At 33.5% G+C, this 72,089-nt stretch overlaps 1 protein-coding gene and 1 pseudogene across 1 annotated transcript; one reads left to right on the top strand and one right to left on the bottom strand.

Moving 5' to 3' along the window:
- Positions 1-1,488: 1,488 nt before the first annotated feature.
- On the bottom strand, positions 1,489-46,034 carry LOC128225815 (multiple epidermal growth factor-like domains protein 10). The gene is made up of 10 exons (XM_052935711.1): positions 45,911-46,034; positions 45,237-45,377; positions 44,675-44,812; positions 6,224-6,373; positions 5,682-5,819; positions 5,336-5,473; positions 4,623-4,772; positions 3,520-3,660; positions 3,272-3,409; positions 1,489-1,568 (listed from the first exon to the last, which is right to left on the bottom strand). Exons 1-10 carry the CDS (start codon positions 46,032-46,034, stop codon positions 1,489-1,491), a joined length of 1,338 nt encoding a protein of 445 aa, XP_052791671.1.
- Positions 46,035-69,941: 23,907 nt separating this feature from the next.
- The window catches only part of LOC128225816 (uncharacterized), a 2,885-nt pseudogene continuing 737 nt past the window's right edge, over positions 69,942-72,089 (top strand).

Genomic DNA, 72,089 nt, shown 5'->3' on the forward strand with positions numbered 1-72,089 from the left:
ACAAAGGCAATGTTTGTTTTCATTTTCAAATTATTGTTTTTGACATATTTTGCTGTTGAAAATAGAGGCACCCAGTTTTGCGAAGTAACTACAATTGATTTTTAAAGTACTTCTAATCGATGCAATCTTACTTGTATATTTATAGTGGAAATATCATTGATGTTAGTTCAATGATAAAACTAAATATATCACCGAAAAGCTTAACAAAACTAGGTACAGCTGAATAATTTCATCTCTATCATATTGATCTACAGATAGTTAATGGAAAGTTCTTTTAATGTTTTGGCAGGTGAAACTGATTTCACATATTTTCCCAATCAGATCGTTAACTTCTGATTGCCTTCTTAATATTCAAAATTACTGTGGTGTCAAATATTAATATTCAAATAAGATTGGAATAGTTGTGAAGTGAATAATTGATGCACGATACGTTTTATCTTTTCAACAAAGAAAGAAAAGCAGAATAAATTCAGTTACCAGTATTCCTTCCATACACGCGTATGTAACTAACTGCAGTTATTACTGCAAGATCAAGTTGTAGCCATGATCTTGAACCTTCCGCTACGCTACATCGTTGACAGAGAGCAATGTCATCACTGGAGGAATTCAGAAGAATTTTCCCGTCAATGGACCTAAATGCGTCGCATGTTGAATATGTATTTGATATTGATGCTGTTACATCTGTGTGTCCGGGTTTGATAATGTTATTGTCTGAAATATGATTGACTTAAATGCATACAAACATTATACGTTTATGCCAAGTTTGTTGTTCTTCATTGGTAAACGCATCAATTTATTGCATAAGAATCAATGCAATGTTTTGACATAATGATAAATGAATTAAAAGCGATTAAATAAAGAATTCAATAAAGGATTTTGAGGGAATATATTAATATTTGTATTATAATAGATAAACTATTTGTTTCATTGACAAGCTTTTATTAAAAAAAACATTAAAAGAACACTTTAATTGAAACAACGATACACCCGATCATATGGAGGGATTATCTGCCATTTAATGCATCCTGCTTTATGACATTCTCATTTTAAATTGCAAGTGCATTCATCTAAATGGCAGGTGCCTTCGTGCAATTGCTTCGTGCCTATTTGTTATTGACAAACGCATTTGTCTGTGTTTAGAACTTCAAGGTGCCTTCACCTAATTGCTTAGTGTTTACGTCTAAACGACAAATGACATGCATCAAGCTCTTACATTTAAATTACTGAATAACTAAATTGTGTACAAAATCACAACTTAACTATAAATACTAAATAACTAATAGTATTTATATACTGTTATAAGACCATTGAAAGATGAATTAATATTCATCAATAGCAGTATGCATTTGTCAATAAGCATATTGACGATAGTCGAATGCATCTAGACAAACGCAACTAAACAAATGGAATAAGAAGGAAACCAGTAAATATTGTCATCCTTCGACAGCAACATTAAATGGGAATGGAAACCAAAAGCTGGTACCTTTCTTATCCACGGGAGAGCACTCTCGCGACTTTTGCTTCGGGGGCAGTCGACAGTTTTCGTGCAGGAGCTGTCAATATCATATCTAGAAGGGGTAATGTATGACATTATCTGACCCTAAAAAACTGATACTGCTTATGCCCCATTTCGAACAAGAATTGTTAAAATTATCTTGGGGAGTAACCCCAAACATCCCTGCCAACACCTTACACCAAAACAAAATCCCTGTCAAGCAAACATTTATAACCCTAGCAACTAAAGACCAACATATAACAATGTCATGGTAAGATTAGATTTTCTAAATTTGACAAGGAGGGCGGTGAACGTTTTGGTGAATATCTTTTGGCGTAGGGAGCTGCAATCCAACTGCAATTAAGAAAGTCACACTTTAAATTTTCACCGGGCTTATGTGTCCGGCAATATCCTCGTGGGTGGATCCAGGATCTGACTTTAGAGAGGGGTATAACTTATGGGTGCAACTTTTTTGACATGCAGCCCTCCCTAAGGTGTTGACGGTGGTGTTTGGCGGTACTCACTAAGATAATTTTAACAATTTGTGGTCCGAAATGGTGCATTTGTGACGCATTTTATTACTTTTTGTCTTCGATATTGAAATAAAAAGTTAACTTGGGCGATTTGAAGGAGCCCCACCCCCCCCGGATTCACTAGTGATGCCGATAACAGATTTGTAGTATACATGCTTTGTCTGTTCTTAAGCCAGTGAAGGCAAACATGGAAATATGAGTAAACAATGAAACATAAATGGCCTCAGAAATTTCAAAACATGAATGTTATCCATTGAAAACTGTTTAAAATTTCACCGCCTACCAGACAACACATTTCAAATTCAGGCCGAAACGCAGGTTAGAATTTGGATATGTGTCTAATTCAGTACCGTATAAAACCATCCAGGAAATAAAATCAGCAGAAAAAAAGCATCTAGCAGTATTAATATTTTAGGGTCAGATAATGTCATACATTACCCCTTCTAGATATAATTTAACATCCCGTGGATAAGAAAGGTACCAGCTTTTTGGTTTCATTTCCCATTTAATGTTGCTGTCGCACGATACCAATATTTACTGGTTCCGTTCTAATTCCATTCGTATAGTTGCGTTCGTCTAGATGCATTCGTCTATCGACTATATGCTTATTGACAAATACATACTGCTATTGATGAATATTAATTTAGCTTTCAATGGTCTTATTACATTATATACATACTATTAGTTATTTAGAATTTCTAGTTAAGTTGTAGTTGTGTACACAATTAGCTAGCAAGTTATTTAAAAGCAAGAACTTGATACATGTTATTTGTCGTTTAGACGTAAACACTAAGCAATAAAGTGAAGGCAACTGAAAGTTGTAAAAATAGACAAATGCGTTTGTCAATAACAAATAGGCACGAAGCCATTGCACGAAGGCACCCGCCATTTAGACAAATGCACTTCCAATTTAAAAAGAGAAATGTCATAAAGTAGCATGCTTTAACTTGCGGATAATCCCTTCCATACGATCGAAGGCTAATTTTTTCAATCATTCGCCATAAGGTCAAATTAAACCTTAAAAGTTAACGTCGTTTGGACGTACACATACGTTCACAAGTATCGTTGTTTTAAATCAAGACGAACGTGTATGAAGGTATAAGTTAAATAGGTGCATACGTTATGAAATTTAAAGTATTTCTATTTATAGTACAAACCAAAACAACAACTCATTTAATTATATTTAATTATGCCCACGTTCAAATGAAAATGACACAAAATTAAGGATCATATCATTATATACCTTTACTGCAGTTGTTGCCTGCCCAGCCAATTGCACACCCACTGCTACAGTCTCCATTCGTTACATTACACTGTTCGCTTATGTTGTTACAATGACACAGTCCTTCACAATTATATCCAAATGTGTTGTCTGTGCAAACTAAAATTGACAATAGGTACACTAACAAAAGTTTTGCAGTCAAATGCAATGAATGTATTAAATGTTTAAAATATGTTAGAAAGAATGTAAAACCATGTACATATGCGTACTTTGATCACATCTTGATCCGCTGTATCCCATCTTACATCCGCCTGATGGACAGTTTCCAGATATCTTATCACAAACCGCATCGACCAGGCAATGACCACAGCGGGAAGAGCAATTTTGACCGTACGAGTAGTCGTCACAGGCTGAGTAAAATAAAACAAAACCACACTAAAAAGAACGTAGTTTTGCTGCATGCATTTGATTACATAAATATGTTAACACTGAATGCCTTAAGTGTCTATAAGACAAGACGAATCAAAACAAAGATCTCTGAACCACCATAAACAATCAACTAATATCACGATGACTTACTCTTACATAATTCCAAATTACCATTGAATGATTTATAAAGTATAAAAAATTATAGAAACTCATATGAGTCATTAAAGAGATAACACTGCATCTTGTCTCAATGTACCCATATAATGTGAAACGATTTCTATAAAATGGTATTTTTTATTTAAAAGCACGTTTCAATATTGCAGGAATAACAAACAGCTGCTCCGGAGACATTTTTATGAGTGCTCTGTAAAGAACAAATATGAGGGTTTTCGGGAAATATATTATTATATATTGGTATTATATTTATTATTAGACAGGTTTTGGTGAATCCATTAAACGAATTGGTCAATACCTATATTCATATTCCAAGAAAAACACGCACATGTCTTTATTATAAATAAGAGCAGTAGCAGGTGATGTGGCCGTGCTTTAATTGTCAAAAATATAATGTTACACTCTTATGATATTTACAGTAACTAAAATGTTTATTTAAAAAAAATGAAAAGGTTTATTATACCTCCCTCCTGTTTAGGTTATGCAACCATGAGGCTCAGGCGGCCTTTTATCTGCATTTATTTCTTTAAATTATACCATTTGATATGTTTAAATGATGTACCATTTCTCTACGCTGTTTAATTTGTGTTGTTCAAAACTGAGTTCAAACTTATTTATGGTGATTTTTGCGTTTTCATTGTAACTGATATCTTGCAATATGTTATGTACAATTTTTCGGTAATTAAGAAGACATATAGGACTACTATTCGTGTATCATTGGTCCACATTTGTCGATGTACGATGATTTAACGTTGCTGAAAATACTTACCTGTTTGACAATGGTCATCCCGCGTGTAGTCATAGCCCGGGGCACAACCAGTAGAGCATTCTCCCGTGGTAAAATGGCAGGTTTCTCCGTTCAAACAATTCCCACTGCAGCTGTCCTTGCATTTGTGCCCATAACTGCCAGCCGTACAGGCTGATAATGAATACACATATGTTTAAATAAAAATTCATGTGAACATTAGTATGCTTCATTATTACATGTAAATGCTGTATATAAAAAAAGATGTTTTTTTGTTAATTGTCTGTTTAAGACTTGCGCCAGTTTAAAAACATTATGGATGTATCTCTGCGTTTTCAATTAACTTATCAGTTGTTAAGTTTGTGAATAGTTAAAATGTTGCCTTGATCCTGAATAATTTTTGCCAACATTCCTCTGAATCAGTTTAATTGTAATACAGTCGTATGGTGCAGACAATGAACGATTGGTAGGTAGAACAGTTGATCTGCATTATCATTGTTGAATTATCTCAAATAATACTTTAACAACAAATATCTTTTTTTAATTTTCATGACTATCTGTGTTTAAGAATTCTAAGAATCTAAAATTCGCAAATGTCTTAAATCGCATGCTTTCTGCCATTATATCAATATAGTAATTGCATTTTCCGAAAAACAGTCATTAATCTAGATGAAATATTGAAATGCCATTTAAACGTTAACATTTACGAACGATAATACTCGAAACATTCACATTACATGTACTACAGTTTAAGCCGATCCATCCATTTGCACATCCGCTACTGCAGTTTCCACTTATGACGTCACACTGTTCTGATTCATAGTTACAGTGACAATGCCCCTCACAATTATATCCAAACGTTTTGTTTGCGCAAACTAAAATAAAGAAACGGTAGGTTTTAAGATCAACAATATATCAAATTAAATCTAATCGAAGTTATCAACTTAAATGGAAGTCATTGCAAAACATGTTTTTCCCAGAAACCTTATTGTCTATGCAATAAAAACGTCTCAATGTCTGTTGTGACAAAATAACGAGCTCTAAACTTACATATAGCTATTACATAATGAAGACTAAACATACTTTCATTACATGTGCCTCCCTTGTACCCCCGTTCACATCCATCGCTGCATTTTCCGGATAAGTTATCACATATCGGGCCGTCAAGACAATGGCCGCACTTTGCGGAGCAGTTTTGACCATACGAGCCGTTAGTGCAAGCTGTGAGTAGTATTTACATTAAACCCTTAATCATAATATATGGCGAATTATTTTTATAGTAGTTCCTATCATCTTAACAATGAAAACATGGACCGGTTGTGTTACAGATATCAGTACATATTTAATAAAATTCGCATGGATAGGCCTGCGTTTTTCTTGAGTGATATAAATTATATACAAAGAGAGACACGAAACAAAATGTAATTGAAACTTGCTTTTAAATTTTCGAGCTATTCTTTCTTAACATTCTTATTTTATCACGTTTGCGTTCAACTACTACTCGGTTGGTTTTACTGCATTGAAAACTAGCTGATTTAAAGAAGAGTAATTGATCCAAGTTATAATAAGAAATTGTGAAGAACACTGTTTATGAACAACATGATAAAAATGAGTTATTGTCGTACTTGCTCCGCATTTTGCGTCCCTATTGTAATCATAGCCAGGTGCACAACCATTTAAGCATACACCAGTGATGCCATTGCAGGTTTCTGTGTTAAAACAGTTTCCACTGCATCTGTTCACGCATCCAGGTCCATATTGCCCGGACAAACACGCTATAAATGTCAATACGCATACATTATAAAACATCAAAAACAGCTCAGACCATACAACACATAAACTTAAGGTTATAAGAATGAACAATATTATTATATTAATTGTGACCAGAAACTTGGAGCGGACTTTAAAAGTTCTGCGTTCTGTTTTAATACAATTCAATAGTCAATTTGTAAAATCGTGTAACATGAATCTGATGTTTAATGAATATATTGAATAAGATCCGTTTAAACTAGATACATTATCGGCTTTTAAGGAATAAAAAAGACACGCACTTTGGTTACAGTAAGTGCCATTAAACCCCGATGCACATCCTCCAGGACAGCTTCCATTCTTTAAATCACAACGGCTACCGTTTAAACAATTACCGCAATGCTGTGCACAGTTTTTACCGTAGTAACTGTTGTTGCAGCCTGCAGGTTCAAATATATATTGTCATTTTGTCGTCTTGATGTTCAATATGTTGGCAAATGATTTCTGTCCTACCTTCGAACATTAAACTTACATAGGAGTTAATTTACTACTTTAATTTATTAATATTAACTCCGATGTAAGTTAAATGATCGGATTTAAGAAATAGAATATACATAAAATGTTTAATGGCATTTGAAGCCTTTAAATGAGAGATTATATTAATTTTAATTTTAAGCGATAACTCCTCTAACTATATTCCCTATAATAGTACAAAGCAGTAGGACAAATGTGGTTCCGTTAAAATACCAAACTTATTGTCAGTTAGTTCCAGTAGGTATGTCCGAGTAGGTTTAATTATTCTACTACATATAATTTACTTTATGCGACTGACTCATTTGATCGAACTATGACTTACTCTATTTTATAGAAAAGCTTACAGTTTATTACTTGTCATTGAACGCAGCAACACTTACTTTGAGAGCAAAGTGGTGGGATCATATATTCACATCCCTGATGACATGTCCCATTGATACTGTCGCACTGTGCAAATCCCCCATTGCAAAGACCGCATTGGCCAGTACACTGGTCTCCATACGTTCCGTTTTGACATTCTCATATGAAGCATTGGGAAAATATTTATTTATAAAAGAACTGATAGTATGTCCATGTTACCTAATCCCAGAATAAGCAAATATAATTCAAAAAGCAAATTGCCTTGTTGTTGAATTTTAATTTAGTTTTCAAAGAATCATTTGTTTTTGATCGTCGGACATTCACAATGAAACAAAGACAGCCTATAACTGATTTAAATAGGTATTAAACATATCGCCTAAAGCTAACTTCCTTTTGTAATGCTTGTCCTATGGCGATACGAAAGTATTTACCTGTTTCTAATATGATCACCTCACATAGTGCCATATACCATGTTCCTGAGATTGACGTGATGTTGATAGAAGTTGCTAGTCTAGGAGGGGTTATCGGTTTATTTAATTCTATTGTTGTATTGTCACCTGGCTTAACAACAAAAGCATGCTTTTGTGCATTAGTTATTGATACTTGCAATCCACGACTTTGTAAGGGTTGATCTGAAATGAATACGTGTTTCTCATTAGATGATAGTATGCTACAGTTTGTGAATAATTGTACATTATAAAAATCGTACACTATAGGCAAACAGTCAAAGAAAATTTGGGATATATTATTAAGGTTGAAATTACGAATACAACGAACGTGCCAACTAGAATGACATGCTGTTTTAGTTTAATAATCTTCGCAGTCGTTGTAAAATATATGATGTTTAAACTAGAACGAACAAAGTTAAGGCTTTTTACGACAGAAGTACATGATTTGAAATAATGTATATATATATATATATATATATATATATATATATATATATATATATATATATATATATATATATATATATATTGCCGCTGTATTGTGCAACCTTGGTTTATCTGTGATATCAAAGCGCAATATTGTCTCTACTGACCTTGCGCAAACTCGAAGATCACCGTCAAATAAAGCAAATTAACCGTTGTTTACGATTCTGTTTTAGTTTGTCAAACTTCTATTGAGAAAATATTACGCACTCATTTACTTATTTTCTTTAGCTGGGGTTTCTGAAAAAACAACTATATCTCATGGCGTGACAATATTCGATATTTGATATTTAAGTGATAAGGTGCTCTATTTCTATTTTCGTCACCATCGTTATGGTTGTTGTTGTTGTTGTTAATAATGTATAACCATAATTATGCAAATGAAAATACCATGTTAAACAGTTAGGATTACCATGTGCATATATAGACCTTACAAAAGAATTTTGATTCTGTATAAAGAATGCTATGTGGAACAAGCTGTTCAAAGTAGGGTTTGATAGGACAATCCTTAAAATATTAAGAGTGCACTCTAACAATAGTCGAGTGACGCACCGTTGCAATTCATTCTCTGTTTTCGTTGATATATAAGGGATATTATAATAGGACACTTTCTGGGTGATCTGTATCACGTCGAGTTCGGTGTGTAAATACGTATCCGTCGAGACCGCATGTTTACTAATCGAATAAGACGTTGCAGGTTAACGTCTTTCGGTACGACGCGGCCCGGCCGAGGACGCCTTAACCATTAACGGATAATGGTAATCTTAACCCTCTGCTATGCTTTTGGCAGAAAGTCTTGATATACATTTGATAAATATGCTAACAATTACATATTGTTCAAAACGAATTCAAACTGATATACTTATAATTATGTATGGTCCAAATTTCTCTCAATGGGTGCATCGTTGGTGCTGGTTTGTATGTCATGGATCATGCATATTTGCGCGCATGTGATATTTCTGTATTCATTCTACATGTGTTGATTGTTTATGTTATGCACCCCTTGGCTAAAAAACGATATTAAACAAGCTAATTGTTCACGCTAAGGACAAAATAATTTACCAGTAATATATAATCTATTTTTAGAATACTCAGAACTGTTTCTGTAGCAGAGTATTTTCTATGGTTTTAGCCAGTACTCAAACTGTTATTCAATTTTGCAGAATGTTTAACAGTGATAGGTTACTCAGTAGAAGAGTTACAAAGAGGTATAAACCATCTTTATAAGTATTGTTAGGGAGGTATTACGCGTTTGCCTTTGGCAGTGGGTGAGTTAAAACGGGTGTTAAATGTTATTAAACTAACGATTGTTATTGCATTGTTTCACATTATTTCACAATTAAAGAGCAATTACAATCTGCTATGGTAGTTGTGTATACTACTTATAATATCTAAATGCCCAATTCTCTACGGGATTGGCCAGGCAATGTCAGAAGACAGTAACTTCAGGAGTGTTACAACATAACCCACATATAGCTTACAACCCATTGTATTATTATACACACTCCTTAAATTCAATATAAAGTTATCTTCATCGGACAACATTCTTCATGGTGCCCCGCAATTTTACCCCTCTAGGTCACTACTTTTATATAAATTGGTTTACAAAACCAGCGGGTCGATTTTTTTCGTACAAAAAGTACAAAAAAATAAAATTGAATTTTACTTTTTTTTCAAAATCTATCTATGGCAGGGCCGTCGGAATTGACGATATCAGTCATATCATTCTCTGTATGAAATAATTAACAAAAATATACAGGAGTTGTTAAAATAACAATAGCAATAAGCATTGACAAATGTAACAGCCGACACAAACAATAACTGTCAGGTGATTGTTGTTTTCCCCCCGCCAATTTAGGTCATGAAAACATTGTTGTTTATAGATGAAAAATAAAAGTGTCAGCGTCTGCCATTGAATTAGTAGACACAAATATCAATCAGTAAACTATGAGTAAGAAAAACATTTTATAACATTCTATGGTTAAATATCAAATTGACAGTGCACTAAGTGTGAGTGGTGAAATCGAAAGTAAAATTTCTAAGTTGACACCGGTGACCTAGTTTCACAATTTAATCTCAAGTTCGGTTGGTGGTCTTTATGGATTTTAAATCACAGAATGGTTTGGAAATACTTGTCATTGAGTCAATGTAAAGCTTGTGTTTATTCTAGATTACAGGTTTATTCATGTATGGGTTAATAGTAGAGTAAAAACAATGAAAGAGTTGAACACATGTGTCAATGACATTTACTGATGTCGGGAGTTGTAACTGTGCATAACATTAGGTAAAACAACACGGAAAACTATTTTGAATAAGTCCATTTCAATTTGTAATAAACTTGATATTGCACTCTAAATGAGATTTGTTGTTGGAACCAAGGAATACTCTTTAAAATGAAAAATAAACAAACATGAAGTATATATGCATGCACTAAATGGAGGAGTTGGGAGAAAATGAAAATATCCAATATATAGTTATGGATTTCTCTGTCAGTTTACTATTATTAATACATTATGTTAAGTCACAAGCTAGATTTATCATTTGCTTTGTGATTTTTATGTACTGATGTGTTAATTTGCTGCAAGATTTGATTTTGAAATGGATTTGGTGAACATCCCATGGTAAATATCCCGGTCCGAAAATATCCAGACATAGCATGGATCGGGTTGCACACAACTAGGACCGAACATTTTCAGATTCCGCATGGTAAGGGCTATTTAAACTCAAATCTAGGTCAAGTTTGGTTTTTAGATTTTTAGGAATTGTTTTTACAGTTTTAAAGATCAAATGTTTATAAAATGTAACTAACTTGTTTACAATATTGGTAATTATTTCACTTTATTGACATTTTCCGATATTGAAATAACTGAAACAATGTTTAAAAAGCAAAATGTAATGTATTGTGTTAATATAGTGCAATTGTTGTGTATTTTAATGTGTAAAATGCGCCTTATCTTCTTTTTTGTAATTTAATATTGGTCAGTTTTTAAGTGTTCTTCATTTACTTTTGCTTTAGCATACCCATAAAGCTAAACAAATGTCTTGCTGAGTGAAATTAAATGTATCTTTAATAAAAAGTGTAGTTTATTTATGTATACAGGTTTTGATAGTCAATTTCATTAACGTTTTATATGCACAACATGTAAGATTTAAACTGTGTGTTTAATTAGAACTTTGAAACTTTGAGTGTATTAAAACAAGCATTAATAGCAGTTTAAGAATTTAAAATGTGAAGTAAATGATATAAAAATATCAATATTTGTTATGTTGTTCTTAGATTTTCACATTTTAAAAGTATGTTTTGTGACTTTTCCTTTTTTTCTTTTTATATTCGACCTCCCGGTGGACATTTATTTCAAAAAGTCTTGTAAAACAAAAAATAAAAAAGTGGAGTGGCCCTTACGCGCTGTTAGCCGCGGTCTCATAATACAATGTTATTACGTGGTTTTCATTTTACCGTTTAGTATGTGCCATATAGGCGTGTTTTGCTTTATTTTCTAGTACAGTCTACAATGTTGGGGTTAGCACCAATTTCCGCAAGAAAACACCCATGATTAAGAATTAGTGAAAACAAAGTATAATACTGAATATTGCCTGTGTTTAAAATGTCGGTCGACAGTATTACCTCGAGTTTACAAGATGCACTTCTCCGAATGTTTATATTTATTCTTATTTTTAAAGGTATAACATTGATACCAATGATAATATACAATAGATGCGCATATAGACCGTGTTGGTAGGTGTAGATACAATATATATGGTACTTCGCACCAATATACTAACAAAGGAGTAAATAATGAAAAATAAATAGTGAAATTATCGTTCACTGTGATAATATATATGTGATCTTTCTCTGTGGTTAACATTATATAATTTAGAACTGATAAAAATGACTACAGCTGTTATTACTGATATCATTTAAAATGAAAACCTCAAAGTTAAAGAAGTAATTAGCCTTATACAAACTTATTACAGACGTTTACATTAGCGATACTTCTTTTTTTTCCATGGTTCAAGGATTTATTTTTATGGTATTAAAAATTAATCTTCTACCGACAAATAGCATGTCAAACTATTCTAAACATGTTGGTACACAGCAGAATATAGTTACTTAAAAAGAGGACTGGTGTGTTAAAACAGTGTTATATTGTACAACAAAAACAAAACCTATTTGCAGTTTATGACATGAACAACTTACCAAAAGGAACATAGATTTTTATAAATATTTTAGAACTATTGTGCTTCTATAAATTAACTCTATAAGAACTATCGCTATTTTTACAGTATTGTCAAGATTTTATATAAAGGTGATTATATAAAGGTGAGAACAATATAATTCACATCAGTCGACGGAGTCATTTAATCTACATTATTTTATCTGAACTTATACAAATAATTTGAGAGTATAATTTTCCCAGTTTTCAGAAATCGTTCAGTTTACGCTAATGAAATGACTGAGTGGAATACGGCTTATTAATCGGTTAATATCCCATAACTGAATGAAGCAGAACTTTTTCAGCTTTCCTGCAAGCAGAAATGACAGAAATAAGATCATAAGACCCGAACATTCAGATCGAAACTCTTAAAACGTCTAAAAACCTCATTTGTAAGGTATGATCTGAGCAATCCGCCTCTAGAATTAAGTAGCCGGTCGTATGTTTAATGATCCCAATTGACCAAACTAAAATGAAAACGACACCGTGAACGAAATACGACCGGACGTTATATTAACGCTTCCTATAACTTAAGGCAAGTAACTTGACGAACGATCATTTATATCCACTGCAGATTACCTTTTGAGATATTGTGATAACATTTTTACCTGGTCGTCCAATTATTTGAATATACCCAATAAGGTGCTCGCCGCCTAAATCGAGTGCCCACCAAGGGTTCGCTGAACTTGTAACACTACAGGCTTGGCAAAGTTCTTCATTATTTGAACCCTGGTCTTCGATGCCGTTCAAGGCTTTGTCAGCTGTGCATGTGCTATAATTGGACGACTGTGTTGCAACGCCATTCACTATTTGAAAAAAAGCATGCAGTTTACAACGCTGGATACAATGTTACTGATTAAAATAATGGTTAATGTATGCACTACAAGGAATAAATATAAGTTTGAGATTACATAAGTGTAAACATCTTATACATATGTGAGATATTTTGCCCTACCTACACTCTTGTAGCCTTAAACACTATCAAAACTTAAAATACTGAAATGAACTTACATCGGGGAAGTCCAAACACCTTAACGTTACAAATTGTCATAATTGCATGAGGTGAATGTCCGCCTTCTATTCTAATTGTTCGTATCAAACGGTTAGGTTTGAAATAAGCTTCAAGAAAAGTATCGTTTTTGTGAAGCAACGTAACATTTTCATTGCCATTTGCTATCAAAGTAATATTTGAAAATTGAGCACCTGAAATACAAAAATAATATGATGAAAACATTAGACTTCTAAAAATGAAAAAGGCGTAGGTTCTTTTAGAATTATTATACTTCTTCTGTTCGTTACAAAATTAATAAAAATATGGAAAATAACAAATTAACGGTTTGTTTTTTGTGTCATTTACGCAATGCCGCCCGTCCCTTTGATGTAGGTTCGACAAGACCGAAAACATGAAAAATAACTATACTCTAATACCTAATCGCATTACAGCGAGTCCATTGGCGAAAAAAAAGAACAAACTGTAAAGACACTTACCAATCGTTGAGTCAAGACGCCCCAGAACAACAACTCGGCTGACTGCATATATTTGCATCAAATCAATATCAATATGTCCCGGTGCTGTAATTGCTGCACAACAATTGCATGTGTCTGCGTATTGACTGATATCAGTGAGAATTCTACTAGGAGCCCATGAGGAATAATATGGTGTACTTGTGATAGTGGGAGTTATGTCAGGCTGCTGCAGAAGATCACGATCTGCAATCGATGACATAAGTTGAACATTTTTATTATGTGTTATGATGAGGTTTTCGATAGATAAATAGAAGCAATTATATAAACATTGCTGTTTAATATTGTTTGTTATGACGTTACGTATATAGGGTTTAGTGTAGATTGTACTTAGTGTTATTCTTACCTGATAACACGCCATGGGAACCAATCCAAATCAAAACTAGTATTTTTATCTTCATCTTTACCGATGCGAAAAGGGTGAAATTGATCATGTTTATGAGCTGAAAAAAACCCACAAATTAAGGGATGTTTCCGATGTATATTTCTTTATTTAGTCTGCTATATAATCTACAAACAGAAATTTATTTTCAATGTCTGTTTTACTGCTAAAATATAAATTTTAAGCAAACAACTTTACATTTACTGACATCTTTGATAATTAACAACTTTCTGTCCCCGAAGAACTGTCCAGTTAATCATATACACACAAAGCAATATTTTTTTCTGACATTTTAAGCTATCATTAAATTATTTGTTTACGAGGCTTAATGAAACCATTTATTGATTGTTTTTTTTAATAATTATACATAGATGTTCCCACATACAATATCAAACAGTTCTTTCAAAACAATATTTTTGTTCAAGTGCGACAGTCAGCGGGCGTATTAAGAAATATGTCGTTTGATGATTGACCTATTTACATAAATAGGCATGCTCCAGTACGACCGGGCTTACAAATCATTGGACCACTTTATCACTAGGTCGTTTTGTGATCCATCTCATCGGGGTCCAATAACATAGAAGACCATAGTAAGAATGGTAAACCTATTTCTACACTTTTGACAATAGCTTAAGTTTAAGATAGTAGTCGATAACCTTAAGCACACCTTTACGAAACTACATTGGATATTGATTATTGAGCTAAATTAGGGGAGCGTTTGAGCATCTCTGTATTTATCTTTATTTATTACGTGTATACCTACTGTAATGATCTGTTTTCAGGTATCAGAACATGTTGAGGCATTGAACTTGATTACTTAACGTTTCAATATAAACCAATTAAATCGGTACGTTGCATTACGATGTCCCAAATTTGCATACATGTTTGCTTCCTTTAGAAAAGTAATATACAACATTTTAATAGGTAAACATGATTATTTGGAATATATTATATACGGAGCAACATATGGGCAACATTCCCTACAATATGTTTTAAACGCGCCTAAAGTTATCTCTTAGCCAGTAATTGAAAAGCTCAATATATTTAGATATGTTTTATGATACTTAATACAGTTTCAAACTTATGAGAGTTTGAATGATAACACAATTGAAGTATGCTTTCTGCGTTTAAACTCATGTTTCTGAGTGTTTGTATTAAGAACGCATGGTGACAGCTCACTCATGTGTACAGGCGTACACTTCAAAATATTTAACGCACGCGGTTGGTCATATATAACGCAAGCAAAGCTCAATTTAGATTACAATAAAAACATTAAAAAAGTGTTAAACTGAAAGAGGGTTAATTCTAAAAACCGGCCGTACGATATTTATGCTGTTGCTACGGCCTGTTTGTTCGACAGTACTTACCAAACATAGTAGATATATAAGGTAAACGTAGAATGCACTCTAAGGCAGTAACAAATAAGCTACTCTAGAACTGAATCATACAATGATGTATTTGCTATTACTGTCATAACATACATTAAAGTTAATGCTTACGTTTGTAATACATTCCTCTCCATTCATTAAATTTCATTATTTAGCGGTTTATAAACAACATATATGGATGACAAAATATGTCGTTGACATATTCTAGATAACTGTCCATGTCAAACTTGGAGAAATTTAAATGTTATACACGGTTATGTGATGCAAAAACGGCAATGCTTGGTTTATGTATCAATCGGTCATGGATTGCACTAGACAACGTTTACTTATATGAAAATGGAAGTGGAAATGATGGTACCTATAGTGTGGGTTATGCAAATGAATATGTGTCAGCTATGAACATAACGTAAGGTGAGATTTCGTTCACTTTGAGTTTGATAGTATGTGTTATTTTAATTATTCGCGAAGTAGGGGCTTACCATTGCCTAGCAGTTTCTTTTCACGGAGAATCGTACATTTATCATATGTGAAAGAATCCGTTTCCTAAACCATTTTGCTTGAGCAGCTTTATTTTACTTGGAATAACAGTTCCGCTGTGTTTGAACTGTTGGTCTTGAATAATGTGGTCATTGTAGTTTTTTTCCTTGCATGTACCTATGTACACTACTTTGGATTCCCTTTAAGGTATCAGGCACGTATGTCCAACTCTGTAGGTGGAATGTTCTCAAGCTCTCGATCCTCCCAGTCTCTTCTAAGCCAATCGCTCACCCTACCTAGGTTAGATTTAATGTTCGCAACGGTGTTTTTGATCTTCATTCTTTCTACAAAATCGTGAGTGTCTTCATTATTATACAATTTCTGTATTTCTAAATTTACCATCGACCGGAGAGTGATGCAAGAACCCTTTATCCGACCATGTTTGCGCTGCTAATATCGTCGAGTGCGGCGCGTGATTGAACGTGTTTTACCTGTTCATGTGCGCGTTTTACCGGAAGAAGTATCATTTTGCACACTTCGAGGTGTGCCGATTATGGATAATTGGCACAACAGCCATTACGGCAGTGGAATACAGTCCGTAATTACCCATTTTCGGCCTAAAAAGTAACCTTATTTAGTAAGATATGCAATAAATAAACAAAACAAAACAAGGGCATCCTAAAGTTTATAAAGACATATAAGGTGTAAAATGCCATAAAGTAATACTGCAGTATATGGAGAGTTACATTAATAGCATTTGTATGTTAACAGATACGCATTATTGTTTAAATACGTGTTTACAGTATTGATCTCTGATAATTGCATCATTACTAGGTTCTGCTTAACTACTGTGTAGACGGCAAAGTCAAATGGGAATAAAAAGTAAAATGATGTTTAACAATTATGGCTTAATTGATGTTTTAAAAAACGCTAAGGCTTTTAATAGTGAATAATTTGTTTTTGGTTTTAAACACCCTGCCTTGACAAATTCATGCAGTTGTGGTTAAGTGATAAAATTTCTAATATCATTTTGTTTACTTACTGTCTCATTTGAAGTTACGTCAAAGATAAATGCGAATGCCTTTTTGACGTTAAGTGAAAAGGAAATAATACAGTTACCTCATTTTTGGCCTTAGAATAAATCCGTTTATTGCATCAGACAAAACAAAATAATAAAAACGTATTGCACAAGAAAACTCACAAACATATGAATGAGGAAGCTTCAAACCTATTCTTTCTGTCAAAACACTTTAAACCATATTAAAAATCATAAAGACAAAATATAAACCCAATGAATAATAGGGCCAAACCTATCGAAGACCTGTTATCTTAATCCTCCATATATCGTCTTATCAATGTACACCACACTTAAATGTTAACAGCTCTCGTATAGCAACATAAATATTCTAAAAAGTATTAACTACTTTAATGCAACACATTTTAGGAAAACACATATTTGAGTCAGTTTTTATGCTCTAGGCGAACAACTCAGTTTTCGATTGGTGAACTCGTATTCATTAACTAAAGTCAAACATATACTTTAGTGGGTAGCTTAATGAATTGAACAGATCGGCAACCCGATCAATATCATCGGGTTGTTAAATTGGTCGAAACTGTAATAATACATATCTCTCAATCATTGTTTTTCTCATTTCATAAAACATTATTTGAAATTATACAGCTTGTTCTGAAATTAATATGATTTATGTGTATTCAATACTTCAACACTTTAAAATATTGTTTATCTCCTTGAGACGGACAAGAAACGATTATTAGTGGTTTTGATAAATGTTATAATTTCGTTTGGATATGGATAAGGGATGTGATTGCGTTTCATGTAAAGATTAATAATTTAAAGCAGGTTCAATAGTGCAAGCCGATTCGATACATAATAATAGGTAAAGGGTTTGTTATTATTCACAAGGCTAAGGCCAAACATACACCTAAGTGAGATTTACATCCTATGGACAACAAAGCAGATAGATCGCATTTAGAGAAAAATATCAAACTTATATTGTTAACTAGTAGATTTCAAGTACTCAACGACCAAACGCAAACGCATTAATCGAGTCCTTAGAGGTACGATTAAGCTATAAAATATTGCCAGTCGAATTCAACTCAAGACTCATTTTGTCTCATAGCCCGTGCACTCATTACGACAAGGGAATCAAAGTTCAAACCAGGGTGTCAAATACAATAAAGATATAAACACAAACAAAGCAAAATAAAATCGTAAAAAACAAGTAAATAAAATATCCTGTGAAATATACTTTAAGCTGCCCTAGCTGAATCTTAAAATGAAATGACGCCAAACACTATAACAAATAAATCAAACAGTTAGATGCTCTTGATATTGTTGGCGTATGTAAGTTTGATTTGATACACCTGTACGCAAAGAAAACATAAAGAATGAAATACTGAATTTCTTACAGCGGAAATGAATAAGTAATTTCTTAAAATGCTTGTCTACTTGGCAAATGTTTATAATCTAAACAGGGCATTCATGGTGCTTAATTTGATTTGCAGGTATATCATTTGTCATAAACAGCTATTTCAAGTAATTAAAAAATTGTATTCTGCAAAAAACTCTATGTTGCAGAGATAGATACATGGACAGGTTGGCTCAAAATACATGAGCGTTTGTTTTAATGGTTGACTTTCTACGATGATAACAATATATGCATATTTGTTTGTATTTTCAGTTACATCTAGATGGATAATCCTTAACGTTTTACAATACAACACTGTTAAATATTTTACCTGATGCAAAGATACAAAATGATTGAATACAAGAAAGTTGTTTTGAGAACAGTATAAAACCGGAAAATACCGTAACGTACATTCAATTTATTTAAATGTGCTTATGGGGTTGATGTCTATATCAATTTTAAAATGTTGCATGCTGGTGTATTCATATTTGTGCTTGGATATTAGCTTAACAAAGTTAATTTGTTCTACACATCACCAGTTTCATTAAAGAGGCGAAGCGCACCCCCTCCCCCTTCCCAAAAGTAAGCGCGCGCTAGTGCTTTATGTAAATACGAATATGTTGGTGTTACAACATTGACAAAATTGTCAAATATACTACTAATCAATATTTTACCAGTTGTAAATTTTACCCATCAAGTGCCATGTACTCATTTGTACTTTTAAGACGTTTGAAATCATAATGTATACATCAAGGATTTGTTTGTTTTCAACTTCAAAACATGTTGTTTTTTTAAATACTTTCTCAAATGCAATATTAAGTGTTCACTTTTGCAGACGTGGACTTCTTAACATCGCGTGATATTTTAGAATTACTACTATAAAACTGATCGACTCGGGAACGGGAATTTGCATAATTATTTATATTTCATAACCAAAGTTGATACTGACGATAAACCATGTTTAGTTCAAGTCAATATATGTCCTTTTCTGTGCTTTACTTATACGAGAGACGTACACTTAAAGCTGATTATTCATCATGTCAGTAAAGGCACATGCTTTTTATTAAATGCTTTCAATTAAGAATAGACAGCACAATTAATCGACACATAAAACAGAACGGATATTATTCAACATATATATGTAAGTATATAAATATTGTAAACCATCCAATTATCTTTATTCATTTGTATTTTAAAGAAAACACACCGCCTCTCTAGAAAAGCGTCAAAGATAAATGCATATTTAAAAACAAACAAAACAGTTACCTTATTTTGGCTTTAGAATAGATCCGCTTATTGAACCAGACAGATCAAAATAATGAAACCTATTGCGCACAAAAACTCACGAACAAATGAATGAGGAAGCTTTAAAACAATTTTATCTGTTAAAATACTCAAAACGATATCAAACGTCATACAAACAAAAGATAAAACCAATGATTGAAAGGGCCAAACCTGTCTCAGTCCTGTTATCTTTCCGTTCATATATCATCCGATCAATTTACAACGTACTTGAATGTCTACAGCTTTCGTGTAGGAACATAAATATTTCAAAACGTTTTAATTTTAATGCAATGTATTTAAGAAAGATAAATATTTGAGTCAGCTAATATGCTCTACGCGAACAGCTCAGTTTTCAATAGGTGAAATTATGTGAAATAACTTTTTGAGTGAGTATCTTAATAGATCATATATTACCTTAATTTCACTTCTTTTTAATATGCCGGAACATTAAAAGAATTTAAGCTCCAAATAGATCGAAAGCTCGAGAAAAAATCATTGGGCGTCGAATAAGTTAAAACATTCATCAGAAAAACAGAACAAAACAGTAAATTGAATTATTGTTCCCACACTGGATACATAATATTTATCGGGAGCAAAGCTGGTTGAAAAAAAAATGATAATATTACATATCGGCGACATATATTATTTTCCAAATGATATATCTCCTTGCATTAAAAGAGTAATTAAACTTATATAGCTTTTACTGAGATTTATAACATTCCTGTTTGTTTCGTATTTCTTCAATCCTTTTAAATTCAGTTTATCTCAACGAGGCGGTTACGAAATGATTAAAGGTGGTTGGAGAACTATGATAAGTTTGTTTGTTTATGGATAAGGGATGAGCTTGCGTTTCAATACTAAATAAAGTTGTAAAATAGGCCAAGCTTATTCGGCGTTTAATAATAAAATGTAAACTGCGATGACCTTGTTATCAGGCACAAGCCATAGGGCAAACAAACACTTATACGAAAGATGCACACTAAAAACACCCAGACATACCACACATGCATCGAAATATAAATTTTAACAAAAATGGAGCTACCGCCCAAAATCGGGCTCAGTGAGGATGTTTAAACTAGTTTATATACGTACAACACGTGTCTCAAAACTTATCAATTACTTCAACCAAACAGGAACCAGAAAAAAACTTCGATACGATCATGTTTTGTCATTATATCATTGTTCCAACCAGGTAGTCAATCAAAAACAGAGTAATAAAACATAACAAGTAAAAACATAGAGGAAGAAGAAAAATGTTTATTCATCGAAAAAGAGTAAACAAACTATGTGTTTAAAGAAGGTCAAATAAATCAGTCTTTTACTATTTTCCAACGGAAATAATGCAATTATATTTAAGAACAGTGGCGGTCCATGTCCCCCGCAGTTGTCTAGCAATTGATATTTGGGCACAATGCTAAACAGCAAACTGTACGTATAAAAGAAAAATAAAGAATAAAGATAATCCAAATGCATATATTACACTGTCCATAAATTGTTCTTGTGGGGTACCGCGCCGCTCCTTTTCGTTATTTAGAGTTATTCTTAGACAACTGCTGGGGAGGAGGGGATGGACCGCCTCTATTTTTCAACGTATTTTCATGATTTTCATGGTAAAATCAATTCAGACTGATAATGTTTTTTGGTGTTTTTTGCCGTAATGTTAGACGTTTTATTACATCAAGAATTCCTACATTGATGTACAGAGTATTAATTCAGTGAGTATATATATGAAGAGCTATGCGTTGTTATTGGGTAACAAATTGCCTTTTTTATAATTATTAACATGTGTTACAGCTGATGTATTGATTAAACTTATATTTGTGCACCTTTATTCTGATTCTGCAGCGAACAAAAACTGCATAAAACTTCCAGGGCAAACACAACAGTTGATTAAACATTTAAAAATTGGCCACACAGTTCCAATGTTAAGTGCTCAAGCCGTCAAAAAAAAGATACTCAATCAAAGCAAGATAAAATGTGTCCAAAAATATTATATTTAAATGCAGTTTCAAGTAACGCTATTTTCTATTTTGTGTTTGTGAACAAACAAACGTTTAGCTTATACATTCAATAGGTTTTATAAGGCTTCTAGAAGCAAAGGTTCAAAAATACCGAGAGAAACTTACACATTACTCCGGATAGGCTTATTTATATTGCGATAAAAGTGAAATAAACTTACGAACCACCTAAAAATATCTTTCGAAAATATTTGACATATCAATACATTTCAACAAACTTCGTCTTATATTAAAATATTTCTTGATGTATTGTTTTGAATTTCTTTTAATAACATATATTCAAATATGAAGTGGTACGCGTCTTCTTATTTGTTACATAATTTTCATACTCCTTGATTTCTAGGTATATAAGACCATCTACCTCTTTCAATTTTTATTTTCTATTCTACTTTACCAATATTGAATAAGAGTGTTCTTGACATATCGTTTGAAATTATTGACAAAATCATTTACATGCCAACCCCTTGTGCAAGGCACAGCTCATGAAAACCGAATTTTCATTGCATTTTCCTTAACATAGATACCCAATTAGTAGTTATATTGATTATTTTCAAAATCCTGAAGTAATACGTTATACATAAATTTACTTTACTTTCAATCTTCACAATTTAAAATCTAAAACCAGTACTTAACACTATGCGTCACACATCAGGCCTACCTAACTCCCCAAATACAAAGTCATTCTGAGTAGAAACTTTAACTCACAAGATTCTTTACACAATAGAGTGAGAATTCTTTCAATGATACCTGCTTCAAGAAACCCAAACGTCACAGCTGAAAAACAGTATCGGTTTAACTTACTTATTAAATAAATCAAAAACATGTTCAACTGATATATTAGTAAATTTAAACATAAAACTTTTTAACTTGTAAATTGCTTTTTGAACGTTACCAGAGAAAGTATTTTGACATTCCAGATGCCAATTACCTTCAAGATAGCAATATCTCAAAATAATCTCAATATCAGAGTCGCCATAGTAAAAATATTAACTGTCGGGTATTTTACCCCTTCTCCTAAATACAACTATTCTACTTTTATCTTTATTGACAGTTTACTTCCACTTTGAATGATATTCAAAGAAAATATTGAAATTGTGTTGTATATATTCGCTAGTTTGAGCAAAAGTAACTTTATCATCTGCATGAACTACCATAAACAATTGTATCAATGGAACATGAATGCCTCCCTCTTGAAACAATTCTTCTTCCAAATCACTATGTATAATGAAAATAAGAAATGACTACGACATTCGCCTTGTCTCACGCTTGACAAACTTTCAAATAATTTCAATGTCTCATTTAATAGTTAAACTCTAAAATTAAATTTAGATACATGTTTGTATACCTCAAATAACCTTCCCCTAAAGTCCTAATTTATACAACTTGTACAATTTGTTTTACCTAACTAAATAATCCAACGCTTTAGAAAATCCAACAAAAAGCAACTTTTACTGCTACTTTTATTATCAAACACATGGCTTATTTAGCTATTTAATACAGAAGATGAAGAAGATTTATTACACATCCAATACGCCTTACGGCCCATGAGGTCAAACACTATTTATAGATATTTACAATGGTACATACACATACAGGATAAGGAGAAGGCACACAATAATTGTTTTAAAAATACTCTGAAGAAAATAATGATACTTGTAATAGAAAGTTATCTAACATTGCAATACGTGTTAACAATTGTATTATGATAGAATAAATCAGACTGACCGTTCCAAGGCAGTACCTAACAATCATTGATACACATACCTAGTTTTTTTATTTAGAGTATGTATGCACTGTGCTGCTTGTGGAGTTTTGTGCTGTTCTTCCATGTTTCTTGTTTGTGATTTTATATGTCTTTGGCGTTGACCCAGTGCCATTTAACCGGGTCTATGTTTAAACTTGTTGCTACTGAGCTTGTTTCTGTAGCTTTTTGCATAAACATTGAAATGATAACAAAACCATTTAATAGAAGTTTACGAAATTAAATAAGATATTATGATGTTTGCATGCTTAGACGTATAACAGCTAAATGGTTTATAAATAAATATTGTTTGTATCTGTTTATACATTAAATGTGCAATTATATTAACATATCTTATCGTTTAGGGGCAGACCTAGCCACTGGTCGAAAACGTAAGTGTGTCTAGGACTTTTGACATGGTGACATTCAAAAATATTCAAATTTCGTAATAGATACAACGGTGAAAACGCACTAAATATTAACATACCATAACAAATACAACACAGAATATATGAATGATATGCGCTGTAAATTTTCAATTAGTTTGTGACGTAGTTAAAAGTCTGTGATAAAAAAAAGATTAACAGGTTTACAAAGGGTTAAACAAGAATAGCTAATGATTACTCACGGTCACATTTACCAGCTTACGGCAAACAACAGTTATATTTCTACAAACTTGCAGTAGTCCATGCATGGCTATGAGCACAGATTATGGAAATAAGTCATTATGTGAGTATGTACTTTGTATGTCTTTAGCTATATAAATATAATTTTATCTTCAGCACTTATAATAAAGTTCCGTTATAAAAACATGTCCGAATCAAATATTTTATCCGAAGAATTCCTTTACAACTACTAAATAACGTATTAGCAGTATATTCTTATGAGACTTTGTTTTATAAAACAATACATATGGATATAACAATACAATTAATGAATTTACAAAAACTGTCAATTTTATTATTTCCACATACAAGTTTACAAAAATGGCTTGAATCCAAAGAAAAACAACAAAAAACAACAACAATTGAAGATAAGTACTGCGAATATAACAGTAAGTTATAGTGTCTATTTTGTTTGTACCATTAAAAAGGGCTAAAGAGTAAATTGGGGTGTAGTTATAAGATAAACTAACTGCTTTAATAACACAAGTTGTACATGTACATATAAGATACTGAAATTTGTTGATTCGATTAATTCAAACCAATAGTTTAAGGATTCTAAAAAATCTACCAAAAATTAACGAACCTCTACCAAGTTCTTAATATACAAAATTATTATGTGTGGATCTTTTGACACCTAAACTGTTTTTTACAATACTGAGTATGAACACGTTCAATATTAGTTTCCGTGTGAAAACCCCCGACCTCACAGCTATAATTTAAAATGGCAATACAAGCTTATCAAATAATTCTAATCTGTGTTTTATACTTATATATGTAAAGTTGTATAAGTATTTATTAATTTTGAAAATTGCCTTCCTTGACAGACCCGCAAGAGTTATCTGTGTCTGATTAAATGAGCCACCGGCTGTACAAGCAAAAACTAAGTAGCTGAAGGCATTAAACATTTCTACCTTTTCGCAGTTATATTTAAAATGTAGTTCCTTGTTAATAATCCTGATTTTATAAAAACCATAACCTTTGTTTTTTCTACATTTACTTTCATTGTCCATGTATTGCAAGTAAAATATCATGCTATCTGGTGTATTAGTTCTGGTGAAAATAGAACAATATCTTCTGCATATAAAAGCAAACATATTATAAACATATACATCCCAATCCCTTTATAGCCATTTAGTAAAAGCATTTCTTCTAAGTCATATAAATATAACGAGAAAAGCAAGGGAGATAAGCATTCACCCAGCCGCACTCCTAATATAGAAGAAAATTAATTGCTTAGAATATTGCTTACTTTAACTCTTGATTTGATACCATCATACATGCTTCTTAATACATTTAAAAATTACCTCTGACACCAAGTCTTAATAATTTATGTTTGGTCTAACCACATAATCAAAAGCTTTGCTAAAATCTATGAAACCGCAATATAACTTTTTTATTATTGTTAATCGTATGGGAAATAAGTTCATGAAGTAAAAAAGTAATTGTCAACAGTGCCCGTCTTTTTCCTAAAGCCAGCCTGTGCTTCAATATATACGAAATAATGCTCAGCCCAATTATCTAAGCTATTGCTTAGAATGTGTGTAAACAGTTTACCTGGAGTACTTAATAAGGTTATACCTCTATACTTTTTAGGATTATTAATACTGCCTTTTTTATGTAGGGGTACACTGAAGCCCTCAGACCATTTATCTTGAAAAAACCCTTAATTCAACACTTTTATAAAAAATTGCATGTAAGCCATTTAGCATTTATTTTTTCCCATAATATGAAAAATTAATTTAGCATATTATCTGGACTTGAACTTTTGCAAAATTTCAAGTGTTGGATGGCTTTTAAAATATTTTCTTTTGAAATGTCTAAGTCTAATTCTCAAAACATAACTTGAAATTCATTGTTAGCAAAACGTTCATAAAAATACAAAATACCCTCATCTGGATTAAAAAATGGTCACTGGGATTATTAATACTTTTAAAAAGGTGTTCAAAAGTGGACAGATTAATTGTATTTGTTTTCACCCCACACACTTGTTTTAACATATTCCAGTATGTCTTCTCATTTTTATGTCTGAAGCTTTCTATTTTCTAGTCTGCTGCATATCATATTCATATTTATATTTTCGTAAAGTGTTTTTATATTCACTTCTAGCATTAACAGGTTTATGACGATTTTCATCTGAAAAATTAGTCTAAAATTGTTAAGGGCATGATTGAAAAAAATATTTTGTCTTTACATCATTGTTCCATTCAGTTTTAGTAGAATGCAAAATAGTATTATTAACCGGTTGTTTAATAACCTCTTTTAACAACAGAGTAGCAATATCATCCACAATATTTACAAAATCATTAACATGTTCATACAAATATGTTCTATTTCTTTCGTTCACATCTGCCAATGAGTATATTATTGATGTAAATTTGTTTTTGACAGTTGCAGAGCTAAGCGCATCAGTATACAGTGTTTCAAAGTTATGATTCACTGTCTCATAAACATTTGGAATCGTATCAATTCTGGTATATAAACACAGTTTTCATATTCAAAGTAGATTACTTTATGGTCAGATATTACATTTGGATAATTTACTGTGAACACTTGAAAACATGCAAAATTATCTTCTGATGCTAAGACATAATCAATAAGGATACTGCCTCTGCTTCCAACAAAAGTACATTAACCAATATCTAAATCATTTCCAACATCTGTCACATAAGATTATAAGACCAGTTTGTCTACACATATCAATAATGAGCTGACCATTTGTGTTTGTACCTTTATCTTGTGATATCAACGTGTTTTAAAAAATTCAACAATATAATTATCGGGTAAGCCTAAATCGTCAATAGCTGCATCATATCGCACAGAGTCTGCTAAGTTTGAGGTTCGGCTGTTGGAATCGCCACATAAAATTATAGTACATTTACTATTAGTGAATTTTAGCTATAGAATCAATCAGCTTATACAAAAAACAGTTGTCTTTTGTGCCCATTCTGTAACAAAGCGCAGTGCAGGAAAAATAGTTAATGATTTGGCTGACTTTCCCGACTTCAATTTAAATGACGATTCCGTCACGAATATGGAGCTCAATTGAGAAATGTATTATGTGACTTAATTTGGTTCAAATCACCGCGCACAGGGCTGGGACCCCATTTCATTGACGTCATTTCCGAACTAGCATTACGTGCGCATACAAATTGGCAAATGTTCCTAAAACAGTGTAAGTAAATGACTTTTAATCGTCACCAATTAAAGGCATACATTTGTTTTTGATTCAGTGTAAGAAAGAAATATATATCGCTACTCGTGAGATATATCTTTTGGTTGTCTTACAGTGAATTATATTACGAGCTTACACTAAAACAAACAATTGTCCCCTATGTTAACACATTGCAATAGAAGCTGCTCATTTCAGCAAATGACAAAAAGCAATTGTTAAAGTGTAATTAAAATCAAAAACATCCTCTGACAACAATGTTAGAAGTCAACATTTGGAACATTTCTATAGATAATAGCATCATCACGTGTAATAATGTAATAATGCTAGAAACGAGCAAATTATTATTGAGGTTTAATGCATACACTTAAAAATGTAAGTCTTTAGCGCAATACTGGTTCATTCAGTGTAATTATCACTTTAATCACATTGTTTTTCCAATTGCATATCAGCAGACAAATAATTTGTTATTGTATGAAAACATTCAGTAACAGCTACTAAAATATTATATCGCCCAGTGTTTTACATGTCAACTTTGTTAAACAAGTATTGCCAAAAGGTTTTCACTGTGGTTACCGTTATTGTGTTTTGTATTGCTGTAATTTGCCTAATTTAAAAGCACATTTTTGGGGTAAGTGAAAAAACCTGTAGTCTTCAACAAGTCAGTTCAAATGATCCTTTCGCCGGATCTTTGATTCATCATTGCTTTGCTTTGCTCACAATGAAAAGGTTAAATGATAGTTTGTCCGAAGGCAGTATTTACTATGAAGATTCCAATTGTTTCTATTATATATAGATGAATAACTCTTGGCATTTTACAAGCTAAATAAGAGCAACAGGTTATCTGATGCAAATATATAAACATGTTAATTTCAGAATAACTGTTTGTTGAAAATGATATATATGGTTATATTTAATCTGAAATTCTGCATTCTGATGGATTAAATACATATGTATACACCGATGTTAGCAACACAATTGGCCAATGTTTGTAAGGTAAACCATTAGTAAATAGCGGGTGCAGAGTGCACATACGCCCCTTAATTCTGCCTTTAAATAAGGAAGTGAAAAATGTTAACACGAAACGGTTAATGTTTCAAAATTGCCTGTTGGAATGACGATGATATATGATATTATACCGGTTGACAATTTATATAATGGATTAACTGACATGCACGTATTTGCACTTATTTCCACTTAGTGTAATGGCATCTTATTTTACAACTTAAAAAAAATAACGCTTTGTTTGTCTTCAACTGCAACATATTAACAATCTCAAGTACTTACTCAAATGATATACTGTTAACCTGGCAGAAATGCTATTTTGAACTTTGCGTAATATTACAAACAAATAAAAACTTCTAATTGACGGGCATTTCGTATTTATAGACCGGCATCTTTTTATGCCCCAAAGGTGGGCAATTAAAATCGCACCGTCCGTCCGTCCGTCCGTCCGTGTGTCCGGCTCAATAATTTGTGTCCGGGCTGTAACTTTCCCTTGTATTGACAAATTTTAAAATAATTTGCCGAATGTGTTTCACATACCACGACGACGTGTCAGGTGCAAGACCCGTGTCCCTACCTTTATCATCAAGGTCACACTGAAGGTCTACTGCTGAAGGTGTTTATTCACAATGGAGTGCTGCATATAAATACATTGAGTATAGGTTGTCGTGTCCGTGCTGTAACTTTCTCTTGTATTTACAGAGTTTAAAATAACTTGCCACATGTGTTCCACATACCAAGACGGCGTGTCGCTTGCAAGACCCGTGTCTCTACCTCTAAGGTCAAGGTCACACTAAGTGTATATTCATAATGGAGTGCTGCATATAAAGACATATAGTATAGGTAGTCATGTCCAGGCTGTAACTTTCCCTTGTATGGACATATGTTAAAATGACTTGCCACATGTGTTCCACATACCAAGACGACGTGTCGCGTGTAAGACCCGTGTCCCTACATCTAAGGTTAAGGTCACACTTAGATGTTTAATCACAATGGAGTGCTGCACATAAGGACATAGAATATAGGTTGTCGTGTCTGGGCTGTAACTTTCCCTTGTATGGACATATTTTAAAATAACTTGCCACATGTGTTCCACATACCAAGACGACGTGTCGCGTGCAAGACCCGTGTCCCTACCACTTAGGTCAAGGTCACACGTAGGTGTTTATTCACAATGGAGTGCTGCATATATAAGGACATAGAGTATAGGTTGTTGTGTCCAGGCTGTAACTTTCTCTTGTATGAATATATTTTAAAATAACTTGCCACATGTGTTCCACATACCAAGACGACGTGTCGTGTGCAAGACCCATGTCCCTACCTCTAAGGTCAAGGTCACACTTAGTGTTTATTCACAATGGAATGCTGCATATAAGGACACAGAGTATCGCTTGTCGTGTCCGAGCTGTAACTTTCTCTTGTATGGACAGATTTTAAAATAACTTGCCACATGTGTTTGACATACCAAGACGACGTGTCGCGAACAAGACCCTTTTCCCTACCACTAAGGTGAAAGATATACTTAGTGTTTAATCACAATGGAATGCTGAATATAAGGACATAACAGTGTAGGTTGTCAAGTATGGGTGGTATTTTTTATGTTCAGAGGCAATTTAAAATAACTTGCCATATGTAGTTGACACGTAAAGGCAAGATCTCCTTTTCATGTACTGACCTTGTTCATAGGTCAATGTCACATTGGGGGGCATTCGTCACATACTGTGACAGCTCTTGTTTTATTATAGAACAAGCGAAATATTTTGGCGAAACAATTGTGCTCATTGCAATCATTGAAACCGCAGAACAAGCACATCAGCAAGAAAGATAGTCATTTTCTTATTTCGAGGTGAGGAAAACCAGCCAATGAACACTCATCGAGGGAGACACAGTCACACGACATCAACCTCCTATACATTTAAAAAAATCGTAGACATAATCATTATCTAAACACAAACTTTTAGCAAAAACAGCAACTTTCTTACTTACAAACATATCAATCGCTCTTTTGGCAATGAATGTTTTGGGTCACACATTAGGACGGTCACTGAGAACACTGCAGGTCTCACTGTTTGATAAACAAGTTACAATGTGCTTGTCTAACCTTGTTTATATACTCCAGACTCAAAAACACAGTACAAAAACACCAGAACGACCTTGGACAAACACCCGTTCGTATATGTATGTGTATTGTTTTAAGTTTAATTACTACTTATTTTCAAATTCCATGCGTTCAAACGTTCAGCGTGATATGTTTTCTTTACCTATTATAGCTTAGTGAAATTAAACACAGAATTGCAGTGAATATAAAGGCCAAAACGGCAAAAAACCCGTCCCTGGAAATGTCGATTCGTCCCTTGTATATTAACTATAATATCAGGATGCATGTTTCATCAATATTTGACAAAATAACTTCTGCTTGGTATTTTAAGCTTGGACTGTTTACAAGTAGAATAAATCTGTATGCGAGTCCTGGATGTTCCGTACCATTGAATTTTTTAACCCAGATTATTTGGACGTCTCAAGATTGCTTTGGTAACCTTCCATCGGATTTTATATTGTTCGTGGTCTTGTCACTTTGATGTTGACCTTACACATTTCGTACGCTTGGGTTTTACATACATTTAAGGATGAGCTCTCATTACGTGTTTTGCATGGGGAATCTTTACGAAACGCATTTTTGTGTAATCATATATAATATGTCTACCGTTATAAGAAGAAACTGAGTTAAAGACAATGTTTTAGTTGTATCGAAGAAGAACATATGCCTGACGCATTTTAAGTAATTCAGGCTAGTTTCAGTGCATATATGAGATCGAAGACCTAACCTTAAAATCTGAAATAACCATGCCAATAATATTATCATATTATTATCATGGGGATATCGACTGGTCAGAGCGTTGATTATGCCAATACATATGTGTATGATCGCTACAAAGTTTGTATTGCGTGCTCAGTACTTATTTATCATGAGTTCATACGTCCTTCGGGGTGGGTGTTTCTGGTACGTAAAGGAAGAGCAAAATTTTATAATGAATTACAGCGGGTATCGTGTGCAACATGTAAAGTTTTAAAATGAAAAGTGTTCAGTGTTCGTGTAATTACAAGGTAATATATCGTAGGGTGAGTGCGGAAAGGTTATAAGTGACATTTAAAAAAGGAGAGGATAGAACCTTTTCGCTTTCACCCCTCGAGATGGCTGTTACCATTTCAAAGATTAATGCAGCGCTATTATAATGTCGACAAGGTTGATTGTCATTTACTTGTCTGGATTCTCATGTCATTCATTGCAACCAATACATTTCCATTGCATGGATCATTCACTCAAACATGGTGTTTTCAACCTTTAAACTCCGAGTACTAGGCTTAACTTCGTAATAGGTCTGCTCAAGTAGAAAACGATCGCCCCTTACTATCATTGTTTTCTTTGACTCATTTGGTTATATTGTTATTGTGCACACGATCACGAAAAATTTGCAAATACCAGCTTGCTTGCTTCGGTAGTTCTAAGTTTTACCACTTTTTAATTATGTGACCAAAATGACATTTCCAAATGTTTAACTTATGCCATTTTAAATCAATTCCTCACCTTAGATACAATCTTTTGAGCACATTATCATGGGAACATTCAAATACAAGCACTACTAAATTGACCCTTATTTGAACAGTTTCCGGAAGTGCATTCCATGAGGATACTGTGGTTGGCTGAAATGAATTCGATAACAACTGAGTTTTACATGAACTATTAAAGGTTACAGAACTCCGAAGATGTAAAAGGTTGTATCTCCAACTCGGGATGGCGTAAGAGAATGTAACATCTTGTAAAAAAAAGAGTTTGCAGTTATTACTGTAATGAAAGTATGCTGTTTGTTTCCCCAAACTGAACAATTGCCTTGTTAGTTTTAGACTAAAGGATCGACAAAACAAGACGCATATCACCTTTTCTGAGTAGATTACTAAAATAAAGTCATTTTACTGATCAATATTAAGAAACTAAGATGACTAACTTAATTAAAAATTAATCACAATTTAATCCAAAAGTAAATCTTTTAAACTCAAAACGAGATAGATTGAAACATATGTAAGTAAGATTTTACCTGATAACTTTATCATATTGGTTATATTGATCATTGTTTTGCGACACAGGTTGCATGATAAGTTTATGACGAAAACCTCTATTGTATATCGTACAATGAACCCGTTAAAAACGCTGATAACAGTTTACTGCAATGTTTATGCAAAAAGCTACAGAAACATGCTCAGTAGCAAAAAGTTTAAACATAAACCCGGTTTAGTGGCAATGGGCAAACGCCAAAGACATAGAACACAAAATCACAAACAGGAAACATAGAACAGCACAAAACTTTATTTAACGGTTATGGCCTCTGAAGGTCTACTGCTGGAGATGTGTTCGGATAGGGCGCGTTTCTTATATACGTCTCGCAATGTATAGCATAAATACAAATGTGCACCTCTATACAACATTGTATACGTCTACTGTGTATGGAACTGATAAAACAGACAGCTCTGGTAGAAAGTTAATCTTGAATAAAGCAAGTAATGTCAGAGTTTATTAGCGAATATAAAATAACAATATGGTTACAAAAGAAAAACAAGTATACAAGTACAAATACTATTTTTAATGTGTTGATATGTTTTGTTTAATTTAAAAGCATGAACAAACACCAACCAGCAACTGACAGTTACTTACTAGAACAAGCATTCGTAATATCAATCAATTTTCAGTTGCGTTGCTACGCGTTTTGTTTACTCAATAATTCTCCCATAATTTCATTTCAATTTTTATTTAATACTTATGTGAAAAACTACAGAAACAAGCTCAGTAGCCAACAGTTTAAACACCAACCCCGTTTAATGGCGTTTAGTGGTATGTAACCTGTCTTTATTTAAAGCTGTGAAATAAAGAGTTTTGTTTTGAGAAAAAAAAATCATTTCGTCTAAAGAGTTGAATTGGAATTGGATTTCTCAATTCGGCAGCATTTTGTAGCTTGTCAATGTACAGTACGTTCATGGGTTTCGTAAATGCAAGTTCAAATAGTATGGTTGAATTAAACCCTAAAGTTCCCTCGCATTTTGCATGAAGTTGTACTGCATTTGATTTGCAGTCCAACACATCGCTGATAGCATGATGGATTGAGAGGCGAGATCTGACTTAAGTGCGAGAACATTTGGTTCAATAGATCCCTTTGTTGAATAACTGGTTGATGTCAGCATTATTTTTCATTGTTTAATCCTTTAAGTATTATGCGGCCATTAAGTGCACACATCCTATATTAAGTATGGATTGTATAATAGACTTATTAGCAAATGTATCAAACTATGCAGTGTTGTATTATGCACGATATTGTGTTTGTGATTGACATATTGTTTATTTTCAGTGTGTTGTTACTTGTTGTCACTCGATTTATTCTGGGTATTATCGAATAGACGTATTAAGTACATGCATCAGTCTTGCTATCTTTAAAACAGACATATGTAAAGAGGTAATGATAACCACTCATTTTGATCCTTTTGATATAAACGAAACCTTGTTGAGGTAATGTTGAACCATCTTTTACAAAATTCCAGCCAGAAACCGATACGATATTTCACTTGCAAAAAAATATTGGTCAATGAATGACACTGTTGCGAATGCGATACCTTTGCGAATGGATGAGCACGTATTGTGGATTTAAATTCGCATAATCATGTTGATTATAATTAATCAGGATATTTCAAATATGTGTGATGAAACATATCTATAGGCTTGAGATCGGATTGAAATCAAGTACTTTGTAACGTCCGCAAAGTATGCATACCTGGAAGAAGGTGTCCTTGAATGTCATTGACTGATACGAAGAATGCTTTGATTTGTTGGGAAATGTTTCATTGTACTTCTTTGAGAGGAATATCTGTTCCAAAAGAAAATGATTGATGGTATGCATTTAGGAATTTGATTTGTGATATGTGAAAATTCTGTTTTCGTCGCATATGGCTTTAATGTTGATGAATTATATGCAGTCATATTATGTGTTAAGGTACAGTTTGGTATTGCGTTCAAGAATTTGGGGAGGTGGAGATTCAATAACTTTTATTTGTTGAAGTTCGTACATCTTAACGAAACATATATGTTATAAACAAAATCAGATAACTGACTTTAGCATATTTTTAAGGCATATATATAAATAATTGGCTATAATATTTGATTGCGTTAAAAGTCTTAGACTAGTTTTTTTTGCATTGTCGTGTTTTTATTGTTATTATATTTTCAACCCATAATGTAATTCATCAACTTATTAATTCATGAATTCGGGTGCGCATGAACTGTGTGTGGTTTTAACAACTGTATTTGGTTGATGAACTTTATAAATCTTGTTTTAATTTACTATGACTGGTTTATGAACCTCATGACATATGTGTTCATAAACCCTGACTGGTTCATGAACTACTATTTCATGAACACTTTCATGAATGTAAAAAAGTGTCATTCAATTTCCATGCAAATTATCATGACTTATTTATGACTTTATTCATGAACCATCCATGCATTTTCCATGATATTCAAAACAGAACCTTGCTTGTCCAATATTTAGGGATTAGATCGGGGTAGAGCTGCCCGGCTCTAATGTGCTGGTATTGCACTGCAGTGAGTGACACTCATTGTCCTTTACAAAAAACTCTAGGTGTCTCAATTAATGTGTGTTACTCTTTAAAGAGTTCTCAAAAGAAGGTGAAAGTAAAATTGAAACTTACTTGGCGAATTGTTCCTCTCTAATTGACTACTTACAATTTCATTTTTTCGGCGCAGTTTTTACGTATTGTATAAGACAGAGTTTTATATAGAACAGTCATGTAGTATATCTAAAACCCCAACAACTCATTGGTTAATTAATAAATCCGAGATGCACCAAATGGGTGTGTCCTTAAAATATAATTCATTTTTGATTATACGAAAAACTATACGATTTTATTAATTTAATATTTTTCAGTACATTATTGTCGGAAGATACACTTTATACCGTTGCATACCCTCTTGCCGAAACGGAATTCCAAAATAGTGCGAAAATATTAACAACGAAATTAAGGCATGTTTTCCGAAACTTATTGGACATCGAAATGATATAACGATTAATTCACACCCATATACTATTATTATTATCGCATATATGTTTGTTGTTTTTTTAAAGTAAAGGATATTGTTTATGTTTTGGAGTAAATTTTGTGATGACAATTAAAAAGTAGTATCATACAGGTTCTTATATTTGCGCGTGGGCAATATTTTGGTCCACTTATCTGGGGGTTCAGAAATACAATTAACACCTTTTGAGCCTTCATTGTTTGTTCAATTCTGACAACCACATCGACAGTTTATATCCGCATAAGGTATATAATCTTAAAAACAACAACAATCACCTTAATGTCGACCCAGCCACAATGCAATCCAAAGACATGTTTTCACTTACTGAATTACAAAACATGATAAACCCAAATAATTGTTTTAAAACTATGGCGTTTCTTTTACTTCAGTAATAACAACCGATACCCTGGGCCAAACAATGCCAAATGCAATCCCAAAACATGTCTCCACTTGAGCTTTAGCTACACCAAGTACTCATATTTATGCCGCATTCCTAATTCAAGTAATTGAGTTGAAACTGTTTTTTTCTACTTTAAATGACAGAGACCAACCTCAAATACAGTCCCAATTTGCATTCCTAAACTTGCTACATGACATCAATCCCGCAATTCATTCCTTAAATAAGATTTCCGAGTCTCTTCATCCAGTACAGTTTATTCTAAGCATATTTCGAAAATGTTTAGATGATACAATTGTGCTAATAAATGATTAAGTTAACATTAAAATTACAAGAAAGAAAATATATATCTGAACCTAATTGAATTGAATTCAATATGTTGCTTCTATTTTAAATTTCAAGAAGCTGATAAAAATATTTGCGCCAATTCATTTAATTTTAATGTCCGATATTTTGCACTAATCTTATGTGTTAATGCCATGTCTGGACAATATGCATTGTAGGTAAATGAAGAAATTGAAAGCTCTAAGAAAAGTAAGTTTTAATATAACGCATATCACGTCACGTATACAAATGTAAAATAATAAATAGATAATCATTATTAAACGTGCAAAAGAGGTCCAAAATACAAAATCATTCAGGGTCATTTATGTCGGTTTTAGATTCATTATTTAGTTTAGCTAATATACAAGTGTGTTTCCTTCCATAAATGTTTAGGTGTTTTGATAACTTTGCAAATTTTTCGGATCCTAATTTAATCAGATTTAAGTCTAAAAAGCATACAACTGTAAACAGATAAGATACGATTTCATGTGCCAAACATTGATTCGTTTAAAAAGTTGTTTTCTTCGTTTTTGTTACGTGGAAGTTTATAAGTTAAGTCACTATGTTTTCATAGTATCTCGCCTCCAACATAAATGACGCAACGCTATTGGTTCCTGACCAGTCACGCGGGGACACCATATTTTTCCATATTGGGTCCCCAAATTTATATCGTACCAAAATGACGTCTATTTATCGATACCGGTGAATAAATGAAACATGTAAACAGGTTGTGAACGTGATATATATACGTTTATGGGTTAGTAGGTGATCCGATATGAGATATACGGGGCACAGGTAACCATATTCGGGTTCTAGTATCGCTCTCACCCGCTATGGTTTCCTTTGTTCCGTATATCCCATATCGGGTCAGCTACTTACCTCGTAGCTTATAATATTATTCAATATTTTTGTAATTTGGAAATATATCACCAAGAATCCACTGTAAATTAGAGACTGGATCGAACAAGTCACTCTTGGCTATAATTATTTAGAGGTAAATCTGTTTCATATTCTAGTCACATTCACCTTGATTGTGGCCTATGTACCTCAAACTTAACCACAACGTACGTCTTCTCATTTACTTGCTACATGCCAATATCCAACACTATCCAAAACCTCTGCGTTATAAAATGTACGGAAATCGGCTTTTTAGTCGAAATACCATTGGAATTAAACAAGCTTTCTTCATATGAAAAAAGAAAGTAGGTCTTCAATTGAAATTTTTAAGACCAAGTTTCATTACGGTACATGAGTCCTATTTAAAGTTAGTATGAGAGTAACGGTAGTTTACATGTAATAGGACGACCAAGCGTGAACTATTTACTACAAGACACTTTCTCTAAGAATACATTTATTTGAAATTTTCCGTTATCTTTGCCATAATGGAAACCAGTTATTCAGTAATTCGATTTTTAAGAATCAAGTCATTCAGGTTTCGATGAATAATGTATACATTAAAGTATTTTTTATCCGTACTTTGATTACAGTATACCCCGAGATAACCCGCTGAACATCCTCCTGGACAGCGTCCATTTTTCAAATCGCAACGGCTACCATTTAAACAGTTCCCGCAACGTTTTGTACAGTTTTCACCGTAGAAACTGGTGCTGCAGCCTGCAAGTGAAAGACAAATTACTGACATCTCTGAATTAAATGCTATTTAAACAAGAGGGCCATAATGGAAAAACAACGCTCACCTAAGGAAAGGGCCATAACTCTGATGATGCATTAAAAACAAAGTTTCAATTAAAACATATCTTTACTGATAACGATGCCTTGTTTTATATTTGTAAAGGGTCATGCAATGAAGCTACTTGCAGCTTTAGGATATACGTGGCGCATGAAACCATTTTCGGGTTCGAGCTTCGCTCTAAGCCGCTTTGGTTTCCTTTGTCCCGTATATCCCATATCGGGTTACCTAATTACCCCGTTACTTATAATAGTATCAATATTTTTGTAATTTAAAAATATATCACACAGAAAACACAGTAAAGTACTGGCTGGTTCGATCATTATGATACAACCACATACTTATACGTATATCTTAAGGAACAGTTCATAATTTTTTTTGAGAATCTCAATAATGCATGCAATATTCATGAATGAGTTTAGAAATTGTTCATGTGAACCTCAGTGGTATAATAATAGTAAATAATGTTCAAATATGTTTGATATATAAAAAAACAAGATGATGACATTATGATCTTAAACATTCCACCTGCCTGGAGTAAACAACATTTTGCATTTCGGATTGCTAGACTTACATTAATCCTAACCGTTGAACATGCCATTATACTAACAAAAAACTTGAAACAAACAAGAAAGTACTCGCATTTCCGTTATTTTTTTTTTAATTTAAGAGTTAACCCTGCAAAACGCAGTCAGAAATATCTCCAAATGTGTTTTAAAGACATTCTTGAACAGTTAATGAATACTTTTGACCTTTCTCCTTAGAAAACCATGAATACTTTTAAACCAAATTCAGTTCGACAAATAATCTCAGAAAGATCTAACGTTCAGTTCTGTAACATTGTAGATTTTTAAGATAATACCTTTATATTATGAAGCAGTCATGGAACACTTTAAAAGCTATTAAATTCAGTTCTACAAGTGTTCTTATTTTTTCTGAAGTATAGTTTCGGAACATTAATAGAACTGTTCAATATTTAAGATTTTGTTTTTTTTAAATTCAGTGAAGTCAATTAAATTTACATTCTAAATCATTTTAAGAGAAATATGAATGACCTTTACAGTTGAGATTATATCAGGGACGGTATATAATTTTTACGAACTGTAAAATGCGAATATTTAGCACGAATGAACTAGTTTCGTCAGAAGTTACAGAATGAATAATATGAAGTAAGGCGCTGCCTCTGCAGGCTTGAAGTGTTATTGCCGTTATTGACGTTAAAGTTTACTAAATGACTAAGTGAAACATACTAGGAGTAAAAGGGAAACGTTTTTTGTATATGTTAATGAAACTTTTTAAATAACAAGCAGTTTTGTTGTTGTTAGCAATTTATTTAGTATATACACAACCATCTACTATAATAGTATATACAGTATATATAATGCATTACTATATATTATATATGTTTAAGTTTGGAGATGTTCTTCGTATTTAAGTTCAATTAAGCTACTATGCATTTGAGATCAAGTACAAAACACATTTGAAGAATATGTTTCAAACTGAAAATAAATAAATAATGATCACATAAAAATAATGTTGCACTGAAGCATACTACAATCAGGGGTATAGCTATCACTATAATTAAATGGGCAAAAATCTATCTAAATATGATGGTAAAACATGGCAAAATATTTACTTATTTACTAATAATAATCAAGCAAGACTCCCTAACCAAAAGCATTGTTGAATTATTAATTGTACAAGCAGGTCCAGCAAATTGTCTGCAAAACATCTCAGTGAGAATACAGAATATATTCTTAGTGTTACAAATAAATACCCTCCCTCCAAAAAATAAAGTTGCAAAATGTAAATAATCAACATATGTGTTGTTTAGATTTTTAGGGCATTTACAAATACTGCTTTCATTACAGAATTATCTAAACGATGCTTTCAATTTAAATAATTTGTGTCATTATGTCTAATGATCAAAATTATTTAAAGTTCAATTAATTATTTTTTTAAACAGCTTTGCTAAAATCAGGTAAACACTAAAGTAGATCTGATTATACCTTTTACACTTAAACATGCATGTACACATGTAGTATTTACAGATCACCCACAGTGATCTTTTTGTCTTGCTTTTTAAAAAAAAAAAGGTTGTTTGTTTTTTTACATCTGGTGGGAAATAAAATGTATGAATAAAAAAATGTTAAAATTTTCTAGACTTATAAGGGCCCAATATGATACGACCTCTAATAACATTTTTCACATGAAGTATATTTTGAATTAAGCATGGAAATAGTCAAACCAAATTTCCATATTATGGGACTTTCTTGAAGACCCAGTATGTTAAAGAAGTTTAAACTTTTCAAGATGTAATTTCAAACAAATGACTTGTAACCATCAAATAATATTTGAACCCACAGGGTGATCTAAAAAGAAATGATAAATTGCAATTACACTCAACATTCAAATGAGCTGAAAATATATTCTAAATTTAGCGCCTATATAGCATATATACAAAAAAGTAATCAAGTCAGTGATATTGTTGGAACACACCCAAATAAGAACACAGTGAATAACTGTCAGCTGAGCTTACTAAGCCCTATTTCATATATACTTGTTGAGTGTACCAGACAATAGAGCAAGCCCAAATTTTCATTCCAAAACCATTTATTTATGAAAATAATTAGAATAATTGAAATCAGTTTATTACATTATTTATACAGAATGCCATCATAAGGCTATTAATTTATTCACATATGCGAATATGCACAAATTAATGCTACAGTTATCTTCTATTAATTCATATATATTTATCTGAAACAAAAATGCTTGCAATATGTACAGTGTCAAATTATGTTAATAAAATTCAGTGTTCTCAAAAGCACAATCAATGCTTTCTGTACTGACAGCTGGATATTAAATATTTAACATGTCAATTCAACAATATACAACTAGTGATCTTTAATTCATTGACAGTCAAAACACTATAACTACTATAATAAATTATAAATTATACTGAACCGATCGCTTCTTGAAAATATCATGCAAAAAAAAAACGAACAAACTAGCAAAAACTGATAGTTTCTTGTTTTAAATGATAAATTTGGCACAAAATTAATAGAACAGAGTTTTGCAATTGTCTATATGTTTGCTCATTTATTACATATTCGCTGTAAATGTCACATTTTGTATTATTTACACAAAACAAGGGGTGACTAACATCTGCATTCTCTTGAAATATGGGATTCTGTGCTGTATTCACTTCAAGTTTCAAATGGTTTGACCACTTCAGGCTGCTGGCACATCAAGATCTGCAAATAAAATAAATGTTTTTAACAGAATAAAAGTACTATCTACTTCTTTGATGGTACATGTATGCCACTTAACAATCATTAGAGGCATACAAAATTCTATATGTAGTCATAAATTTGTAATAGTCACATAGCGTAATTTAATGGATTCAAAGATTAAGAAAAAATGATGAAATATATTATGTTTAAATACCTGGAATTAGTATTTAACTCTCCAAGGTAATTGATAACAAAGAAGCATTTTGGAGGAGTCCGAAATGCACTTGCTTAGAATCTTTTCTTACTTGAAGACATTTTCCATTTCCTGGAGGCTGTATGGAATTCCATACAGAACTATCTTGAACTGCATTTTTGTCCATCAAGGTCCTCGAGAGCTTCTGCAACTAGGTGGCTATAAAAAAGAAACAATACATTTGTGTTTTTACAGAATGTTGAAATGTATTAAGAAGTATTGTGGTAAAGTTAAAAAACCTTGATGTGAATGACACACTTTTAATCTTATTTGCCTAGCTGATATTTTAAGTTTTGTTAAACGGCTTATAGAATCAGTTCCTAGTGTAATGCTCAAATAGAGGCAAACAAAATAGAAAAATTGACAAACACGCAGAGGTTGTTGTTTTATTAGAAAATGACATGATCTCATGGCCGCGACCGGAAATATTTTATAGCTGGCACGAAACAAAGTCAATTACGAATGAAACAAACAGAAAAGATTAACTAAAAAGAATCAAATCTGCTCAAACAATGCTTCTGTTTGGATTCATTTTCAAAAAGTGATTGTGAAATACTATTCAATTACTGCATGATGTCTGCTCCAATTTAAGTTTGGCTGGCTGGTCTGTGATCATCCCCATCTCCAACTTGTCGCAAACAATAACAAATGTTTAAGTCACTTAAAAGTTGCACTATTCTTGGTTGATGGAATTACTAAAAACTTATTCTCATAAGGACATTCACTAATAAAAGTCTTCGAGTTGGGTTGGTGAAGCTGGTGTTTAAACTAGATTGTGTTGGGGATGGATATTACATATGTGTGTGGGGGGGGGGGCGCAAGTGCTATGAAAGGGTCCCAAGGGGGCAGTGGTTACAATAGACGAGTGCATAAATTGTTTATATAAGATCAAAAAGGTACATGAGTATTCAATAAATAAAACATACATGTATAAAATTAGGTCTAAATGAACGCTTAATAGTTTCTCTTTTTCTATCACATTTTGCAGTGTTTACCTGTCAATTAAGAACAATACTAAAACAATAAATATGACTAGCCCAATCACTGTTAATTTATAGCATTCAGTAATACATTCAATCTTAAAAACATCATTGTGACTCACGCATTTAGAAAGTACAGAAAGTAACGTTTCTGTTTTGTTTTGTTTGTTATGGGTCATAATGCAGATCGTTTAGAATATGCATGACATGAACAAATTGTTTTACCTACTTTTAGATCTTTTTAAATAGCAGCTTAATATCCCAAACAATCGTTGAAAAACCGATACTAAACCGTTTAATTTAATGCTATCAAACAAAAACAAACTGAAAAATAAAAGCAGAAATGGCAATATTTACATAGTGTCAGAAGTTGGAAACGGATGTTGGAGAATTCGTACCCATTTAATATCGTACCGGTATGACTAGTAAGCGGAAAGTGCTCTTTCCGCGGAAAGTACGAAATCGGTGAATGCTCTTGAAACGATAATTAAGCGGTTACTGGTACTAAATCTCCGTTAATCTGGGAAAACCCGTACCTCGATTGGACCGCGGAGATAGATTAAACGTGAAGTTTCTAGTAAACAGTTTTCAAAATATATGAAATTCAATAAAAAAAAAAATGCATCTCAGATTAACTCACTTAGACTTATTTGCTCTCAAAACTGGCAGAAGGATTTGTTATGGCTCCATTTATTGTTTGTTGCAAACAAAATAGCGTCCAATGCTCGCTTGAAATCTTCATCAAGTTCATTGTAGCGTGAAATGCGGATTAATATATTCAAGTTTGATTCCATTTAAGCATTTAGTTTCAGCGATACGTAGTGAATTTATTGGATGTAATAACGGCTCAAATGACAAAAACCATTTTGCTACTTCCTGTAATTCACAGAAGTAAATCAGCCTTTCCTATTAAACGCAATACTATTTTTAACGCATATCCAAAACTGGAAGTTCCGATCTAAAAAGTACATGTACCTCGGGTGTTTCCGTACTGAATTTTAATTGGTTAACGGAGGTCGAACCCCGCCCAAAACATGTACAATTTGCTTGCCGGCATGCACGGCGCTTTATATGAACAATGTATGACGAGCTTTTCTGGTTCCCATTTTCAGGGTCCAGTGGGGCCCATATTTTTAATGCCTATCTCTCCGGCAAAAAGAAGTAGTCCCTTGCATACACGTACAAACCGTAAGAGGGCTTGTACAGACAAACGTAAAATAGTAAAAGCGAACGCTACAACGTGCAGCTTATTGATTTTTCAAATGAAAATATTGACACGAGTTTTAGAGTGTAGTTATATTTGTATCAGCTAGAACAAGTGCAGATATTTTTAAATACAATTATTTACTCTCATACAGTACAATTAGACTATAAGTCAATATTTGTCTCTACTTATAGCATATTCTAAGCAATAAATTAAAGAGCAAGACATTTCAAATATAGTTGCTATGTCTTTCCTTGGTAGTTCGTGCAAACGGAGTATGTATAGGATATAAAGTGATGACACTTCCAATGCATCATGTTGTGCGATGAACAATTTGAAGTAGTACCGCAGAGTAAAATCACCGGTAACAACAGTTCACACATCGACACAGAACGGGCGCTCAAGAAAAACATATGCGGATTATATTTTGCGTTCATACTAACACATTCTCATGTGTAAACCGAAGGTTATACTGTTACGAAATAGCCGAAACCAAATGCTTATTCTTAAATCGTGTTCATATTCTAGTTGCATTTACCTTGACTATGGCCTATGTTCCTCAAATTCAATCACAACGTACGTCTTTTCATTGACTTGCTACATGCCAATATCCAACACTACCCGAAACATGTACATTATATATTGTACGGAAATCGTTTTCTTAGTCGAAATACCATTGGAATTAAACATACATTTTTCAAATGAAATAAGAAAGTAAGACTCCAATTAAACTTTTTAAGACCAAGTTTCATTACGGTACATGATTACTATCTAAAGTAAGTATGAGTGTAACGGTAATTTACATGTTAGTGGACGACCAAGCGCGAACTATTTACTTCATGACACGTTCAATAAAAATACATTTATTTGAAATTTTCCGTTACCTTGGCCATAATGGTAACCAATAATTCAGTAATTCGATTTTAAAGATTCAAGGTATTGTGGTATGGGTGAATAATCTATACCTTAAAGTATTATATCCGTACTTTGATTACAGTAAACTCCGAGAAAGCTCGGTGAACATCCTCCTGGACAGCTTCCATTTTTCAAATTACAACGGCTACCATTTAAACAGTTCCCGCAACGTTCTGTACAGTTTTCACCGTAGAAACTGATGTTGCAGCCTGCAAGTGAAAGACAAATTACTTACATCTCTGAATTAAATGCTATTTTAAAGTAATTTCATATTCAAAACTGTTGACCGGGCCGGAAAAGGTAGCTGTAAGGTGCGTGTTTGCTTTTTGAACATTTGGAAACTACAACAATTTGTTTTATTCTAAGATTGCATATATACATTAGTAAACGGTCATTGCTTCATGCAGACGATAATTTTATAAAACTTGTGAATATTTATTTGAAATAATAATATATTGTGTCATTTTCAATACCCAAAGGTCGGCTCATTTGCTTGAGTTCAGTCTCAAAAATGAGACGAATTACAAGTTTTTATTTTGAATTTGCACTTACATTTCCCGCTTTCGTGTCAAATTGTGCTTGTGCGAATGCATAAAGTTATTTTTATTCATTCTTGAAGTATAAAATACCTACTATGCACACAAAGCAGTCCTACAAATCCTGTTTCACATCCCATGTTGCATGTTCCGTAAATATGGTCAAACTGTTGAAAACCTCCTTTGCAATGTCGACAGTTTCCAGCGCATCCATCTCCATATGTTCCATTTGGGCAATCTGTAAAGGAACAAATTATGCGTTGATGGAACCAAATTGTTCAGTCACTTTTCCCATTTAACGCGCATAAGGAATGCCAGACATCCTTAATGGTATGCTTAAGACATGTTCAACGAGGTTTGAAACTAGATTCAATTAGATCTGATGGATAAATTATCACTTTAAAAATAGTTAGTCAAAAAAGTATAGAAAATATGAATAGATTACACCGGAATGCAACATTTTAGACTAACAAAAGCAACACTCGTTTGTGGAACTAATTCCAAATTCTCCCTTAAGTGCGCCTTCGTTAACGTTAAATCATAGAACTTATAGTCTATGATTTGCTACTAATATATTATTTAGGACACGAAATATTCACCCTTTGCCCAATATCAAACTGTATAAATCTCGAGTTAAAATAAAAAAAAGATATCACACCTTGTTTGTAAATGCAAGGTTAATACAACAATAATTCGTGGTTGTTGTTTTTAAACTGAAAGATGGTATGATTAAAATGTAACTTTATTACCATTTATATTGTATGAATTTACCAGTTTCAAATATTTTCACTTCGCAAAGGACCATGTAGTGCTGTGTTCTTGAGACAGTCGTGATGTTGATGTGACGTGCAAGTCTAGGTGGGGTTATCTGTTGGTCTAATCCAAGTTGACTCATGTTCCCTGTTATAATTACGTGGCTGCCTATCAATGCGTTAGCAATAGAAACTAGCAGGCCATTACTTTGTGAATCAACATCTGAAAGAGATAAGTGTTTGACGCATATGTGGTTTAGTTACGCATACACTTACCTTATTGTCTATTAAGTTAATTGGCGGGAAAAAATAAGTAGTTTATTGAAGTAACCTTACATCACCATGGTTTATCAATCAATGAAATCAATTTCTAATGTGACACATATAAAACGCTTTTGAGGTTTAAATTGTGAACTGAAATGTTATTTAATATTTTTGTATATCGCAGCTTTCTGCTTTATATCCTATGATCTAATATGTATGCTTCTTTAAAGAAACTATAACGTTTAGCAATTAAAAACCGCTCACGACTGTACAACTACAACAATTATTACAATATGTTGTATATTACTTATAAAAAGACATTTAGGCGTTATGTTCGTTTGGTGAAAATATATCCTTGGTTTGAACTTGCTCCTATGAGTCTCGATAAAGACATTGGATGTAATTACCAGTAGTATTTTAGGGCGTTTAATAGGTTGACAGTTTCTTAATAATTTTTGCACAACAAATGAGAGCATCATGTACTCTTTTACCGCGTCCAACAACTTGAGTGCTTCCAATCAGGTGTTCGCCGCCTAAATCGAGTGACCACCACAGGCTTGCTCCAGCTGTAACACTACAGGCTTGACACAGTTGTATATCGTTTGTACCAGGATCTTCGATACCTTTAATGCTTTATCGGGCGTGCAATCGGTGTTATACACTGAGGATTGGGTTGGTAAACCAGTCACTGTATGTAAGGACGTCTAGAGTTACGTTACACCTAATGCATAATCTGAATTCTTTAAATGAGTTTTGATCGAATAAAAGACTTTCAAAAGTAAAATTCACCATTTAAGTGGTTGTTTTAACTACGAAATTTGCTGACAGCCGTAATAAATATCATGCCATGTAGTTATAATTAAATCAAGTGAAATAATCCTTAAACCAGTTTGAGTTCTAGCGCTCTAGCACTGAATTTAATCAAGCGCTCAACAATTTATCTTTGCCAATAAAGTCATCATTCGACCGTTTTCTAACTCTATCAGTACCATTATTATTTAAGTAGTGTGGATACCGATAAAACAATGAGCAATCAGAAAACGAGGCTTAAATTTATCAACTCCCACAACAGGTTAAACGGCACGACAATTGTACATGTTTTATCCACAAACTACCAGATTCTTTCATGATTTGCACCGTTGAATTGAAGATTTAAACGAAATGATTGGAAGATGTAATATAAAGTTGCTGTTGCAGATCGCATTTAGATTGTATCATCAAATTACATTTATACGCAACTAGTTCATTTAAGGAAATAACAAATTTACTTACAATAGTCCGGTCCATACACTTTCACATTGCATATGACCATAACCCCACCACTCTGATGTGTACTTGATAGTCTTATAATTTGTATCAAATTAAATGGATGCATATCCACGGAACGGACGGTATTATTTATGGAGGACCACGTAATACTTTCCCCGTTGTGTATAGTTAAAACGACATTGTCAAACTGACTACCTGAAAATGTAGGAAAGCATTATATATAATAAGCATTAAAATAGCATAGTCTATAAGTAAACAATTCATCATTGGCTAGAGAGAAAGGTTTTTGGACAGAATTACCTTGAACCTGAGACTGAGTATGTACCTGTATACTTCCGTATTCAGGATTCAAAGTTAAAATAGTATGGTCACAAAACTAAAGATAAGACAATATCAACAGTTCTTAGTAGTTGTTTATTAAATATACATAACACGTTTTTGCATATAGCCTGAACAATTTATGTTACCTCTGGAATCAGAATTATCTAGTTAAACTACAACTTCCTTACACTGTTGGAGCAGGCAATATTTGTAGAAATTACCATGCTTTTTGTACTGGTTTATATGCAATAATGACTACACCAAATTGACGTAACAATAACAATGTATCAGTATAGGGTGGAGCGCGAACAAAGCTGCGAATGATATAAGTATGCCTTTTTAAGAATAATATGTATGTATAAGGTAGAAATGTGCATTCATATGTTTATATATTTACAAAATTGGGATAAATATCTGAAAAAAGTAGCAAACACATCTTAAAGAAGATAAAAACATCATTCAAAAACCAGTAGTCAAAGCACAAAAAGGAACCATGTTAAGAACTACCAAGGGCACAGACAACAATTTACTAGCTACACAAAAAACACATACAAAAATACAAACACCACAAACAGACCACACCATCATCAAAATAGTTCTACCGATCAATAATAATATTACCGCCTAGAAACGGTCAACGAAATACGTGCTAAATGGACCACGTGTTCACTGGGAGTTTAATCTAGTTGATATGGCTTTAATCTCACAATTCTCCTGATATTAATCAACATCGTATTATAACATCGAATAACTTAAAATCTGTGAATGAAAAAAATATTCAGTGCATAATGTGTTCATTCCCAGATAAACCACGATATTGCAACACCTAAATTTTAAATATTAACTATTCTTTTTCAGTTTCTTAGATAAGCATACACTTATTAATTTACATTTAATAATATGATGAATGTAACATATTCAGGATAAGGCTATAAAAAGACATATGTTTGTGATTGGTCAACTGGCGTTTAACTGAGGTAAACTGGACATAGTTGTAATAATATAAATGGAGATGTTTAGAAAACAAACGATTTTGCAGTAGGTTTAACGTGAAACATTAGTTGTATCTGTTGTAAATTTAAACAGTGAAAATATTACAATTGTGACTCATCAAAACATGCAGTCAGTGCATGGCTAATCGTTAAGTAACTGCATAAAACGCACACTGACTAAAGATGTCCATAAACCGATAAACCCTAGTACTGAAACTTCAACTCTCGAAATAAGTTCTGAATATAAGATTTCATAACATGAAGGGATAAATCTGTTCTTCGCTAAAAACAGTTGGTTTACGAATAAAATAATACACTATTTACCATCTATTTGGTCACGACGCCCAAGCACAACTACGCGGCTGACGGAATATGTTTGCCTTAGGTCTATATCGATATAACCCGGTGTATTAATTGCAGCACAACACTGGCACAAGTCAGCGTTACTTTGACTGTAGTTAAAGAGAATTCTATCTGCGGACCAATTGCTGTAATGGGTTGAGGCTGTGATTAAAGGCGTTATGCCAGGCTGTTGAAGAAGATCACGATCTACAATCAATGAGAAAAGACGAAAATTGTTGTTATATTTGATGTTGTGAAATTCAAAAGTCTAAACAGACAAGTTTATCAGCCTTTTCGTTCAATATAATTTGTTGTTACGTCAGTTTATAAATAACTGTGTATATTGTAGTTATTCTTACCTGCCAAAACAACCTGGGAACCAAGCCAGATCAAAACTAGTATTGTTGTCTTCATCCTAACCGATGAGAAATGAGAAAAAGTGATCATTTTTACCTGAAAAGGAATACAAAAAACAATAAAAAATAAAGTTCGGGAATCCGTCCTTTTCTCTATTTCTAGAGTATAATATTTGTATAGAAAGAAACTACCTGTTTAATCGCTAAATTATACACAAGTTAAGAAATGAGTGTATAACTATGCTATATTTATAAATATATAGCTTTCTTCTTTTGACATTCTTCTACATGATCCATTAAGTTGAAGTTTTATCAGGCCAATTATATCATTTCTGTCAACACTGATCGCTATAGAGTAGTAAGTAAATATGAATCGTTCACGACGCCTTATTCAACCATTTACTTTTCTTTACTCAAGTATATAAACGAACTAGTCATAATTGTCTTCAACGACTACGTTTATCAGGTTCTTCTGCATTTAAAATCAAGCGTTCTTGCATCTTTAAACCAGTAATATTTACACAATTTCATTTTCGTAGCATGACAAGCAATAGGCGAATTATGATACAACATCGTTGGAAATGTCAATTTTAAGTTATCCAAACCTCCATTTAATTCATGAGTGATATATTTAATTCAATTCGCTGCTCTGATTTGATACTTAAAGCTGCACTCTCACAGATTGAACGTTTTGACAACTTTTTTTTTATTTTTTGTCTTGGAACGAGCCAAATTATTCGAATATGCATGGAAACAAGTGATATAAGACTGCTCACAAAAATTCAGAACGCAGATTTTCATATTTAAATTTAAAAATTGATGATTTATGCATTTCCTTAAACCGTTAGTAACGGTTTGAGACATAAAACTTTGATTTTCGAACAGAAATATAAAAAATCTGCGATCTGACCTTTTGCCAGCAGTCATATATCACAGTTTACAAATATTTACCAAAAAATTGGCTCATTCCTAGGCAAAATACAAAAAAAGTTGTCAAAACGTTAGATTTGTGAGAGTGCAGCTTTAAGGAGTGTCGAATTCAATACGAGCGCTGTAATAAGTAAAGAACCTACATCCTCATCAGAACATGTATTTCAAACATAAAAGCAGATCTAGAGGTAGTAAATACTAAGAAAAGTGCATTGTACAATAGAAAATTTACAACCAAAATAACGTTTGGTTTGATTTTAATATATCTAACTATATAATAATATCGTAACAATGCGCCAACATAAATGATACGCCTACATTTAATTCGATGAGCATGCGCATCTTAGAACATATTTGCTACGATTGTCAAAACGTATATCAGTTTTTTAATCAAAATCTAAGATTAATGATTAATTTACAGAATATCCAGACGGCCATTGCCCATATGGACAAATATCATACAATTTATTGTTTTTTAAGGTATTTCAAGCATACATACTAAGTTAAACAATCAAAATAAAAAAATATATCGAAATTAACATATTCATCATCTGCATGAGTTTTTTTAATCAAAATATTTCATAATGCTATGTATTTATAAAATTAACAATTTAATAACTTTATACTTTTTTATCAACGTTTGTAATAAACTCTAGTTGTTTCGAAAATGAGATGCTAACAAGACATGTTCAGTTATTCCTTGAAGAGTGCGATTCAGCATTTAACTGTTATATCGTGGGTTATATGAATGGTGATCTTACAAAGTACACAAATGTAATACAAATGTAACGGCGGTGGAGCTCGTTGTTTGCTTTCAAAGAAAACAAAAATAGTCGATTGATTTTACTACAATTACAATTTACTTTTGGCAGGTGTCTTAAAGGGACTGTACACCAGATTGTCACCAAAAAAAGTTTGATTCTATAACGAATCTCAGGACAATTATTTAATAGAATGTGTTACGCTTAAAAAAGTACCAACATGTAAAAAGAAAATGTGTCTGAGACCAGGTTCGAAAACGTGTCGCCAAAATTGCAGTCCAGCGTTGTATCCACTGTGCTACGACGGCTTACTCTAATCGGGTGACATAATTGAGCTATAGACCTAACTCGATATTATCACGTGAAAACACCGACTAGCCAAGCACGCATAAGGAATGAATTCTACTGGGTAGACAAACCCAGTAATCTTTTTTAATGGAAAAATACGAAATAACTGCTAAAATGAAATAAATTGTAAACTATGTGGTACTTCGGTAAGTAAGATTCAATGCATTGTACACATTATTAAGTGTATGACAGTGTTCGACAATTTTCCTTTTATTCTTGCAAATTGATTATCTGGTGCACAGTTGCTTTAAGTAATATGTTCTGAACGTGTTTTTTTTTTGCTAACCGTCTTATACCAAATTAGTTTTTTATACAAATTAAGACAGGTATTGATAAGGAATATATTTTCGCATTTAATCAAAAACAGTTTTTGCCATATGACGAAAGGTCAGGTTTGAATACATAGCAGCAAAATTGGATAACATTTGAATGAAAAAACAAGACAACAAAACATTGGAACTTCAGTATGTGAGACACACAATGAAATGGATATATGTTGTTTTATCGTATTCTAATTCATTATTCAAGGAAAGTGTCCACTGCGTCAAGCTTACAGATAATTTTGTGACGAGTACCACTATTATTTATAATGTAGCGTTCCTAAGAATCGCAGAAAGCATTATGTAATAAAAAAATATGCGTTTATCCAAATATCTTTAAAATATCTTATTTGAATGCTTTAAAAACAATAGTACAAAAATTAAGCCAATTTGTAAAAGAAATGATAAACATGTTTCAATTATTGTATTTTAATCATCAGTATGATGTTTTTTCATTAAATTCTGATCATAAGAGAATAGATTACGATATATGTGAGAGAGCTGTTTCAAAAGGCAAATGACTTTGCAATTATTCTATAGAGATCTGTTTATGAACAACGGATGAGAGCCCAGTCAACAAGACGAATGCCGTAAAGCAATCTAAATTATCAGCCTTATATAGACTATCAGGGGAAAATGGTCCCCCTCCCCCCAGGAGCAATGTTGTAGAACATTATTTTATAAATATGTATCATCTTATAAACATTTAAGGACATGTTAACGCCTTGGCCGTTGGGGCGTTTGGAACAACAACATTTTAAAATTCGTTACCAAATAATTCTCACCTATCAAACATATTTTTAGTTGTAAAATAAAACCATTAATAAAAGAACACGTATAAAAAACTGTATTAATTCAATTGTATATGACGTAAGTATCACACCAATATTTTTCCAACTAAAAAGATGTTTTATGGCGCACATTACTGTACTATACGTTGCCTCAAAACAATATTCTATGATGAAAACCGAGCATCAAAATAATCTGCATCGATTTGTGAAGAAAACTTAAATTCGACATTAAAATTCAGACACAACTGATAAATACATAATGCCTTTTCAAAATACGGGGTAAACAAGAATATAAGAAAGATTGAATATATTGTACGTGGATATGATATAACTAATCCTGAATATTTTTATTTAAACCTAATATTTGCCACTCTAGGTTATAGTATATATAAAGCATATTTCATCAGCGATAGTAGACGAGAACATGTCGATATTATGCATATCTTTGAAAATGAATGATTTTATTCTATTATCATACTATGAAAAGCATAAAGTCACAAATAGATGTTTGAATATTTTGCTGAATATTTTGTCATCATATAATGATTAAGTGCATTTCATGTAATATAACATTGTTATAAAAAAAGACGTAATGCCAAGAATAGTCACACTGTTAGACTTTCACTTGCATATTACGTCACATCTTAAGACAAATATGTTTCCTATTTATACGTATTAAATGAATAATGTCTGCAGTGAGCATTTGTCGTCATTTTTCAATACTATTTATACAATGATCCTTGTTCATGGCACAAGAGCAAACTACAAACATTATGAAGAAGACAAATGACATATTCTGATAAATGTGAATGCAGAATACGTTACTTTGTAAAATACGTTACAATTTGTTTTTAAAGTAAATAGGACTTGATGTATTCACTTAACACTTTTTTCATCACAACTCTATTTTCCTGTGCACGTTTTTAATTGCAGGAGAATGATGAACTCATGAAATTTCAAGATATCTGAAAAAAATACCACTCCTTTTTTCTGCATATATAATACGTAACTTCAAATTAGGCCTAAAAGAAAAATACATTTGGTTCGGGTTACCCGACCCTACCTACGGAATAGGCGCCGACCCTAACGTTTTTATAGTCAGTTAGAAAAAAAATATGAAAAACTAAAAAAAAAAAAAAATATTTTTTTTTCTTTTTTTTTTTGCTTTTCAATATGTAGTTTAAAACCTTAATTGCTTATACAGAAGATAACTTTAACACCATTCTCCAATGATGAAAATGACATTCTTATATAAAACCTAATAAAAAAAAAAAAAAAAAAAAAAAAAAAAAAAGCCTACCTACCCTACCTATTTTTGAAAAGGATGTAACCCTAACCAAACAATTTTTTTTTTTAGGCCTTACAATAACATGACCTGACCTTTTGACTAGATAATAAAACACTCCTAAATGTTCTATATTAATGGACTAGAAATATAATTCTAAAACGGATATCATATTGCATAATTATGTGAATTGTAGTTTACGTAACTAATGTTAACAAGAATATTATTAACCATTCATCATTACTATATAGTTATGATTGTAAAATTATGCTAAAACCACAGAATATAAATGTGTTGTACACCTTCCAAAAAATGTATTCCTTTACATGTAGTTCTCGAACACTACATAAACACAATTTGGCAATTGTTAACATTATTAGTCATGTACGTGACAAATAACATTTTTCATACATCTAACGAATTATGCATAATTTACATGTACAAAAACGTCATAACAAATAAAAAAAGTGTGTAAAATAAAACATTTAAGTAAAAGTTTGAAAAAAATCAATGATGTCAAGTAAACTCATTTTATTAACTTTACCCTTTTAAACCGATGTGCATATGCTCGCAATATAGCAACATCCTCCTCAAGTCTGTATTAGATTCATCTACAAACACGATGTATACCATATTATCAAGCTCCATTTCGTCATCGTATTTTTGCGAGTCATTGTAAGATGGCGGTAGTAAAAAAAAACTTGAACTTGGTTATTTTTGCAGCATGTGTCATATCTCTATTTGTTCACGTGTGTATATAGTGGTTTACCATTCAGTAGACAAAGCGTTCGATTCCTTTAGGAAAGTAACTGTTTATACAGTGAAGCTTTGTGATATTGAAATTAGTTTTTTTCTAGGATTTAAAGGGGCGCAATTGTTGTATCAAACATTGTCAAGCTATGAATGGCTAGTGCTACTGAACACATATCTTCTGCTTTGTTTTAGCAATCTCAATTAAATTGTAAAGACGCCGCTTGTTACCTACACCACTATGAAACATACTTCGATCGCAAGACCAGAACATATGTGTCTGGAGATCTAACAATGACCTTGTTTGTGTCTGCCTCTTGTACGGGTGAAAAACAAAACATCGGCACCTTCAAGACTTGGATGACTGTAACACATTTCTCTTAGAACAACAGCGGTCTCAAAGGTTTTCTGCAAAGTTGTCAATTTTCCACTTGTCAAAAAGTAGACATAGCAGTAAGGTGTGTCAGTGTTTCCCATAAAAACCATCCAGTCCGTCTTATTTTCGGACCAGTTATCAAGAATGTTGGCGTAAGTCTTTTTTTTGCATTCAAATGAATGGAATGAATGAGGGAAATCCGCCAGCTCTTCGAATGTATAATGTACTCATGAAAGGCTTTTAAGTGGAGCATTGCTGTCATATGTGTGTGCAGCATCCTCACATATGGTTTTTAAAGGCATTCCGTCAGCAGTAACTAAGGACCATGTAACTTGACCAATGTAAAGGGGCAGTTTAGTTCACAATTTGATTATTAATGAGCCCTTTCATAGCTATATGGCCCATTTAACGGGCACAATTTTAAAATCTAATAAATCAAACAAAATTTAGTTTTCGAAATTACTTATCAATTCATCTTTATGTTTTTTAACTGCATTTTAATGATTTTTCAGGCTGTATTGAGTATTAGTTATATCTCTTTTATATGCCATTTTTCAATATCTGTTGAATAAAAACATATCTTTATATAATTGTGTTTTAATATTCAATTGTTTGATCAAACCAATTTTCTACATTCAATTTTTAACATTAAGAACTGTTGTCTAAAGTACGAAATTATGGTTACGTAGGTGATATCACTGATCCAAGTAAGAAATGAAACCAGAATATGTAGTGCGTATAACTAAAGTGTTTAATTTTAAAACGAAATCATTATTAAATTTTACTAGCATGAATCGTCATTGTGAAAAACATAACTTTAAATAACGTAAATAACTCACGCGTTATCAGCACAATCATAGGAAGTTTATGTGTTTATTGCTGCAATCGTCTAATAAGTATTTAAAATATGGTATACCTCTTTTATCAAGAAAAAACACATGCCTTTTTTTGTTAAAGCACTTTTTTTGTTAAAGCACTCTGTGAAGCATAGTATATTTGTGAAAATATTGTTGTTGTAAATAAACTTTTAAAAGTAACGTAATTTCCACGGTTTTTCATGCGGTTTGAATTATAAGGAAACCTCCACAGAACTTAAAAACAATGATTAAGCAACTTTTTATCTCATAAACTATCATTATACAAGGAAGAAATAATAGGGTTAAAACTATAAAAAATTAGTAATTGTCCATTTCTCACGTATGCCCCTACTTCAGAGCGTAAACATACCTCATTTTGTGACGTTTCGCTTAAGCTTTAGATCATCATAATCTTCAATATTACACCTCGGTGAGCAGGGTCAATTGCCTGCTTAAGTTCTAAAACCAATTTGGCCGTAACATTCTACGAATGTTTGGTCGTTCAATTTTTGAGCATTCTATGGTGATGTGAACACATCTGGCGTGTGACTTATGTGTGAATACCGCATGACTAGCGTGTGACAAATGCATGAAGGGCGTGTAACAGCGACCAAATAAGACACCCCTTAAACTATGGGCCCGTGGTGATGTGTCACTGGCGCGCGTCGAACGATAAGTTAAACGAGCGTATTGAGCGTGTGACTAACTTGTGACTTAAGAAAGACTAGAGTGTTGCTAGCTTGTGTGTTTCATGTTCAAACAGGTACAAAACTGTGACTGTGAATCGTGCTTCTTAATATTAAAAAGTGCACATCATCCCGATAAGATGACAAAAATATGTAAGGGGGAAGGGGGGGGGGGGGCGCTACTGCTTCTGCTACTAGTGATAATAATATCAAAAGTTCCGCCTGTGTCATTCCGTTTATGTCCAGTTGAAGGCGATTATGGCCAAACTCAGGGGACGGGCAGCGGCGGAGGAGTTTGCTGACCCCGTTCTCGCCTTAGGACTTCAACCAAATCCAGCCCTGTCGGTGTCCATCGACATTGAAACCCTCCAGCGGAAAGGCAAGGGGAGCGGCGAGATGCTGATTGTGTTATCGATTTTGAACGATTAATAACAACCAAATTACGCCAGTGTCTGATAAATGACTTCACGAACGTTTCAGCGTTTCAAATTACAAGTTGAATAACGGTGGTCACAATGAGAACTGTACATGTTTAAAACGTTAGTTTTAGACAAGCGTTCACCGCTTGTCATTGATGTTAACAAGCGTTCGCCAGCTTTCACGCAACACTCCTCTGGTGCTATATCAGCGACCACAGACGATTGTGAACGTTTCCTCAGACGTCCTAGAACGCTGACCAGAACGTTATTGTGTGACAGCCCACTTATTGTATGAGAGCCTAGTTTGTCCACCGACACCATAGTTTAGTTGCTATATGTATTTGTGTGAATTGCCAGATATTTATTAACACTTATTTACAATATTTGAGTAGAAACAGCAACCGCTGTCAACAAAATGTACAGGTATATCGTTATCTGCTAACAAATACATTTTAAAAGTTAATTTTAGTTAAATATTTATTAAAACTTCTGAAACCAAACTGAACATGTTTAAATGAAGAAAAATGTACGGAAAATCGCAGATATGAAAATAATATCCATATTTAGACCTTAAAATGCAATTGACTTTGACTCTTTAGATGTATTGATGCACGGTTACCTATAGAATATAATGAAATTGGTAAGATAAACCATTACCGAATTATAAAGCCAACTGGTTTTTCAAAAAGATCGATATTTTGTTAATTATTATTTTTAAATGAATATACATAAAATACTTTATTTTTATGTTTTGTCATTTAACCTTCAAAGATATCTTCAGATTACAATGTGTTATAATACATTGCATAAGGCTAGTCTTTGTCCAAGAAATTGTCGACTATCTTGGATTTTGTCTTAGTGACCATGGTAACAGCCATACTATCAAATGTCCACCCTCGCTAAAAATGATTTTCATGCATTCCAGTACACACATTTACCAAGAAATGCTTTTGAATGCTCTTGACATAACAATGACACAAATAATAACCGATCTCTATTTAAATTAAGCAATTAACCTAAGTTATAAGAATCAATATCAGCTAGCTTTTGATTCCCAATTTTAATTTTCGGCACATTTGGCAAACTCTACCATCTCAATGGACTCACTATAATTTCGAACGCGAAACATATTTAACGAAATAAATTCCATTATTAAATATCATCTATACCAATCGAAAATGTGTAATATTTTGTATAAATATGTATCTGCCGTATAAAATCACAACAATGAAGGCAAACACAGCCTTTGCTTGATTACAAAGTAATTTCGTTAAGATATTTGCATGTCTGTCTTACATTATACAAAATAAAAACACGCTTACCTCATTATTTTATTTGTCTTAATCCTCTCTATGAACACTACACACATGGAAAAGGAAGTTGTAAACCTTTTTATCAGTTGATATACACTTAACGAAAGTCAAACAAACAACATATAATACACCTGATAGAGAGCGCCGACCTGTCACAATCATGCAATCTTTTCCTTCAGATATTTTCTTATCACAGATCCACCGTACTTCAATGTCTACGGCTCTTGTATAGTAACAAAAATATTTCGAAAATTATTAGATTCTTCAATGCAATATATGCAATTGATATCAGTATCCAAATGAGTTATAAAATAACGTTATTTTTAAGATTTTAATATTTCCATTACTCTTTGAAAACTACCAAAAACACAAAAACACAACAATTTATGTTTCGAATCAAATGTCAGCCTAATATTGGCAGCTCGTTTAAATTTTCAAAACTTTCAATCCAAAAGAGAGTTATACAAGCGCTTAACAATTGTACCGAAATTAGAGCAATTGTATTGATCGGCAGCAATACAAGTTGATAAGATAACTTTTCAGCATACCAAAGATTTTGATAAATCTAGCATGTCTTTAGCATGTAAATAACGCCGGCCCTGTAATAAGGTGCAAAGGTTAAGCCCGACATGCACCTAAACGAGACACACACACTATACATTACAAAACACAAATCACACATGCTTCAGAACATAATTATATGATATAAAGGTCTCCGGCATTTGAATGGGCTTTCAATAAATATTAAGCTACTGATATACTGTCAACTGCACATTTGTCTCTACCTCCATAAATGATTCTTTATTTCTATTATTTCTTATGATTAAAATAGCAACGTAATCTGAGACAGCTTAACATGAAGATAATGATGAATATGATAAAACGAATAACGTGGTTTCAAGTACTCAGCGATAAGATATTAATTTCTCCCACCTCAGATAAGTAGATCCAATAATTTAACCATGCTAGATATTCTTATCTTGCCCACGGGCGAAGATATAATGCCCGGATGAAACTTTTTTTTCATGGTCAACACATTGTAATTACCTCCCTTGTTGAAGACTGTCGTCTGTAGCATCAAGGAAATATTGTCTTATGGTAATATTTAGAACGCTAATTAATTATTTCTCGCTTCAAATGTCACCATTAAACAGTTTTCACGCACCATTCAAGAAATAATTCTTCATTCTCCTTAGAACTATTTAAAAAGACCGATCTGACTATTAACATTAACTAGATCACTGCGCGCATATCCATGACAACCACGTACTATCGCATATCCATACGCAATCATTTTCACTAAGCACAAAAGCGTTCCAGCCAAAAAAATACATTTTTACTTAATTTTGTTTAACTGAGGTGGGAGAAAAAGCATCTACCATAGCCGCTCGTGTAAGATAGGTTCATCCCAACCCTCGCGCCGGGTGTTTTGCGGAAACTCGGTAAACCTCGTTTCCGCTATAAACACCCTACGCTCGGGTCGGAATGAACCTATCTTACACTCTCGGCCATGGAAGATACTTATAATCACCTGCACACGACTGAATTCAGACTTCAGTAAAGGTATGATTCAGCTTAAAACATCACTTGAGCTTTAAAACTGTTCGTTCATATCGTCTCATAATCAGTATGCTCATGATAATACTCACAATAACAAGTGTGTGAATGTTAAAGCTAGGGGTCCAAACAATGAAGATAGGAGTACGAAGCAAGTAAAATAACAAGTGAATAAAATATACTGTCAAATATATGTCCAGCCGCCACAAATATAACAAGAGCACCGACTGTGGATGCTGAACGCTCGTCTGATTGTATCCTTTTACGTTTTATTTATTTCATAAATTACATTTGATAGTGAACAGGTATTCCAGATTTGAAAGTGATAACTGATAGTTTGCATGTAAGTGACCCAAACACAAAGCCTAAAAAATCAGTCTGCCTAAAAATTACAAAAGGGTTTTAAGTACTGCGTTTTGATACGGGATGACGTATGCGAGTCTCGTGGATCTTTGCAGATATTTATTTTCCTAGGCTTACGCCTCGGAAAATCCGAATCTGCAAAAATACACTTAAGTCGAATACAACTATCCGCATCTAAACGCAGTACTAATTACCCGATTGTATTTTATTTTTATTGTGCTTTTCACCCATACATATTTACGTTTCATGTTTACGCTTGTGTTTTATATTAAAAATAATTTAACATTATCAAATGTGTTAATGTTTCAAAACTGTCATCATAAGAATGTCAACCCTATCATATATTGTTCCGGTCGATATTTTTATGAACAAGTAGCATGCACTTAAGTCCACTGTTTATTGGGCGTTTGTGATTACTACATATAAATCAACGATTTGTTTGTTTTCCACTTTAAAATATGCTATATTAAGGTGCTAACCTAAATGAAATATTGAATGTTTACTTGTGCAGACATGGAGTACTTCACTTTGCGGAATATTTTTAACAAACAACCACTTGCAATGGAACGATTTATAACAATGGAAAACATGGCAATAACGAAAGATGTTCTTAAAACTATACAAGACGCTTTTGTTTAAAGTGCAGGGACCTAAATGTTCTTGCCATTACAATGTATAGGGCAAAACGAATGTCTTAACTTGTTATGCGCACAAATGCGTTGGTCAATTGAACCTAAAGGTCACGTGAATTTTGAATAAGGGTTGTCGCTTATACATAGCTTATATAGCGAGTAAATCGGTTCTAGCCCTGACTTCTCACAGTGAACGTCGATTTGGGAAAATCTTACAACAATAAATCAAAGTCACGTGGATCAGTTGGCCCAACATAAAGTAAAATAGGTTTTGGAGGCAAACAGCAATAAATTTTGAAAAGCATTGGCAGCATTATTGACTAGATGAGTGCTAATCTTTTCATTCAGTCTGTGCAAATTTTGCAGATAAACCTTTTTTAAATGTAAAAGTAGTGGTAGTTTAAAAACAATTATGACGGTATTTTGAAATGGGAAGAGGTCGCCTGCTTTATCAGCAGTGATTATATTTAAAGGCTTAAGAATCCGTCATTAAAGGTAAACATTTGTAGATGTCAATTATATTGAGTTTTGGAAGTCGTCTGCGTTGGTTAATATTTACAGATATTAATACATTAATTTATTTAGGTTCGGAATAAGACGTTATTATTACCATATATGTTGATGGTCAAGGTCTTACCGATTATTGCCATTTATGGTAATGGACAGTGCGTTTATATAACTAAACGGCTAGTATAAAAGCAGGTTGTACAGATGCTTTCGTCATTCGCGGTTGTATACCGGGCGAGTACGAAGCAGAAAAATGGTTTTCCCTCCCTCCCCACCCTTGTTGTGTTGTTTATGAGCGTATGCATATTTTACAATTATGATTCTAATTATGAACATATTCATAACTATTGTATCTTTTCAAATTAACGTATTTGTGTCCTTCCGCACATAGTTTGAGTGAATAACATTGTTGGACAGATTAAAAGATGCGGTTTCATGAACACTTACAGTAGCTGCTTGTACAAGTGTTCTTTTGTTTTCGCTCATACTATGTATTAATGATCAGAAACAAGTTCCCACATTTAATTTCTTTTTCATATTTATGAAACCTTTGAGTGTATGATGTTTTAATACATATTCTTGCCAGATATTGACCACTCATATACAGTCGATGTTTTATTTTATAGGTTAATAAATAAATGATTTATATTTGGCTCAAATTAGTGAAAGAAAACATAAAACACAATAAGCGAAGTCATTCTCTCGATAGTTAATATAGGGATTAGCGGTTTGAGCACGGCGAAGTGCATGTATACTTTTCGAAATATTTAAGATGGTTTGTGTGTGATTTTTAGCTTATGATCTTTTGAAACGACGGCAGAAACTTATTCAGTTGGCCGATCGTGTCTGAGTATGAGGTCAACCTTATTGCGTCTAACAGCAATTAAGAAATGATGATTTACAATGCAGAAGCTCGGGCATAAAGGATGACCCGATCCATACAGGAAGTCCGCTCAAGGTTCAGAATCCCTGGCGGCTCCTCTGGCTTAGCGTCGTCAGGCGGTTCCAACAAGCAGTCAGCGTTCGCTCCTGGGGGTTTGTTTTCTATGTAGTTTGCCTGGTCATTGTAAGTCGGAATGTAGCTAGAACAAGCACAAGATAAGTGTTAAAATTAAAAACAAGGTCGGCTTTAAAGAGTATGTGAATAATTATGTACATGATAATCTGAGATAGGTTTACTTGTAATAGGGTTTAAAGGTTAGAAGTCAGATATGTACAAATAAATTTAGTACAGGTTTATCAGATGGTGTAAATGTACAAGAGAAAGTGTTGACTTTACGCGGCCTAGACGTGACGCGGCTGAAACCGTATCGCCGGAACGTCGTTTAAGGAGGTCAGCGAAAAAGTATAGTCATTAAAGTAAAAACTGAAGATTACAAGCACTTTCCATGGCCGGTTGTGTAAGATAGTTTTATCCCGACCCTGTTCCGCAAAACACCCTGCGCGAGGGTTTAAATGAACCTTCCTTACACGAGCGGCTATGGTAGATGTTTCCAACCTTAGTTAAACAAAATTAAGTAAAAAAGTACTTTTTGCTGGAACTTTGTGCGTTGTGAAATAAGATGCATATGGATATGTGATACTTCGTGGTTATCATGGATATGCGCACAGTGATTCAGATTATGTTAATAGTCAAATCGGTCTTTAAATAGTTCTGAGGAGAGTGTAGCATTATTTTTTGAAAGGTGCGTGAAAACATTTTTATGATGACATTTGAAGATAAAGAATAAAATAAAATTCAAAATATTGCCACAAGACAAGGTTTCTGTGATTCTAGAGAAGACAGTCTTCAACAAGGGAGGTAATTTCAATGTATTGACCATTAAAAGGAGTTCCATACGGGTACTTGTTTTATCTTTGCCCGTGGGAAAGATTATAAGTATCTTCCATGGCCGATAGTGTAAAATAGGTTCATTCCGACCCGAGCATAGGGTGTTTTGCGGAAACGAGGTTCGGTATAAACCTATCTTACACGAGCGGCTATGGTAGATGCTTTTTCTCCCACCTCAGTTAAACAAAATTAAGTAAAAATGTATTTTTTTGCTGGAACTCTTTTGTGCTTAGTGAAAATAATTGCGTATGGATATGCGATAATTCGTGACTGCCATGGAATTGCGCGTAGTGAAATTTGAAGCGAGAAATAATTAATAAGCGTTATAAATATTGCCAGAAGACACGATTGCCATGATACGTACGACAGTCTTCAACAAGGGAAGTAATTACAATGTGGTGACCATTAAAAAGGAGTTCCATACGGACATTTTATCTTCGCCCGTGGGCAATGTAAGAATTTCTAGCATGGTTAAATTATTTGATCTATTTATCTGAGGTGGGAGAAAACAATTTCTAGCATCGTTAAATTAATGGATTGATTTATCTGAGGTGGGTGATAAATGCCGCAGGGGATACCTTGACGTTTGTAGGATCAGAAGTATGCTCGCTGTTGTCTAAATGTGTTTCTGAGAAGCACGTAAAAAGCCTTGGGTTGTGAACCCATTAACTGTTGTTTACGGCATGTCTGGTAAAATTAGATCGGTACTCGATTGTGGGCACATCAATCTATATTTGCATTTATAAGTATTAAACACAAAGTTCTAGGATTTTTTTGCTTTCACGTACGATTTGGTAAGCGCATATCAGTATTTTAATGCTTGGTGGCACAGAGAAATCATGTTACTCGGTGTCACGTTGGTAACTTGAATTTCACCGGGTGGTTGTCAGATTTAAGTTTGTGGTGCAATGTTTCACGTTGCAATGCTGTCGTCGAAAACTCTTGGTGTCAAGAGCTGACGGAACAGGTGATAAAAATGCATCTGCTAGAACAGCTGGTGCTCCCGGAAGTGAGCGAAGCTCAGACATTTTTATATGATTGTAGCAATCTGCGCTCCAAAAAGTAAGCAAGTGTCAGCTTGTAGTAAGTTAGGGCTTTCGGTAGTGAGCAAGGGTCAGTCGACGCTACCGGAAGTAGACGTGAGTCCGTTATTGCTCCGGGAAATGAGCATTGGGCAGTTTAGTATCCAGAAAGTGAGTTTTGAATATCAGGTAAAGAGAAACGACACGGTGCTCCCGGAAGTGAGCACTTCTCGGTTTCGACCACCAGAATCAGACGTGTGCAGTGTACTGTCGGAAGAGGGTACAAAATAAAATGTGCATGACGAATTCCAGATCGGAAGCTCTTTTACCAATAAAGGTACTCTGGAGATAGTTCCAGTGCTATTACTGAAGAAGTTGGTTGTTGGAATGAAAGCGAGGCCATCCAAATTTAGAGTTAGAGCTTTAATCTATGCAACGGTGTAGCTTGACGCTTAAGAAAGGTAAGCAATTTAATTTCAACACTTACAAGAAGAAATATAGACAGTTTGCATAGTTTATGCTTAAAGCTTCACGATGTTTGTGAAACACACATTATCACATTCTGATTTGACTGGATACCTGTATCTAAAAATTCTAAGGCTTTTATTACAATATTTGGATATAATATGGAGACGAGTTTTCTGTGCATTTTATCAATAAAGTACAAAAGGATCCTTCATCATACACAAAAAGCAATACATGTTCATATATGCATGGCAATCGGCGAGTTAGTACGGTAGTATGGTAGCTTAATGTATAAAGAGGATTGAAAGTGATAAGTACATGTGCACTCTGATTATTTTGAGATGTCCCATATTGGCCGTTGTTGATAGGAAAATCAAGATTGAAGCACTTTTTAGAGATTTAGCTTCTCCCAGAGAAAGGATCTGTTTGTAAAGGCAAAGGCAATAACGGGGCCTTTGGCAAAATACCATTTGTTTTAAACTAATGGTCTTAAGGTGCCGTTTTGCTTAGTATTTTCTAAAATCTATGGTTAGCTATGCAACATGCAAAACAATTGTTGCTGTATTATTCAGGTTTTGACTTAATTATAAACCAAGAATTGAAATTCCAGGAGGCAGGGGTTAATACAACGATTATGGGGCGCACGTTGTTGACCGGATTGCTTCACATATCCTGTCGTCAAGGGCTGACGGAACTGTACATCTTACTTGAAAACAGTTTTTTTTGTGGTGCTAAAATATTTCCCACAAACCCTTCACACTCCATTCACGTTGCAATGTTTTATGTCGAACAAGCGACATAGCGTTGTACCTATTGTGAACAAGAGTGACACTCACAAAATACGCCCATCAATAATTTCTTGGATTCTAAGACAAGAAAAGGCTCCTGAAAATCGTGTCTATAGATATAGACGATTAATCCCAAATCATGCCCAAAGACGATCAACGTGTTCGGGATTTGAAAAACAACATTCATGTAAAAATCGTCTCCAAGAGATGATTCATCCTTAATCGTACCCAAGAGACAATCAGTGTGTACTTGGCAAAGCATTTATACCGGCAAACATTCTTGGTAAAGATTTTATAGCTACAAACATTTTCAGCAAGTTTGGTGAAGGTCAGATGAGAATTGTTCAAGTTAGAGAGTAGACAAAGCTTAAATGGCAAGGGCAGTAATCCTGAAATGCTTCGGGGCATTTGGCTGATTATCATACTTGACCGATTTATTTTACCAACAAATATTTTCAGCAAGTTTGGTGAAGATCAGATGATAACTGTTCAAATTAGACAGTGGACAAAGCAAAAATGGCAAATTTTGACCAATTCAAGGGCCATAATCCTAAAGAGCCTGGCTGGTTATAGAACTTTGCCAAGAATATATACCAACAAACATTTATAGTAGCAAGTTTGGTGAAATTCGAATAAAAACAGTTCAAGTTTGAGAGTAGACAAAGCTAAAATGGCCAATTTTGATAAATTCAGGGGTCCATAACTCTGGAGTGCCTAAAGCGATTTGGCTGGTTATCGAACTTGTCCTAGATTTTTCACCAACAAACACTTTCATGACGTTTGGTGGAAATTGGATGAGAAATGATCAAGTTAGAGAGCGGACAAAGCTAAAATGGCCAATTTTGACAAATCCAGGGGGCCATAACTCTGGAGTGCCTAAAGCGATTTGGCTGGTTATCGAACTTGACCTAGATATTTTACCAACAAACACTTTCATGAAGTTTGGTGGAAATTGGATGAGAAATGTTCAAGTTAGAGAGCGGACAAAGCTAAAATGGACAATTTTGGCAAATTCAGGGGGCCATAACTCTAAAGTGCCTAGAGCGATTTGGCTGGTTATTGAACTTGACCGAGATATTTCACCAACAAACACTTTCATGACGTTTGGTGGAAATTGGATGAGAAATGATCAAGTTAGAGAGCGGACAAAGCTAAAATGGCCAATTTTGACAAATTCAGGGGGCCATAACTCTGGAGTGCCTAAAGCGATTTGGCTGGTTATCGAACTTGATCTAGATATTTCACCAACAAACACTTTCATGAAGTTTTGTGGAAATTGGATGAGAAATGTTCAAGTTAGAGAGCGGACAACATTGTGGAGCCGCCCGCCCGCCGCCCGCCGCCCGCCGCCCGCCCGCCATGGGTGTTCCCATAATACGGCCATCGTAAGATGGGCGTATGAAAAGGATGTTTTGTCTACTGAGCATACTGTAAAAGTTGTTGACATGTAAAATGAATGCACTGATGTAATTTCTCTACGTGATCTATCAATTATTACTTAAGTACGCAGGATGTTTCAGATTTAGAGAAGTTAGTAAAAATGTAAGGTTCATGTCAGATTATTTGATAATGCATGCGTGTTATAGTAAATACGTGTATAACGAAGGTAGAAACGTATACGTTGCCAAGGGCGCCCAATTGCGTGTCCCGTGCAAATGTTAAAACGATACATGTATCATGTTGTTTGTCGTTCAGGATCTTTTAGTGTGTGTTTTTTTAAAAAGATAAGAAGCTTACTTCTACTAGTGTAGGGAATGGACTGAGGATAAACTTAAGTCGGTTGCCCCGGGTTTAAAATTAGCTAATATAGTGACTTTGGCGGCTAATTAGGGCCCTGTAAGCCAGCGTTATCTTTTACGGCATGACGTAAAACATGTATGCTTTCAAAAACTTATATATAATTGATGATTAAGTTTAAAACAAATCATACACACTGTATCTTATTACCAGCTACATCGGAGTCTTGCGTTAAGAGGGAAATGCGAGGCTCATTTGAGCGTGAAAGTCACGCGGTATTTAAATAAGTGTTGCCGGTTATATTGTCAGGCAAATCTATTCAAGGTCTGAATTATCATAGTGACTTTCGATTTTATTCAATTTCGAAAATATATTTAAATACATGTTTATTTTTTAACATGCATGAATGTCCGAATAGAATCCGTAGTTCCAATATTCTGAAGAATTATTTCAAGGTTATCTGTTTTAGTTTAAGCCCTACGTGCATCGCTATGGGAACACGTTTTATCCACCAGGTGTTTTTCGTGGATGTTTTTGACTCGTATGAAGAATATATGATAAACCTGTAGCATCTTTTGTAATAATAAAGGGGCACAATTAAGACACAGAATTACTTTGTAACTATTCGTTTACATATACATGTTTGATCAGAGCATGTGCCGAATGTATTGAGTAGACATTACTATATCAGAAAATACAACAAGCACTCACAGCAACGCATTTACTTACAGTACATATCTGATTTTATTGATGTTAAAATCACAGTGGAACGGTTGTACCTTACTTCAAACAAGTTTCAACACATGAGTGTCGACCAAATATCTCAGCCTTATTCAAGACAACGCGGACACAGGATGAAAACTAAAAAAGATATCATAACATCATTGGACAGAAATTCGTTTATGCATGTACAAACATATATCAACAACTTTTTATTATAGATAGAAGCAACTTTAAATGCACAGCTGCGCAATGTTTAAGTTTATTAGAATACTTACATATTATAAATCACAGCAATCAAACCGTAAAACTCCACGAATTATTGTTGATAAAGGGTGACTTAAAAGAACGAGTATAATGGAGCAATGTTGATATAGTTTGTGCGCATCATATATTAAACTCGGGCATTTTCTTATTTGAAGTGGCTCTGGCGAGGTGACGGTAAGATTTGTTTTTTATCACAAGCGGAAAATCGTTCATAGGGGTTACAGGCATTTGACTTTGCTTAAGAAATATAATAGTATTCCTTTCAGGGTCTTTTATCAATGTGACTCCTTGTTGGATTCCGTCTATTCTTAGAAGAATAACTAAGTGTTTAATAAATGACTGTATTCGCCATATTTATCCATTGCCTATATCAAACACCGGTTATATATCCATTAATGAATTCCAATATGCCCACACCCGAAACATTCAATGTGCGTGAAACCTAATTCCAGACACACGTGTGATATTACTGACTGACCTAGATGCACCGTATATCTTAAATAGTTTGTCTTCCAACATTGAAATCCTCTGTTCTTTCCGATTTTCATTATTTCCGAAACCTCTGCCGACATGTAACTATTACAATTCCAAAGTTTTGTTAACAACTGTTCATGTTTAAAAGCGCATACCCATGTTTACATAAGCATTTCAAATTTGAACAGACGACAGCTACTGATCTTATTTAGAATAGTAGAGTGATTTATCTTGTGTACATATAATAAAAAACATCAGCACAATACAAGAAAACAGAGAAATTGATAAAGGAGATAGCTAAAAACTTTTTCATTCAGTTGCCCTTGATAATGATACTTTATATCTTATCTTCAGATGAGGATATTGCATTTGTCTCCAGACACAAACCTTCATTGGTCTTCCACTAAAAGAAGCTCCTTAGATGCATAAACGTTTTCAGAAGCGATACACTTTTTACTCATTAACATAATATTCATAAGAAGGATGTTTAAACATTTACCTTTATATTCGATTGAGCATGTGTTATGTTTGTATATTTACTCCTGTACCGTTTTTTTAAATGTTTACTTTTAAATAATAACTACTTCCAGTAACGAATTAGTTGTTCCTCAGTTGTATTGTCTACTTCTGGTCTTTCGTTGTGACTAAAATATCTGGAACAAAGGGTGGTTTTGAAGCCGGTACTATGAAATTTGGCAATACCGAACATTGCTCTCAATGAGATGTATTCAGTCGTATTTTGCCTAAGACTGGTATTTCTGATTGATCATGTTTCAGATAAAATAAGAAATGCCCTTTACAAATATGTTTTTAAATAGTGTTTTGAATTGGCCAGAGTGTTAAATGTTGAGTTGTAGTGAACACTGAAAGCGACTTCATAACTTTAGGCCGAGTTTAACTGTAAATTGGATCAAGTATCTTTGTGTCAAAGATGTACCAGTAAATACTCAAGAAAGGAGACTTAAGGCAATGCAATAGACAAAAGCATTAAATAATAAAGTACGAGGCATGTCCGGAAAGTTTTAAGACTGTGTGTATATTTCAAAACGTTAACAAACACTTATAGCTGTGTTTATAGAATATTCCTTTAGAAAATTAAAAGTATATAATCAAATACTAAGGAAGGAAATGGTTGTCAAGACAACCCAAAACATATGACGACAGTATGACTTCATAGTACGGAAGATCTTACACATAAACCGAATGACAGTGATGAAAATTGGCTTCTTGGTTCAGCTGAAAAGGACAGTTGTTCACAATATCATAAAAATCTCAGTTTATCAAAAGTAAGTACCAGATTGGTCCCCATGCTGCTCTCTACAGAGGAAAAGGCGTGTAATGGCCCAAAGCGTTTATCCGTAGATGCGAACAAATACAGGTTCTTACAGCGAATAATAACCATGGACGAAACCTACATTAGCCTATACGAGCCAGAAACAAAGTTAGCCTCTATGGTTTGGAAACATCCATCTTTCCCTCCCAAACCAAGGCAAAAAGATCCAGATCAACAACACGATACCTTCTTCATGGACTCTCAGGCGATGTTACTTCAGCAGGCTGTACCAAAGGGGATGACTATCAGGGGGTAAGTTCAATAAAACATAGGTTGTGCTATGTGCAGTTAAACATATATAGATTTATTTGCAATACATAATATTAACACTTGTTCTTTTAATATAAGCAAAATTATGCGATGACATCTACAAGTGTATCTAAAAGTTACAATCCATAATAAACATTTCAAGCAAATGTTAAAATTTTGCATACACATTTACAGGTGATACGGAGGGATCTAATGAACGCCATACGTAAGAAGAGACCAGACGCCGAGGTTGAAAATAATCTTTTTCACCAGGACAACGCGCCTCCACATCGATGCCATGAGACCTTGATGACAATCAACTTTTTAGGGTAGGAGAAGATAAGTCACGTTCTTTATAGCCCGGACCTGGCCCTGTTTGATTTTGCAATATTATCGAGGCTAAATAATTTTATACGGGGTAATCGCAACGAAGATCTACACTTTGGTATGAGAACAGCAGTGGCACGATATCAGAAAGAGAGCTATTCAAACAATGCATTAAACGACTACGTCAGTGTGTACGTGCATCAGGAGCGTATTTTGAAAAAATGTAAATGACGTGACGCACTGAGACTACGAAGTGCTCCGTGGCTTGTAACATGTACTTTTTGTAATGTTTGTTGTATACGTTCACTTCCTAGTAAATTGTTAAAATGTTCAGTGTTTGATTATATTAGATATAACTGTCAGCTGATAACATTTTAAATGCATCATATAAGTGTTTTTTATGAGTATAAACTAAAACTACTTCTTAACAATATTTTTTTTGTCCGTCTGCATTGTTTACATTTTATCAATGGCGGTCTCGTGACTCACTGTGGTGTAGTAAGGCCAAGCAAAATGTTAATGTGTGTTATCATGGTCCATAGTCTTAAGTGTAAATGCACAGAAATTAATGATTTTTTATTCCTGTTTTAGGCATATCCTCAGCCAGTAAGAAAGAAGTATAGACTGTATTCTCCAACTGCCCTGACAAATGCATACAAAATGGTAAAGGAGACAGGCACATACGTACTTAGAGCATCAAAAATATTCAGTGTACCAGAAAATACTCTAAGGGACAGAGTTTTAGAAAAAATTGACCCTGAAACATGTGTGATGGGAAAGCTACCATTATTTGATCAGCTGGAGGAGGCCAAAATTGTCAGTCATTTCAAGAAAATGGCTGACTTGGGGTATGGATACACCCAGCAGGAGTGTGTTGATAAAGGAACTGCGTATGCTGTCCAGTTAGGAAAACGGAACAAGAATACACCGCTTTCAATGAAGTGGATGAAAGGGTTTTTAAGTCGGTGGCCGGAAATGAGGGTAGTTAAACCAAGAGCTCTTGAGCACGTGCGGGCCAAGATGGCGAGTAAAAACATTGTAAAGACTTATTTTGCCAACCTTAAAGTATGTATACAGAAGAATAGACTCGCGGACAAGCCGCAACTGATGAACAATATTGATGAGAAGGGTGTTTCAGTTCAACACAAGCCTCCTCATATTGTTGCTAGTGCTGAGCATCCTGCACAGGCAGTAACATCAGGAAAGGGTAGCACAATTACAATCCTTGGTGCTGGTAGTGCAAGTGGGTCTGCTATCCCTCCATATTTGTCTTCCCTGGAAAGCGAATGAACTTCGATTTGTTAAAAGGGGGATCACCAGGGGTCAGTGGAACTGTGTCAGATTCTGGATGGTCTAACACAGAAATATTCACCAAGTATTTAACTGAGCACTTTGTAAAGTTCATTCCTGGAAGAGGAGGTAACAAAGTCCTGTTACTTCTAGATGGACACAGGTCGCATGTCGCATTGACACTTGCCGACTGGGCCATACAAAACAATATTGTCATGTTCATTCTGCCAGCTCACACAAGTCACATCCTCCAGCC

This window comes from Mya arenaria, chromosome 3, assembly GCF_026914265.1.
Source record: "Mya arenaria isolate MELC-2E11 chromosome 3, ASM2691426v1".
Lineage (NCBI taxonomy): Eukaryota > Metazoa > Mollusca > Bivalvia > Myida > Myidae > Mya > Mya arenaria.

Bases quoted from the DNA above. Each gene is read 5' to 3' on its own strand.
- LOC128225815 (XM_052935711.1), bottom strand. From the start codon at position 46,034: ATGAGTCAACTTGGATTAGACCAACAGATAACCCCACCTAGACTTGCA. The intron at 5,474-5,681 runs GTATGTTTAGTC...TCTTTATTTTAG, and splicing joins GGGAGGCACATGTAATGAAA to TTTGCGCAAACAAAACGTTT. The intron at 3,410-3,519 runs GTACGCATATGT...TGTCAATTTTAG, and splicing joins CGGATCAAGATGTGATCAAA to TTTGCACAGACAACACATTT.